This window comes from Ranitomeya imitator, chromosome 9 (genome assembly GCF_032444005.1).
Source record: "Ranitomeya imitator isolate aRanImi1 chromosome 9, aRanImi1.pri, whole genome shotgun sequence".
NCBI classification, from domain to species: Eukaryota; Metazoa; Chordata; class Amphibia; order Anura; family Dendrobatidae; genus Ranitomeya; species Ranitomeya imitator.
In genome coordinates, this window is record NC_091290.1 from 27228730 (window position 1) to 27300818 (window position 72089).

Genomic DNA, 72089 nt, shown 5'->3' on the forward strand with positions numbered 1-72089 from the left:
TCGGCAGGCGCCACCATAGATCGCTGGGGCCGGGCTCTCACCATGGATTGGGAAAGGCTGCGGAAACCAATAGACACAAATGGAACCAAGAATCTGGAGTTAGGAAAGTGGCACTTAGCTGTTTGTCACCTTCCATTTTTGTTTGCAGAACCCCCGACTGCTGGTCTGTACCTCTTCCATGTTCTCTGCTCCGGGCGGTGCTCCAGCCCGGGTCACCTGTACATCATTTCCCAATAATCACAGCACAAGCTCCGGTCGCCCCCTCCCTTCTCTTGAGGATATGTGCACACGTTGCGGATTCTCTGCAGATCCGCAATTGATTTACAGTACAATGTAAATCAATGAGAAAAAAAATAATGCTGTGCACACTTTGCGCAAAATCTGCTGCGGAAACGCTGCGGTTTAAAAGAAGTAGCATGTCACTTCTTTTTTGTGAATCTGCAGCGTTTTTGTACCCATTCCATTATAGAAAACCGCAGGGGTAAAAAAAAACGCAGCAAATCCGCAAAAAAAACACGCACAAAAAACGCTGCAGAACCGCACAACAAACGCGACAAATCCGCAGGTGCGTTTTCTGCCAGGAGAGGCAGAATCAGCACCAGAAATTCCTAAGCCTAATCCGCAACGTGTGCACATAGCCAAAAGAGCACACAAGGGGCTCAATGCATCAAAGCTTTTATTCCAGTGTAAAAAGTGGCATCATTCTGGTGGCGGCTGCAGTAAAACGATGCAGCTTTTGGCGTTCACGCGCCATTATCACCCCGCTGTGACAATACGGACAGGATGGAAGGGAGCAATCTCTGTGTTTGGTCTTTCTTGCCTCTTTTCGTGCTATTCTCCCGAGCACGGTGCGGCACTCTGCTCCATGTATATGGCGGTGCACCCTATTCCATCCCTGCTCCATGTAAATGGCGGTGCACCCTATTCCATCCCTGCTCCATATATACAGTTGTGCACCCTATTCCATCCCTGCTCCATATATACGGTGGTGCACCCTATTCCATCCCTGCTCCATATATACGGTTGTGCACCCTATTCCATCCCTGCTCCATGTATATGGCGGTGCACCCTATTCCATCCCTGCTCCATATATATATGGCGGTGCATCCTATTCCATCCCTGCTCCATATATATGGTGGTGCACCCTATTCCATCCCTGCTCCATATATACGGTGGTGCACCCTATTCCATCCCTGCTCCATGTAAATGGCGGTGCACCCTATTCCATCCCTGCTCCATATATACAGTTGTGCACCCTATTCCATCCCTGCTCCATATATATGGCGGTGCATCCTATTCCATCCCTGCTCCATATATATGGTGGTGCACCCTATTCCATCCCTGCTCCATGTATATGGCGGTGCACCCTATTCCATCCCTGCTCCATATATATATGGCGGTGCATCCTATTCCATCCCTGCTCCATATATATGGTGGTGCACCCTATTCCATCCCTGCTCCATATATACGGTGGTGCACCCTATTCCATCCCTGCTCCATGTAAATGGCGGTGCACCCTATTCCATCCCTGCTCCATATATACAGTTGTGCACCCTATTCCATCCCTGCTCCATATATATGGTGGTGCACCCTATTCCATCCCTGCTCCATATACGGCGGTGCACCCTATTCCATCCCTGCTCCATATATATGGCGGTGCACCCTATTCCATCCCTGCTCCATATATATGGCGGTGCACCCTATTCCATCCCTGCTCCATATATATATGGCGGTGCATCCTATTCCATCCCTGCTCCATATATATGGTGGTGCACCCTATTCCATCCCTGCTCCATATATATGGTGGTGCACCCTATTCCATCCCTGCTCCATGTATATGGCGGTGCATCCTATTCCATCCCTGCTCCATATATATGGCGGTGCAACCTATTCCATCCTTGCTCCATGTATATGGCGGTGCACCCTATTCCATCCCTGCTCCATATATATGGCGGTGCATCCTATTCCATCCCTGCTCCATATATATGGCGGTGCACCCTATTCCATCCCTGCTCCATATATATGGCGGTGCATCCTATTCCATCCCTGCTCCATATATATGGCGGTGCACCCTATTCCATCCCTGCTCCATATATATGGCGGTGCACCCTATTCCATCCCTGCTCCATATATATGGTGGTGCACCCTATTCCATCCCTGCTCCATATATATGGCGGTGCACCCTATTCCATCCCTGCTCCATATATACGGTGGTGCATCCTATTCCATCCCTGCTCCATATATACGGCGGTGCACCCTATTCCATCCCTGCTCCATGTAAATGGCGGTGCACCCTATTCCATCCCTGCTCCATGTAAATGGCTGTGCACCCTATTCCATCCCTGCTCCATATATATGGCGGTGCACCCTATTCCATCCCTGCTCCATATATACGATGGTGCATCCTATTCCATCCCTGCTCCATATATACGGTGGTGCACGCTATTCCATCCCTGCTCCATATATATGGCGGTGCACCCTATTCCATCCCTGCTCCATATATATGGCGGTGCACCCTATTCCATCCCTGCTCCATATATATGGTGGTGCACCCTATTCCATCCATGCTCCATATATATGGCGGTGCACCCTATTCCATCCCTGCTCCATATATATGGTGGTGCACCCTATTCCATCCCTGCTCCATATATATGACGGTGCACCCTATTCCATCCCTGCTCCATATATACGGTGGTGCATCCTATTCCATCCCTGCTCCATATATACGGTGGTGCACCCTATTCCATCCCTGCTCCATATATATGGCGGTGCACCCTATTCCATCCCTGCTCCATATATATGGCGGTGCACCCTATTCCATCCCTGCTCCATATATATGGTGGTGCACCCCATTCCATCCCTGCTCCATATATATGACGGTGCACCCTATTCCATCCCTGCTCCATATATATGACGGTGCACCCTATTCCATCCCTGCTCCATATATACGGTGGTGCATCCTATTCCATCCCTGCTCCATATATACGGTGGTGCATCCTATTCCATCCCTGCTCCATATATACTGTATGGCGGTGCACTCTATTCCATCCCTGCTCCATATATATGGCGGTGCACTCTATTCCATCCCTGCTCCATATATATGGCGGTGCACTCTATTCCATCCCTGCTCCATATATATGGCGATGCACTCTATTCCATCCCTGCTCCATATATATGGCGGTGCACTCTATTCCATCCCTGCTCCATATATACTGTATGGCGGTGCACTCTATTCCATCCCTGCTCCATATATATGGCGGTGCACTCTATTCCATCCCTGCTCCATATATATGGCGGTGCACCCTATTCCATCCCTGCTCCATATATATGGCGGTGCACTCTATTCCATCCCTGCTCCATATATACTGTATGGCAGTGCACTCTATTCCATCCCTGCTCCATATATATGGCGGTGCACTCTATTCCATCCCTGCTCCATATATATGGCGGTGCACTCTATTCCATCCCTGCTCCATATATACTGTATGGCGGTGCACTCTATTCCATCCCTGCTCCATATATATGGCGGTGCACCCTATTCCCTTTATATCACAGTGAATTGATGTCAGGTGTGAGGCTTGGACTGGGTTTGGCTGAATTTTAGACAAGTGGAAACCGGCCAATTGTCACCTGTGCTCTTATCCGTATTCCAACATTGTCTTATGTGTAGTTTATGTCCGTTTTACTAATTTACGTCGTCATCTCCTGAGACCCAGAACTTCTCATTGTTATGTCGTTTGTACTTGTTTTCTACGGAGGTGAGCTATGGTTTTCTTTGGCGGTGACCTATTGTTTTGGGGGTGAGCTATGGTTTGTTTTTGGGGGTGAGCTATGGTTTTCTTTGGGGGTGAGCTATGGTTTTCTTTGGGGGTGAGCTATGGTTTGTTTTGGGGGTGAGCTATGGTTTGTTTTGGGGGTGAGCTATGGTTTTCTTTGGGGGTGAGCTATGGTTTTCTTTGGGGGTGAGCTATGGTTTTCTTTGGGGGTGAGCTATGGTTTGTTTTGGGGGTGAGCTATGGTTTGTTTTGGGGGTGAGCTATGGTTTGTTTTGGGGGTGAGCTATGGTTTGTTTTTAGGAGTGAGCTATGGTTTGTTTTGGGGGTGAGCTATGGTTTGTTTTTAGGGGTGAGCTATGGTTTGTTTTTAGGAGTGAGCTATTGTTTGTTTTTAGGAGTGAGCTATGGTTTGTTTTTAGGAGTGAGCTATGGTTTGTTTTGGGGGTGAGCTATGGTTTTCTTTGGGGGTGAGCTATGGTTTTCTTTGGGGGTGAGCTATGGTTTGTTTTGGGGGTGAGCTATGGTTTGTTTTGGGGGTGAGCTATGGTTTGTTTTTAGGAGTGAGCTATGGTTTGTTTTGGGGTGAGCTATGGTTTGTTTTGGGAGTGAGCTATGGTTTTCTTTGGGGGTGAGCTATGGTTTGTTTTGGGGGGTGAGCTATGGTTTGTTTTGGGGGTGAACTATGGTTTGTTTTGAGGGTGAGCTATGGTTTGTTTTGGGGGTGAGCTATGGTTTGTCTTGGGGGTGAACTATGGTTTGTTTTGAGGGTGAGCTATGGTTTGTTTTGGGGGTGAGCTATGGTTTGTTTTGGGGGTGAACTATGGTTTGTTTTGGGGGTGAATTATGGTTTACCTTTGGGAGTGAACTATGGTTTACCTTTGGGAGTGAACTATGGTTTGTTTTTAGGAGTGAGCTATGGTTTTCTTTGGGGTGAGCTATGGTTTTCTTTGGGGGTGAGCTATGGTTTGTTTTGGGGGTGAGCTATGGTTTGTTTTGGGGGTGAGCTATGGTTTGTTTTGGGGGGTGAGCTATGGTTTGTTTTTAGGAGTGAGCTATGGTTTTCTTTGGGGGTGAGCTATGGTTTTCTTTGGGGTGAGCTATGGTTTTCTTTGGGGGTGAGCTATGGTTTTCTTTGGGGGTGAGCTATGGTTTGTTTTGGGGGTGAGCTATGGTTTGTTTTGGGGGTGAGCTATGGTTTGTTTTGGGGGGTGAGCTATGGTTTGTTTTTAGGAGTGAGCTATGGTTTTCTTTGGGGGTGAGCTATGGTTTTCTTTGGGGTGAGCTATGGTTTTCTTTGGGGGTGAGCTATGGTTTTCTTTGGGGGTGAGCTATGGTTTGTTTTGGGGGTGAGCTATGGTTTTCTTTGGGGGTGAGCTATGGTTTTCTTTGGGGTGAGCTATGGTTTTCTTTGGGGGTGAGCTATGGTTTTCTTTGGGGGTGAGCTATGGTTTTCTTTGGGGGTGAGCTATGGTTTGTTTTGGGGGTGAGCTATGGTTTGTTTTGGGGGTGAGCTATGGTTTGTTTTTAGGGGTGAGCTACGGTTTTCTTTGGGGGTGAGCTATGGTTTTCTTTGGGGGTGAGCTATGGTTTTCTTTGGGGGTGAGCTATGGTTTGTTTTGGGGGTGAGCTATGGTTTGTTTTGGGGGTGAGCTATGGTTTATTTTTGGCACCATTTTTGGGCTTCAAACAACTTGTTTTGCATTTCATAGAAAGAACAAATATATCTATAGACAAATTGTGGAATTGGCCGTTTGTGGGAACAAATATGCAGAGAATGATTTCAGACGATCTAGGGTGTAAATGGAGTCTGGTCTCTGGTTTGGAGGTAAACGTTTCTGCAAGTATCAACCAATGATCTTTCTTTGGGGAGAGACGTCCTGCTGCTAGAAGGACATTTTTATGACACCGCTGATCTGCTTGTAGAGGGATCTCATCAAGGGATCCAGGGTCACGTTCAAATCTTCTCCAAGATGCTGGATCCTTTCTGAAAGATCAGTGAATAAATGTATTATAGAGGCGGCCCGGGGTGTTTGGTCTGTGTTGGGTATGCAAAGATCGGGACTTTATAAGTACCAACAACTGAAGTTGATCAGTTGAGCTGATCACTGATGATGTAGACGGCAGGAGCAGCTGAGGTCAGTGATTGGGTGCAGTGCTGTCACTACTGCAGCCAATCAACAAACACCCCAGCCCTGCACAATGCTAGCTGATTGACAGGTCTACCCCATGTTTGTACATCAGGAGACACATGTCAATCAACTGCTCTTCAATTTCTTGCTACAGATTTATCAAAGAGGGTATGTTTACTAACTCCTGATCTTGAGCCCTTGGGAGCGGACATGGGGGGGGCGTAACGGCAGTATTTTATGGGAGGAAAAAAAAAAAACCTTGAAAATGAAATAAAACAAATAAATTTCCATGCAGCAGAATTTCACCGTGCCGGTGAGCAGAAAAGGAAAAAAGTGAATCTTCTTCTATTCAACCCACTCCGGGTTTTAGCTTCGAAGAAAACTGCACTAACATTTTGAAAACTCCTAAAAAAATAATTTGGTAAATAGATTTTGTAATTCAGTAGTATTTACCATTTTTGTTACCTTTTGCGATACAGCGGTGTATACGGTAAAGCTATTGGAAAACTGATGGCTCCTTAGGAGATGATTGTGAATCTGGAAAAGGAAACATTTCATTACAACATTTAGAACAAAGAGTTTGTATTTCCTTCAATTAAAGAGATTTTCCCATCTCCAAGATCCTATCCCAATATGTAGTAGGTGTAATAATAACAATATTAGCAAATTAGAAATGTAGTATAGTTCTTCTGATTAGCTATGTCGCTTACCGCACGTGCAGGGCATTGTAGTACTGTAGCTTAGGTATCCATGGTTACGACCACTCCTATAGGGTCATTTAGTTAGCTGTTATTGGATGCCTAAGCTACTGCAATGTCCTGCACATGGGGTAAACGACATAGCGCATCAGAAGAACTACACCACATTTCTAATCGGAGGTATTTGTTAATATTATTTTTACACCTAATATATATTATTATAGGATCTTGGAACATTAGACAAACAGATAAAACACTATACAGAGATCTCCCAAAACACAAACCAGTCATCGTGTCTGATACATTTGATTATTCCTACCCCTTGAGATGCGGCGGTCTGTCCAGTAACGTCATTGGAAAGTTGATTGTTCCTCATGAGATAATTTTGAATCTGTTAAAGAAAATATTTCCTTATGTATTTAGAGTGATGTGATTCTTATCTGCTCCTATTAACAGAAGACAAACTAGTGTAACATAATCCAGAGGTCTCACCGTATAAAATATTATTTTATCAATCGACAGTGATCAGACAAAATTCATAAAATGCATGATTGTGTATAAGAAACAATAAACATTCATCTACACAAGATAATGTCTCTTAATCTTTAGATTGAATCCGTCTCTAGAATGTTGTCTCCTAATCTGAGAGCGGCATGATGTAGGGACAGAGACCCTGATTCCAGTGATGTGTCACTTACTGGGCTGCTTGTTGTAGTTTCAATAAAAATCACTATTTTATCAACAGGATATTACTGGAGGACTAGTTATCTCATGCCTACTAGTCCTGCTGCTCTGTGTAACCCCGCCCACACCACTGATTGGTAGCTTTCTGACAATGTACACATAAAGTCACCAATCAGTGGTGGTGTGGGCGGGGTTATACACTGCTGAGCATTCAGAGATCTGCAGCAGAGAAAACTGTGATTTTATATTAGATTGAGCAGTATAATCTCAGATTATAATATAAGAGTATTTCAGAAAAAAACGTACACAAAACAGGACACACACAGTAGGGAGAGAGGATAAGGATGGTGTAAGGGAAGGAAATACAAGATAACTTGTTGGGCAAAAAAAAAAATGATTTAAATGTTGTAGTGACCCACAAAGGTTTTTCATGACCTTGTGTGCAATACATGAAAAAAAATACATTAAGAAAAGCAGGAAAAAAAAAAAGCCACTGCCAGTCCAAATAGTGGTTTCTAGCCCAGCACTCTGTCCTCCGTAGTACACGCCTGCGCAATATTGCCTCGCGCAGGCGTGTACTACGGAGGATGGAGAATTAACTTCAATCCAATATTGCAGCCAGCATGCAGCCAGCGGGTAAGGAAAGGGTGAATCAAACACCCAAAAACCCCGCCCCTATGACCGAAAACCGGTCCCGCCAAATTCAGGTGACAGGTTCCCTTTAAGTGCTTTTACTGCCATCTATACTATATACAAAGCATTTGTCCTGCACTGTGGATATAGCGATCAGGAGGGAAGAGACGGTAATGAACCATCTCTGCCTTCTTTATGTGGAGTCTGGCTGTATCTGACACCCGGCTCCCCATCCCTGCTGCATCTCTATGATCTCGTCCAATAGTGAAAAATCCCTTTAACTCATTTTATACTTATATTAGTCATAAAAAAAGAGAGAGTGTGCAGCAAATTATCACTTCTATGAAAACGGCATCTTTTGCTGAGTCTCACCAACAACAACAAAAAAAAAAAAGGCTAAACAGTTTTAGACGCACTAGTTTAGATCATTTTCCTGCGGGCGGTGTATGGCCGTTCGTATAATTCGTGCACAAATGGCGCCTGCCGAAGCAGGAATTCACATCCACATAAAAGCAAATCCTTCTAGGACATTTATATAAGGAAAATGCACAGGGGAAGTCATGCATATTAATAGTATAAAAAAAAAACATAGCATTTTACAGTTGGGGGTGAAAAAAGAAGCAACCAAACAAACCTGCTGTATGGCTTCCTCTGTTTTTCTTGGACTCATTCGATATGCTTGTGATACGTCAGCCATTGGTAAAGGCATTGACATTAGTGTAAAATTCCTGAAAAAAAAAAAAAATAGAAAAATATTTAGAATTGAGAATCCTCAGTGGTTGATACCTTTTAATGGCTAACTGAAAAGATGGTAACAAATTGCAAGCTTTCGAGACTACACAGGTCTCTTCATCAGGTGAAGACTAAAAGAAATTCTGAAGAATCACATATTTATGCACAACATGGCACAGAAAGAAGGCAATAGATAAGACAGGTGACGTGAAGCAGAATTACCATGAGTGATAAACAGTTACGTCCATAAATATTGGACCAGTTCTTAGATAAGGAATGTTTTATTGTCCTCTGATTAGGGTCTCTGTTGTGATGACCCCTCATAGTCTGAGGGGCAAGTTCCTTAGTTGATGTAAAAAGACATAAATCCATGCGACACATTCATTCCTGCACTGAGACTGTAAAAGGTCGTCATCAGTTTATATTCCCATACTCTTCATCTAAGGAACTAAAGAATTTGCCCCTCAGACAATGTCTCTGCACCAAACACCGGATTTTCCAGTACTGCCTGAACAGTATCCGGCTAAGGCGCTAGTGCAAAAGAGTGTGGGAAGGTAACAGTATTCCAGCTCCAGCATTAGCATAAACCTCAAACTTCCTGGCGCTTGTCTTTAAGGTCACCAAGACTCAATCCAGAGGATAAAACACTGCATTTCCAGGACGTGGCTACAGGTAAGAAGTATGGCGGAGCAGGGAGCCCTTGACTCTCTGCTCCACTATTTACTTTGGTAAGTCTTTGGTCTACCAGTGGCCTGCAGGAGGTAACACCATGATACCACTTAATCGTGCCACATTGTGGGGGGTTTACAGACTAGGAGGTGTACACTGTCACTTGTCACGGGAACACGATTAGGTGGTTTTGACATGTGGAGGGGGGGGCATTATTACTGTGTGGAGGCACAACGGGGGCAATACATTTGTATGGAGTCATAAAGTGGAGCATAATTCTTTTAGGAGGCACAAAGAGGAAGAGATTGACAAGGAGACATGACTTCTGAATGTGGGCACAATGGCAGCAGTGTTGTGGGGGCACTATAACGGTGCGGAGGTACAAGCGGTACATAATGCTGGCGTATGGCGATGGGGTGTGGGATTTGTGCAGCGTATGGCACTATGGGGTATGTTTAGATGTTAGTAAAAGTGACGAGCCAAAGATTTCGGTGTGTGAAGTAGACGGAAGACGTTTTCATGACTGTTTCGGCCAGATGGAGAACAAGGGAAATGAACGATATAGAAAAAAAAAAAAAAAGAAATAGCAACTATTGTGATGGAGAAGCCAAGAAACAAAAACCCTTGGCTTTTGGTTCACGTAATCTAGTTTTGTTGATTTTGAAAATGTTCCAAACAGTATATGTAAAAATCTACATTCATCATGAAAAAAAGAAAAAAAAAATCACACTAATAACTCCTCATAATAAAGATTTACAGCCAATAACCCAAAATGTTTGTAAAAAAAGATGGAAAAAAACAAAATGAATCCCCTAGATGAAGTATAAAGAAAATGTGCATTTTTACCTTTTTAAGGCATTTGCCACATCCAGGAATCCAACAAATGTTGTATTATTTCTATCCCAAATTAATGTTCTGTTGGGGGTAAAAAAAAACAAACAAAAAACACAATGAAAAAAAAAAAAGTCGGAATACGGTGATATTTAAATTATAGAAGTGGTTTATTATTAATCTGAGGGTATCTGTGCAAGAAAAGGAAGAAAAAAGTCACATTAGAGCTCGTACCGATATTGCACCAGCAAGTATTGCAGAATATTGTACACAGCAAATAAGTGATCGCACGTTCAAGAAGGATTAATAAAAAGGAAAAAAGTTGTTAAAGATGTAAAAAAAAAAAAAGGAAAAGGGTTAAATCTAATGTCAGAAAGTACCGGAGTTTTCTATTAATGTGTAAAGCTTTCGCCAATAGCTTTGCTCCGGGGTCTCCCATTGAATTCCCACTTATGTCTAGCTGGGTGAGGTTGTTGCTGTTTCTCAGGGCGTGCAGAATAACATGGATGCCAGACTTTAATCTTGAATCAGCCAGAGACAGAGAACTGATTGTCTAAATTAAAAAAAAATAATAATATAAAAAAAAAAAACACCTTAATGGGTGATATGAGAAATATTTCAGAAATTAATATAATATACAGTATAAATACGGAGAAAATAATAAAGCGCCTTTAGGTGAATCCACAAATATTAAGAAAAAATTGATTTTTTTTCCCGTGTTTTTTCCACAGATGTCATCACCAAAGTACGCAATGACTATCTGTTGTGATCATTGCATTTTTGCCATTTTTTTTTCTGCGTTTTTCCCTTTTTCTATATCTTTTTATGCAGATTCAAAGCTGTAACTGTCCAGAAATTCCTGGCCAGTTTGAAAAAAATATATAAGGTTCTTTTTTTTTCCCCGCCTGTGAAAAAAAAAAAAAAAAGTCGCAGAAACTTACCGTAAACAAATTTTTTGCGACTTAGCTTTACTTGGATGTAAATGTAGAAGAGAGAGATTGGGGGAAATGTGGAAAAAATAACTATAGGAGACAGAGTGTGGATAAGACCAGCTGCTGAGCACAGAGATTGGCTGCAGCGGTGATGTAGGAAAAATAACTATAGGAAAGGGTGTGTAAACAGCATCAGCTGCTGAGCACAACGATTGGCTGCAGCGGTGATGTAGGAAAAATAACTATAGGAAAGGGTGTGTAAACAGCACCAGCTTCTGAGCACAGCGATTGGCTGCAGCGGTGATGTAAATTGCAGTTGAGACGTCACTCATGCAGTCAGGAAACAGAGAGCAGAGCTGGAGGGGAGACGCAGAGCTGGACCTTCGGAGGTTGTGTATCGATGTTTATTGCACACATACAATAATTTAGGACAAAAACACGTATTAAAGGACACATCGTTTAACATACTATAGTTTAAGTGTGGGTAACGTCATCATTTTGGGCATTGTCTTTAAAGGGGTTGTCCAGGACCTTTATATTGATGGCCTATCCATAGGATAGGTCAACATTATTTGATTGGTGGGGGAGCGACACCCAAACAGCTATTCCTGGCGCCGCGCCACCGCCGGCCGGATGTGATCAAAATCAGTATAAACTTTCCAGATTATTTCTATTGCTTTCCAGCTTACACCGTGGCATATTAAATACTTACACAGTCGTCATCTTGCAACAGCTGAACAATTCGGTGAAGTATATCGGTGACGGAAGTGCTAAAATAGAAAAAAAAATTATTAACGACGGGTCAAAAAAATTAAGAACAGAGGAACATAATATAATCCATAGCATGCAGTCTGTTACTATACTAAAATAATGCTTGCAGAGTTAATATATTTTGATGCAGTTTATGGGTATTAATGTGTAGTAATTAAATGTATAAATATCACATCCAACAAATGCAGACATTTGTTGACTGATCGGGTAGCTTAAAGTGAAAATGTGCCTTGCAGTCTAGGTTCTGGGGGTCAACACAGCAAAATAAATGTACATAAAAATACCTGGAGGAATACTCATAAATGCTATGACTTTGATGGACTATTCTTCATTAATTCATTCCTTTCCATCTCTCTGATATGCAGTTAGAAGCCTGATCTAAGTTTCAGATATTATCTCTCAGGAGTGTCCCTCCCAGTAATATAGGCTGGATGTGAGCTCTGGGCACATCCATGATACAGTGGTCTCCATTATCTCAAACATAAGCACAGCTTCTATCCTGCACTTATTTCTTCCTCGTGTTCTTGCCTCCTTTTTTCATCGTCCATTTTCTCTGCCTTCCCTGAGACTGCACTTGCTTTCTTCCTTCTCTACATTTTAGAAATCGGAGTACACTCTTGCTCTTTACTGCTACTATCTCTAACGATGAGAGAAGGGAGGAGCAAAGCAGAAAGAGCCATCCGGAGAAGTAGATCACCAGAGAAAGGGCTTCACGGCATTGTGCAGAAGCAAGATATTACAACATTTCTAATGAAGACTATGTGGAAAGCTGCTTAACTTTGGATTTAGGAAGAAAAAAACTTTTAAGCAAATGTGTGCATAGACTTGGAAGGAGAGGAACCATACTGATGTATGTGGGGACCATCTGCTTTCTGTTTGTTTCTTTTTAAAACTGAAAAAAGAGAACTTTCTCTTGTCCATGTGGAGGCGCTGTTTGAGTTCGGGCAGCTCTTAATTGAGCGCTGACAATTAAAATATGACAGTGCTCATTATGCAAATTGAGCTCTGGGTCACTGAGCCTATGGCCATGACAACGGCGCACCAACACCCCCTCATTTACATGCAAAACACATTTTTTTAATTTTTTTTCTGGCAACTGAACTACTAAATTCTACACTACATGTATGATTTTTTATCGGGGCCAAGTTCCCTACATACCTGTATAAATGGTTTAGTTAGTGTTTTGAGGGTGTCAGACTCGCTTTACGAGGCAAGTAAAGGAGCATACACTTTTGGAGGAGGTCTGGTGTGGTGCTGAGCATGCACTACAATACCTGACCCCTCCCAATATATATACCCCCTGAGGAAGCAAGATCAAACAGGCGAAACACTTAACATGTTTTATGGCAACTGTGCGTAGAGATTCTCATATTAGATGAGGGCAGGTTTGCCACATTGGTATGAACGGATACATGGACTACTTTACTATCTATTGGAAATGTGATGGTTCTCTTAGCTCAGATGTTGTTTGACAACCAGAGAACAGAATTACCCGATTAATTATAGGAATAATACTCACTTGAACTTTGAATTGAAGTTTTTGCCCAGAGATAAATGGTTTATGGATTTACTTCTTCCAACTGATAAGATCAGTGTTACCATTTCAGAGTTAAAATCTAGAGGATAAAATAAATCATTACTAACAGGATTTTATCGGCCCATCAGGAAACTGGTGAATCCCAGTAAGCTAAAGGAACCTTCACACTGAGCGACTTAACAACGATATCGCTAGCGATCCGTGACGTTGCAGCATCCTGGATAGCGATATCGTTGTGTTTGACACGCAGCAGCGATCTGGATCCTGCTGTGACATCGCTGGTCGGAGCAGAAAGGCCAGAACTTTATTTCGTCGCTGGATCTCCCGCAGACATTGCTGAATCGGCGTGTGTGACGCCGATTCAGCGATGTCTTCACTGGTAACCAGGGTAAACATTGGGTTACTAAGCGCAGGGCCGCACTTAGTAACCCGATGTTTACCCTGGTTACCATTGTAAATGTAAAAAAAAAAAAACACTACATACTTACATTCCGGTGTCTGTCCCCCGGCGCTCTGCTTCCCTGCACTGTCAGCGCCGGCCAGCCGTAAAGCAGAGCACAGCGGTGACGTCACCGCTCTGCTTTGCGGCCGGCGCTGAGACAGTGCAGGGAAGCTGAGGCTGGGGAACAGACACCGGAATGTAAGTATGTAGTGTTTTTTTTTTTTACATTTACAATGGTAACCAGGGTAAACATCGGGTTACTAAGCCACGGACCCCTCTATCTCCCACCCAACAGGACATTCCCTCAGATCAGCCGATATCGGTCAGATGTAAACCATGTACGGAGTGAAGCATCATTGGTCCTTACATGTTTCAGCAGCTGCTGCCACTATATAGAATAATAGTTTTGATTCATCCTATAACTTTATTTGCCTTGGCGGCAGCTTCCTAGCGCTGGTTTGAAACGCAAAGTTGATTGTCCACCAAATTCCCTTTTAGTGTCAATTTTACCCATCATTATTCATACATTATTGGCCACGTACTCACCCAATTTCTACCCAGACACCATACTGGAATATATTATTCTCTTCGTTATTGGTCATGTTTATTATTATTATCTGTATTTTTCCTCTATAAACCGACTACAAAATTAGCTACAAACATATTTTACAGAAATTGCTCGACACTGACAGGTAGCCCAAAATGAATCTGTTCCACCCCACAAACACCGGCCATTTTCTATCCCTCATCCAGGTACATGATGCTTTTATATTACCCGCCTGTACACTACATACCATTTGCCGATATATCCAGCGAGCTCACAGAACTGACATCAAAGATCACGTCTTGTATCACCTGTGCACCAGGTGAGCGAAGCTTACAAAAAAAAAAAGAATAAAATAAACTTTCTTTGCAAAATGTTGTTGAATTCTACAGAAATTAGAATGAGAAAACTAATTTGAAACAATGGGGAGGACAAAACTATAATAGGCCTCTTTCACGTGGCAGTATTTTGGTCAGTATCTCGCCTGAGGTTTATGACCCCAAAATAGTGAGCTACAATGGGTATATATGTGCGCGTTGCGCCTCTTGGACTTTGGCGTTCCTGCATAGTTTTCCAAGCAAAAGATGCTTCAAAAAAAATACAAGCGTTTTTGTTTGTTTTTTTATAGTGTCTTCTACATCTTTTTGGATATCTTTTGCAGTAGCTTTTTTTTAAATTATTTTCTATATTCTATATAGAAAATAGCTGTAGCCGCCATAAGAATGGACCGGTCACTTTTTTTTAGCCGCTTCAGCAGTTAGAAGAAGTGTCAAAAGATGGAACAAATGCACAGCAAGGCGTTTTGACATTATTGTGCACGTTGTTCTTTTTGACTTTTTTTTAGCGCTTTTTCAGGTGGATTCCAAGCAGAATCCACCTGAAAAAGACATTGTGTGAACATACCCAAACAGAGATAACACTAATGAAAACATTTGTGGCACTAAGACCAGCATTCTCAATGACCTAATGCACTACGACATGCAGACACCAGTACTGTAGACATCACTGACATTCCTCAAAGATTATATATGGCGCATGCTCAACTCCACTCACCAGCAACAGTAGTGTTATTGCTTTATGCATTCCCAGTAATGTTTATTTTTGTGTTAATGCATCAATGTATTTATTTATTTTCATATTTTAGAATTACAGTACAGACCAAAAGTTTGGACGCACCTTCTCATTTAAAGATTTTTGCGTATTTTCATGACTATGAAAATTGTACATTCACACTAAAGGCATCAAAACTATGAATTAACACATGTGGAATTATATACTTAACAAAAAAGTGTGAAACAACTGAAATTACCAGTATGTCTTATATTCTAGGTTCTTCAAAGTAGCCACCTTTTGCTTTGATGACTGCTTTGCACACTCTTGGCATTCTCTTGATGAGCTTCCAGAGGTAGTCACCGGGAATGATTTTCACTTCACAGGTGTGCCCTGTAAGGTTTAATAAGTGGGATTTCTTGCCTCATAAATGGGGTTGGGACCATCAGTTGTGTTGAGCAGAAGTTTGGTGGATACACAGCTGATAGTCCTACTGAATAGACTGTTAGAATTTGTATTATGGCAAGAAAAAGCAGCTAAGTAAAGAAAAACGAGTGGCCATCATTACTTTAAGAAATGAAGGTCAGTCAGTCCGAAAAATTGGGCAAACTTTGAAAGTGTCCCCAAGTGCAGTGGCAAAAACCATCAAGCGCTACAAAGAAACTGGCTCAAATGAGGACCGCCCCAGGAAAGGAAGACCAAGAGTCACCTCTGCTTCTGAGGATAAGTTTATCAGAGTCACCAGCTTCAGAAAGCGCAGGTTAACAGCAGCTCAGATTAGAGACCAGGTCAATGCCACACAGAGTTCTAGCAGCAGACACATCTCTACAACAACTGTTAAGAGAAGACTTTGTGCAGCAGGCCTTCATGGTAAAATAGCTGCTAGGAAACCACTGCTAAGGACAGGCAACAAGCAGAAGAGACTTGTTTGGGCTAAAGAACAAAGGAATGGACATTAGACCAGTGGAAATCTGTGCTTTGGTCTGATGAGTCCAAATTTGAGATCTTTGGTTCCAACCACCATGTCATTATGTGACGCAGAAAAGGTGAACGGATGGACTCTACATGCCTGGTTCCCACCGTGAAGCATGGAGGAGGAGGTGTGATGGTGTGGGGGGGCTTTGCTGGTGACACTGTTGGGGATTTATTCAAAATTGAAGGCATACTGAACCAGCATGGCTACCACAGCATCTTGCAGCGGCATGCTATTCAATCCGGTTTGCGCTTAGTTGGACCATCATTTATTTTTCAACAGGACAATGACCCCAAACACACCTCCAGGCTGTGTAAGGGCTTTTTGACCAAGAAGGAGAGTGATGGGGTGCTACGCCAGATGACCTGGCCTCCACAGTCACCAGGCCTGAACCCAATCGAGATGGTTTGGGGTGAGCTGGACCGCTGAAGGCAAAAGGGCCAACAAGTGCTAAGCATCTCTGGGAACTCCTTCAAGATTGTTGGAAGACCATTCCTGGTGACTACCTCTTGAAGCCCATCAAGAGAATGCCAAGAGTGTGCAAAGCAGTCATCAAAGCAAAAGGTGGCTACTTTGAAGAACCTAGAATATAAGACATAATTTCAGTTGTTTCACACGTTTTTGTTAAGTATATAATTCCACATGTGTTAATTCATAGTTTTGATGCCTTCAGTGTGAATGTACAATTTTCATAGTCATGAAAATACAGAAAAATCTTTAAATGAGGTGTGTCCAAACTTTTGGTCTGTACTGTATGTTTGCTTCTATTGTTACATATAATCTTTTTGAAGAACAGGTCATTGTGTACCCGAAATGGTGATAGTGTCCAATTAATTCATTTAATATGTAAATTTGTTATGCACACATGATAATAAACATGAGGGTGAAGGATCTTGCTATGAGAACTCCATAAACCCTACTCGGTTCCTGCACAGACTAAAGTATCCATTAACACAAACCCTAGCAGCTACAGCGCGACCAGAATAAACCCTGTACCTAATTATTTGTACTAAATGTCCAACTGGGGGTCTGTATGTAGGGGAGACAGGGCAAAAACTGAGAACAAGGATGAATTCTCATTGCCACACAATAAGAGAACAAAGAATAGATGTACCTGTGGCAAAAAATTTTGGTCTCCCTGATCACAGCGCCATGGACATGAGATTACTTTTATTAAAGGGTCATTTAAAATCTCAGAGAGACAGAAGAGTCTGGGAATATAAACTGATGACGACCTTTGACACCCTCAGTGCAGGAATGAATGTCACATGGATTATGTCTTTTTATATCAATTAAGGAATTTGCTCCCCAGACCGGGCATCATAACACAGAACCAGACCCCAATCAGAGGACAGTAAAACATTCACACTCCTTATCTATGAACTGTTCCAATATTTATGGACCCAACTGTTTATCACTCTCACATAACGGTAGTTCTGCTTCATGTCACCTGTCTTATCTATGGCATTATTTCTGGGCTGTATTGTGCATAAATATGTGATTCTTCAGAATTGGTATTAGTGTATGCCTGAGGAAGGGACCTGAGTAGTCTCGAAAGCTTGCAATTTGTTACCATCTTTTCAGTTAGCCATTAAAAGGTATCAACCACCGAGGACTCTCAATTCTAAATATTTTTCAGGATAAACCCTGTTAGAAAATTAGAGAAGACAACTCGGACCTGATTCCCCAAAAGGCCGTCCAATGTATCACGAACATCCTAAGGAACCGAGGGAGAGTGCAGCGAAATAAAGAAACCGCAGCAGTGCACTTATCTAGCTGGCCAAGATACACAGCAGAAGGACAGAAACTCCAGGCAGGATCCACTAAAGGCTATCACCAGCAGAGAAGACCAGCAAGGGGAAGGGTTAAATAGTAGCACCTGCAACGTGATAGGACGGGCTAGATAAAAAAAAGAAAAACACCTGCTGTCCGAAAGGAATGGCCAGAGGTAAAAGGTAATTAACACCGGGACAATGACAAAACCAGCTGTGGCTCAGCAGACAGAGATGCTGACAATAGAGCACAGACAAAACCAGCTGTGGCTCAGCAGACAGATGCCGACAACAAAGCACAGGACAGCCGGAATTGATTCGTTTGTGTGAAAATGTGGAATCTTGGAAGAAAATACTTTTGTCTACCAATTCTTGCATCATTCCCCCTTCCTGTTCAACAAAAGAAAATAGACCAAATTGGCATCTCAAACTTTAGAGATGATTTTGGATGCTTATTTTACATTTCGTTATATATGATTTTAAATCATTCTGACCATACCTCACAGTTACTCAGGTCCATGTGAAGATCAGATATTTTCTCATTACTTGCCAGGCCTTGGAACATTGCTCTGAATTAAACAGATACAGAATAATTAAAATCCTTTTTGAAATTAATCTATGAATTAAGAGTATTTCCTTTCACCAGCCGATGACAAGGAGCATTACATACCAAGCGTCAAGAGCCAGTGGAGGAAGAACTATAAGGAGTAAGGGCACAGAGGAAGGGTTTAAAGGGGGTTTCAAGGCTCTAGACAAATTTAAGCAGTCACTGTAGGTAACTACAGATTCTGGAATCATGACAGTGTGCAATGTACACACTGTCAGGATTTCGCAAGATTCGCAATGCAAATGAGCAGTCACATGAAGCATGCGATTTGCATCTATGCAGTCACATGCAAACTAGATCTAGTCGGTGTATGACTCCAACTATGGATATGACATACTTGCAGTCACGTGACGGCTCACTTGCACTGCGAATTCTGATGAATTACATAGGATAGAAAGTAAACTTGAAAATTTGCATTAAAAAAGCATTAAAAAAAACGCACATGTGAACATAGCCTAAGTCTGTGACTATGAAGCTTTGTCTTTTGTATGTGGTTTTATCTTGATGAAGACCTCAAAACGCGCTGATGATAATAAAACTGCACCAAGTCTACTTTGAATCCTGTACAAATTTTCGGATCTCCATCAGCAGCGCAGATGACCCACCCGTTGGTTCTCATCTGGCATTCTAAGGAGTCCTGACAGTGTGCGCATTGCACACTGTCAGGAGCATAACTATAATATAATAATAATAATAATAATAATTTTTATTTATATAGCGCCAACATATTCCGCAGCGCTTTACAAATTATAGAGGGGACTTGTACAGACAATAGACATTACAGCATAACAGAAATACAGTTCAAAACAGATACCAGGAGGTATAATATGTGCAGGGGTTGCAGTCACACCCAAACCCTAGAACCTAAGGAACCCAAAATATCCTTTTGGCCAATGTAAGAAGACCAATATTATTAAAGACCTGGGAAAGTTGGGGGTCCTGTTGGAAATTTTGCATTAGGTGCTTGCGAGCTCTATGTTACGACACTGCCACAATCCAGGACTCTGCAGTCACACAGGGTACCGGAAATCCCAGTTATTCTAAGGCTGGGACTACTAGGTGACTTTGGTTGTGACACGAGTTGCACAGCAAAAGTTTTCTAGGTTATCAGTGAGGGTGCAGCATCGACGACAAGCAAGTCCAACTGAATCAGTTTTTTTTGCAACTTGCTTGTCGCTTTCGCAGTACCCTCAAGGTCGAAATATGACCGCATGCGCTGCGATGCAGTAGTGACATCTAGCAAACTTTGACCACGAGACAGGCATCATGGCCAACGTTACAATAATAAAAATAATAGAGTAATAATTGGTATTTGAAAAATCTAAGTTAATTGACTTAGAGTAAGGCCGGTCATACAGGTCAGACATTCACGGTTTGATTATGAACCACGATGTCTGGATTTCGCGGCAGTCTCATAGATACCTTTGAGGTTGTTGTGTCCGGGTCAGGAGACCGGCGGCCATTCCCCCACTGCGGTCCATAGTCAGACCGTGAAAGCGGTCTAATAGGCAATTACATACGGTAGCTTTTTTTTATCTTGAGAACAGTCTGGTGAAGACCAATGCAAATACCTTAACGCTTGTGTTGGTAGTTTTGTCCCAGATAGGATAAGATATTTGAGAGAAATGGCCTGGCTAAGAAACTTGGTGATAGAAGGAGAGATATCTTTCATTTTTCTGCAAAACAAAAAGTAGAAGATGAAATAATCAGTTGATGTTAACCAATAATTTAATACGTATAATCTTACAGTGAAAGGTCCCTGGCCTTAGATGCATGACAAGGACTAGCCATAGCAGCCAGAGGCCTAGCCAAGGCTTGAAGCCTGTCATGGCTGCACGTCTGGTTAGGCTCAGCCTAGAGGTCTCCAGTAATGTGCATCTATACAATACTTCCTGGGCGCCATCTTCTGCCATGACCTTAATTGTGACCTGCACCTTCAGGGTGGACGGAGGTCACTTTCACAATATAACTCCATGGGTCTCAGATTGCTTTTTGGGTTTTGTTTTTAGATGTTCATTGTGCAGTAACAATAATCTGTCAATATGATTCTCCTGGTCAGTACAATTTCGGAAATACCAAATATGTTTTTATTTTTTTCCATTTTTTTCTAAATTAAAAGTATTAAACATAAGCTAAAATTTTATTTTTCCAATTTGGTTTATTCAAGAATTGTGCATCATTTGACTGCTATAGGCTTTTTCTCTGCAGACTGAGAATCCGTCAGCGAGCTCGTTCTGACGCAGACTTTGTCGTTCTTTTCTACGACTTTTTCTGAGCCCTTCTCAGCAGATTTATGACCACATCACATCAAAGGTCGGCTCCAATCTGGTCTGAGACTGCACTATATGCTGTAAAATCTTTCCCATATTGGTCGGACCCTATACATGAGCCTTGTAGGTCTACAGTGACTGGTGGAAGCTTTGGACCAACATATCGATCAGGGTTATTATTTCCATGACGCACGATGGCCCAGAAAGTCTGAAGATTCCGTCAACGTTGTCAGATTACCTGTGTGAATACACATTTCTTGCAGCATTCAGATAACTTAGGCTTTGGCAGCAACCATGAAGCAAGGATTCAAAAAGCTAAAATAAAAGAAAAAAAAAATACATATTATAATCATTGAAAATGTAAAGTATTCCACCCTCTACGAATGGTAAGAAATCAGACACGAGCAGCCAGTCTATACTTACAGAATCGAGCGCGCAGCCTGTGTCAGAAAGGTTAAGATGACAAAGTGAAGAGCAGTGAATTAAAAAGTTAAATAAATTCTAAAATGAGAAAAAAAACCAAAAAAAAACAGCATATTAGTCGAAATATAAAATGATTTGCTTTACTTTGCGTTTCTATGTGCTGGATATTCCGAGCATGGCTCCCACACATTCATCACCCCTATCTCATTTTATGCACACATTAAATATATACTATATATAGATCAATATATATTTATACATATTATATTCATCTTATATTTATACATTTTATTATATTTCTATTAAAATCTTATTTTTTATTTTTCATAAATCAAATAATACAGGTGAAAATGAGAAACTCTGTAATATTTCTTATTAGAGAAACCCACTTGCTTATCTTCATGTCAAGACAGGTTACGCTTTAACATTTTCGGGGAGGGTCGACTTAAAAAAATTGTAATTCTGCCTGTCTTCTTTAAAAAAGTTTTCATTTGACGCCATATATTGTAGAGTAAAAATAACAAGTTTATTCTATGGGTTGGTACAAATGGCACAATATCAGTTATGTGGGGGTTTATTTCATGTTTTACATTTTTGTAATATAAATACGTGTCATTATGGAGACAAAAGTCATTTTTGTGTTGCTACGTCCTGAGAGCTGTAAGTTATGTTATTTTTTTATGATAAACCAGTTAGTTAACCAGTTAGTTAAATAAAAAAAAAAAAAAAAAATAATAATAATAATAATAATATAAATAATAATAATAATTTAGACAATGAATAATTATAACTTACAGAGGAATCTTCTGTGGCAAAAATGCCAGGATTGCCAGACAGATCAAGATGGATTAGAGAATTGCTCAACGATCCATTGAAAGTAAGGGACTGAAATAAGCTGCTAATACCTAGAAAGTAAAACAAAAACAAAAACATTGTGTTTGTAATAAAATGCGATTTTAAACAATTTTTTCCTAAACGAATGACAAAAGAACAAAATCTTGTGAATAGCCTGATAATCACAAATGTTGTACTTATCTTTTTTAATCCCATGGCTCCAATCCCAAAAGTTCCTTGGTCTCACGTTGATCTGGTTTTGCTCCGCTACAGGACATGTCAGCGCTATGTCCCTCATGTAATAGACATGACCATAATTCCTTCTCACTAATTTATATGTAATTCACATGTAAAGCGCCGTGGAAGAAATGGCGCTATAATAAGAAATCATAATAATTCATACCTAAATCTAAATCACTCATGCCTAAAGTGATGGAGGTGTAGAGCAGTAGGACACATAAGAATAATAGTAATAATAACATAATAGTACATTTCCATAGTTTCGATTTAATTCCTGCCTTAGTCTTGGAACTTTCCAATTAGCGGCCCGACGCATGTGGCCTTAAAGGTGGATTTCTTATCAAATTTCACAATACAAACTGTACATATTGTTAAATACTTCTCTTAGACCTGATGAGCCTGGTCACTTACATTGGAAATCTGTGCCAGAATGTATAATCCTGACACTAAGATGAGCATTTTATGACTGCAGCTATGGAATGACTTACTCCTAGCTCATGAGTACCAGTCTTTTCAGTCTTTAACTACCCACCCAGTCTGACTGTCAGCTGCAGCTTGTACTGAGCAGTGTGAGACCTCAGCAGAGAGGAGGGACACTGAGTGACTGTCACTCAGACCGGATGGGTGGATATTGAGCCATTCTGAAATGGATTTTCACTGTAAGTACACCAGCCTGACCAGGTCTAAGAGATCTAATTAATAACGTATGCAGTTTTCATTGTAACAATCTGACGACACATTCCCTTTAGTATCCCAAATTCTTTTATTCATTTTCGTGCACATATATATGTGCATATTATAATATATATATATATATATATATACCTTTTGATTACCTTTTACTGATATTGAAATTCTCGAAAGGCTGAGATGTCGTAAAACTTGTTGCCGTTGTTTAAAATGTTGGCTAATTGCTGCAAGTCCTTATGAGAGAACAAGTCAAAATTGAATTATTACATAATTACCATCCTAATTTTTTCTTTACACGTGGATTACAGTGGGGTCCTTAAATTTGAGACATTATAAACACTATAGGTGGGCCTCTAAACTTGCATCCATTTGTGAAACATTTACTGTATATACACACGCGCACACATACACACTAGTGCTGAGCAATCCCCGCATGTTTATTGGCTGTCTAATAACCGTGAAACATGGGGGCGAGGACTCGAGCATGGCGCGCGAGCACCCAGGATATGGACCCGAGCACCCCGATTATCACTCGAATGGCGAGCACGGTCGCTCAGCACTAATACACACATATACATCCACAGATGTACAGACACATCATGCACACAACACATATCACACAGATTTGCACACGTATATAAACACACATACAATGCAAATACACTTATACATGCTTTAATGTACCTCTATCTTCTATTTGATTTCCAGAAAGATTTATGGTATGGAGCATAGTGCTGACATTGCTATCAAGTGTCTGAGCCATCTTGATGGCAAATTCACTGTAAACAAAAGAGAAATATTATCAGATAGATGATAGATAGATAGATAGATAGATAGATAGATAGATAGATAGATAGATAGATAATAGCAGCAGCCAGGGTCGTCCATCTGGCTAATCGTTACTCGGACTCGTCCGCTCTTCGCCAGTCGTTACACTGGCTGCCCATTCATTACAGGATACAATTCAAAGTACTTGTTCTCACCCACAAAGCTCTCCACAGTGCGGCACCCCCTTACATCTCCTCCCTCATTTCGGTCTATCGGCCTAACCGACCGCTGCGCTCTGCAAACGACTTTCGATTAACCTCTGCCCTAATCCGTACCTCCCACTCCCGACTCCAAGACTTCTCCCGTGCTGCGCCAATCCTCTGGAATGCTCTACCCCAAGATATTAGGACCATCCACAATTTGCATAGTTTTAGGCGCTCGCTCAAAACACATTTGTTCAGAGCGGCCTATCACGTTCACTAATCAAAGTCATGTTATGTTTGTGTGTGTGTAGCCCATTCACTATCCCCATCTATCCCCCCACTCCCTGAAGATGGCTGGACCATCATTGTAAATACATCACTGTAAATACACACCTGTACTTTGCATCTCCCCCACCTCATTGTAGATTGTAAGCTCTCACGAGCAGGGACGTTTTATTTCGCTTTAATTATTGTATTGTTAACGCTGTTACTTATGTCTGTTGTGTTTGATACTGTTAAACTGTAAAGCGCTGCGGAATATGTTGGCGCTATATAAATAAAGATTATTATTATTATTATTAATAGGTAGATAGATAATTACATAGATAATAGATAATCGATAGATAGATAAAAGATGATAGACAGATAGATAGATAGAGACCTGAAATAGCGTTACATAAACATTACAAAGGATAAACATACGCATAACGATGTAAAAATGATTTGCTGTGCATATGTTCAGTCATTTGCGCTTCCTTTAACCACTGACCATTCTTCACGCTCATTAACTTATTCAATACAAGAAAAAAAGCCGACGGCCAAAGATGTTGCAAAACTTGACCGAAAAGAGCCTGCAAAAGACGCTTCATGGGAAAAAAAAGGCTAGTGTTTTCCGAAGTGTAACTCTACGGGTTCACACATGTCTAAAAAGACACCATGTGCACACATACCCTTACTCCCCCCCTCCACAGGTCCAGCGATGCCTCATCCGTGCTGCCCCCAGTCTTTGTTGATAAGCTGCAGGGATGACCTCAGGATTACAGAACAGCTCCAACACACAGACTGCTCAGCTTTCCTAGCTGACCCATGCAGTCTTCATTCAGAGAGAGACACTGCTATGTCTCTATCCCATCTACAGCTCACGTTTTGGCTGGTCACTCACCAGCCACACACTTGACTCTACTTAACATCCAGCAGACTGACCCACCTAGTGAACCCAGGCCTTGGTTCTTAGTTAATGAAAGCCCAGTGCATCTAATCAAGCCTGCAGTGCTAGGAATAAATCCAGTCCTACCTGACTGGGCTGCATCAGATACACATCTGCAGCACACATAACCATACATACTTGGCCCAGAAGAGCGTGACAAATACTTTGCTAGCTTCTCTCCATGCTGCCCTCTATGCCCCTAAAGAAATGGTGTCTTTATAAGAAAATTCCTTGAAATGGACGGATCACTTGGCTATCAGATGTCGATGGGCTACATTTTGTAAAGTAATTACATTATTAAGTTTATTCCTCAGGCTTCTTTTTTTTTACTGTACTTTTTAGCAATTTATAAAATTCTTACCATTTTATTCCACAGTTCTCCAAAACTAGTTCTTCAATTTTCTTAGATCTTCCTAACACATATAACATTTGTTCAGAAATCTCTGGTCTCTAATTAAAAAAAAAAGTAATAATAAGAATAGAGGCTTCTTTCCACCAGAACCACCAACAGCTGCATGCTAGAAAACGATGATTATTACTTTCTGCACCTACAATGCTCAGTAACATTTATCTAATTTATTGCAATATTAAACCCTTTACGCTACAGAAATATATAATAAAAAGGTTAATCTTAGTCCAGTAAAAAAAAAAGCAGAGTAATAATCATATTTGGGAAATTTTACATTTCTCGGACTGCCAAGTAATCCTATGGGCAAGAGAGGACAGTCTCTCATTAGGGAGACCAGTCGTGTAGGGGTCCAAAGGAAAAAATGAAAATTAGCTTTTCACTAGAAGAAAAGAAAACTCTTTCAATAGTGCCACCTATATGGGTAAATCAGTGTCCAAATCTTTGCAACTTGACAAGGGATCTGCAGACAGCCATCTGTGGACAGCTGTTTTGGAGCCTTTGCCCTTCATCAGTGCAAGGTTTGAACAAGATGCTTATTGAGAAGGCACCATATCTCTTTATGGCTATGTTCATGTGTCCAGTAATGATCCGTTTTTTAGTCTAATTTTTTTTTTTTAAACTGATCTCTGTTTTTACACTTACCAGGCGGAAATCTTTGCAATGAAGTTTTGTGAACCATTGGTTGAATGACAATGAAGCTACTGCCAGCGCGACATCACTAAAATAAAAAATGACATTTTGCCAATGGAACGCCATCAATGTTAGTATTTTTCCCACAGCGATAATTGCCTACTAAAAATTATCCTTAATGTTGGCAGAATCTGTAAATGTTGCTTGTATCAATAATTACAACTAGTGATGATGAGAGAGTGTGCTCGGATAAGGTGTTATCTGAGCATGCTCATGTTCTAATAGAGTGTCTTCGGCGTGCTTGAATAACATGTTCGAGTCCCCGCGGCTGCATGTCTCACGGCTGTTCGACAGCCACAACACATGCAGAGATTGCATAACAAATAGGAAATCCCTGCATGTGGGCGGGGACTCAAACATAGTATTCGAGCACGCTGAAGACACTCTATTAGCACAGGAGCATGCTTAGGTAACGCCTTATCCGAGCACGCTCGCTCATCACCAATTACAACTCAATAGTCCTGCCCTGTGTATGGCTTTCACGAGAGCGGCCGCTGGGTAGCAGTGATGCTCATTGTTGATGACTGTAAGGTTTGCAAAAATGATCCTCGTGGACTATTTGTTCAAAGAACATACCCCAAAACTGTTTCAGTAGAAGAAAAACTTGTACAAAAATGCGGTTTACTCAAAAATCGTAGCCTTAGGGCAGGTGCAGACGACCGTGTGTTCTCCATCCGAGAAAAACGGTCCGATTTTACTACTCACACTCTGATCAGATTTTCTCAGAGGTGCAGAATTAAAAAAAAAACAACAAAAAAAAACCGTTTCACCATCTTCTCCATTCAGTCTGTCCATGAAAATCAGACCCCACTCGGATGTCATCACGGACCCATAGACATGAATGGTCGAGCGCCATCCGATCGGAGGCAAATTATGCACGCTGCAATCTTTTTTTGTCGGACCACTTTCCCAAGGGAAAAAAATTGGACATGTGCACAGCCTCACTGAATTGGTCCGAGCGCGATTCCATGTTTTGATGGATCACAGTGAACACGATACAGAAAAAAAATTGTCATTTCACAACAACAAAAAATCCTTGTATGGCTATGTTGATGGAAACAAGAAAAAAGCTCTTTTAGGCTATGTGCACACATTCCGGATTTTTCGCGTTTTATGGCAGTTTTCCGTGGCAAAAACGCTTAAAAAACGCATACATTAAGCATCCCATCATTTTTAATGCATTCCGCAATTTTTGTGCACATGTTGCGGGTTTTTTTTCTGCGATAAAAACGCATCGCAGAAAAATACGCAGCGTGTTCATTAATTTTGCGGATTTTATGCAGATTTCCCACCATTTATTGCATTTTGAAGCTCTGGAAAAAAATGCGAAAAATGCGCACAAAAAAAGCGAGAAAAACGCATGCAGATTTCTGGTTTTGTTCAGGAAATTTCAGCATAAAATCCTGACGTGTGCACATAGCCTAAAGGTGGAGATGAGAAAAAAAAGATGCATCATAAAAGAGGTAAATGGTTAGATATTTCACATTTAATACCGCAGTGGTCAGAAATACAAGTAATCAACATCACAGATTATAAACAATATTACATTTCTTATTCTTACCTGGCATCCAAGTGCATGAAATCTGATATTCTGAACTCTCGAGACTCCTGATTGTGATATATGTTATCAATGTCCTGCAAAATGCACACAATTGTCAACAAGAAAAGGAGATTTTTGTGTACTCACCGTAAAATCTCTTTCTCTTAGCCTCTAATTGGGGGACACAGGACCATGGGTGTTATGCTGCTGTCCACTAGGAGGCGACACTATGCATAATCTGAAAAAGATTAACTGTGGCTCCTCCTCTGTAGTATACACCCCTGGACGGCGTCAGCCTTCTCCAGTTTTGTGCAAAAGCATTAGGAGGAACGTAACATGAATAACATAACCATGCCTATAAGAAGGCAGCTATGTACGAGCTCAAGAAAACAATATGAGAACTCAACAGTAACAACGGCCCGGAAAGGGCAACAGGGTGGGAGCTGTGTCCCCCAATTAGAGGCTAAGAGAAAGGGATTTTACGGTGAGTACACAAAAATCTCCTTTACTCTGTCGCCTCATTGGGGGACACAGGACCATGGGACGTCCCAAAGCAGTCCCTGGGTGGGAAGCAATGGACGAATATTGTGCAGACTGGCCCCTAAACTTGGGGCACCACCACCTGCAGAAATTGTCTACGCAGGCTCGCGTCCGCTGAGGACTGGGTATGAACTGTGTAGTGTTTAGTAAACGTGTGTAGGCTAGTCCAAGTGGCCGCCTTACACACTTGTTGTGCCGATGCCTGGTGCCGAATGGCCCAGGAGGCCCCTACCGCCCGTGTAGAGTGTGCCGTAATACCGGCGGTAGGCCTCTTGTATGGTGGATTTGATCCACCTGGCAAGGATAGCTTTGGAAGATGGCAGACCCTTGCGGCCGTTTTCCCGAAGAAGGAAAAGAGAATCAGACCTCCGGAAGGACGCAGTTCTAGACACATACATACGCAATGCCCTGACAAGGTCAAGCGTATACAGAGCCTTCTCCACTCTATGAACTGGGACCGGACAAAGGGAAGGCATAGAAATTTCCTCATTGAGGTGGAAGTTGGACACAACCTTCGGAAAAAAGGATGGGACCGTACGGAGGACTACCTCGTCCTGGGGAAAAACCAGAAAGGGCCGTCTTAGGTGTGCCTCCTATGCCAGGGGTGTCAAACTGCATTCCTCGAGGGCTGCAAACAGGTCATGTTTTCAGGATTTCCTTGTACTGCACAGGTGATAATTTAATCACCAACTCATTATTTGTGTAGGTGATTAAATTATCACCTGTGCAATACAAGGAAATCCTGAAAACATGACCTGTTTGCAGCCCTCGAGGAATGCAGTTTGACACCCCTGTCCTATGCGACACTAAGCAAAAACTGGAGAAGGCTGACGCCATCCAAGGGTATACACTGCAGAGGAGGAGCCATGGTTAATCTTTTTCAGATTATGCATAGTGTTGCCTTCTAGTGGACAGCAGCATAACACCCATGGTCCTGTGTCCCCCAATTAGGTGACAGAGTAAAAGCAGAATATTGCCCTCATTCAGATAATTTCCTTTCATTTTACAGGGAAAAAAAAAACTCTGTAAACACACGGTTTTTCAAGAAGTTTTTGGAGCGGAAACGGAAGAGAAATTTACCAAAAACTCTCCAAATCCTCCATCAAATCTCAAAAAAACTTGGGAGTTTCCACTCAGCCTCTGCTAAAAAAAAATCACCAAAAAGACTCAGATGCACATACCGTATCTTGGTGTAAACCTGCAGGACATTCAAATATTTTATACACGGGTCTTTTGTGAAATTCAGGGAGAAGCCTTTATACTATACAAATCCTTGCCTTTATGGTGGATGCACTCTCCACTGTAAGACTCATGCTGGTGTGGTAGATGGAGGCAGGTATATCTCGCCCAGGTGTTTGTCCTATGTGAATTAGGCCACTCAGTATCTTCAGAGTGCTAATTGGTTAATGATTGCAGGAATAAAAGATGACCAGCTGGGTGTTTCCAGTGTCTGCCTGGGGCACACAGATTGCCTGCCTGTGTGAGACAAACGTGAGTGAAGAGCTCTGCTCAAGATCTGTATGATGTTAGCTGGGTGGGAGAAGCCCCCCCAGTTGTTGAGATAGCAACGTATTTGTTTAGTTAGTGCCGGACAGGCTAGGGTTTATTTTTATGTTTTGTTTTTTGTGTTGCTTTCACGTTAATAAATCTGACCTGAGGTCAGCCTGCTCAGAAACCTGCTGTACGCCTCAGATTCAATGCACAAACCACGTGTCCTTTGACCCCAGCAAAGGCGATCCCAGAGTGTTTTGTCACATTGTGGTGGAGAACGCGGGCATACCGTGGCACAGGCGACAGCATGGAAGACGTGGTGAAAGCCTTAGTACAGTCCACTGCCGTACAGCAGCAGGCCACTGCCGCACAGCACGAAGCTAATCGCTTGATGGCCGCACAGCTGAAGGAGTTACTGGACATGACGGTTGCAGACCGCCAACTTCTCCAACAGGTGGCGCAGCGCCTGGTGAGCATGCCTGACGCTGACCCGGAAGCAGAGTCCAGAAGGATCCATGTGAGTCGATACTGGCAAAAGCTGACTGCAGAAGATGACGTCGAGGCATATCTGACAACTTTTGAGCGGACGGCATTGAGAGAGAAGTGGCCGAAGGCACGATGGGCCGATTTGATTGCCCCGTTTCTCTCCGGCGAGGCCCAAAAAGCTTACCATGATTTGGACCCGGAGGTCGCTCAGGACTTTGAGAAGCTGAAAGCTGAGATCCTGGCCCGGCTGGGTGTGACGACGGCTGTCCGTGCACAGAGGGTACATCAGTGGACATACCAGCAAGATAAACCAGCGCGGTCTCAGATGTTCGACCTGATCTACTTGACAAAGAAATGGCTGCAACCCGAGGTACTGACAATACCCGAAATAATCCAGCGGGTTGTCCTGGACAAGTACCTGAGAGTACTACCCCCAGCGCTGAAAAGGTGGGTAAGCCAAGGAAATCCCACGACAGCGGATCAACTTGTGGAGTTGGTCGAGCGTTATTCCGTGGCAGAAGGACTTCCCGACGACACCGCCAAACCCCGGACTGTGCCTCCTCCTCGTGGAACCGGTAAGACTGTTCCAGGGACCACGGGTGAAGGAAAATCGCTTAAAACTGTGGGGGAGGAGTCCGGGACTGCTCGCACTCCGAGACCAAGAGTATTGGACGGTGGTCTCAGTAGGGGACCTGTTAGGTGTTTCCGCTGCCATGAGAAGGGTCATGTTTCTGCGAACTGTCCTGTTACCGCTGAACCCATGCAGTGCGACGTTATAGACTCTAGAAAACGCATGTCTTTGGTTACACAGCTAGTGAGTGTGAATGCGGGTCAAAATGATACAGTGAAACACCTGTGTGAATTATCTGTTGATGGGAAAAATGTTGTGGCATTACTAGACTCTGGAAGTGTGGTGACTCTGGTGAAAGCTAGTCTGGTGGCACTTCCGTCTGGTCCGTCTGACAAGTTTTCTGTGACGTGTGTGCATGGTGACACCCGCTCGTACTTAACAGCGGTCATATGGATTTCTACTCCCTATGGGTCAGTGCAGCACAAAGTGGGACTCGTCCCCGCATTGTTACATGATGTAATCCTGGGCAGGGATTTTCCCTATTTCTGGCAGTTGTGGGAGAATCAGTTACTCCTTCACGGTAGCTGTACCCGTGAATCTTCTCCCATGCCATCTGGAGGTCCCGAGTCCCTAGAGGAGACCCCACAGGAGGATGTTGCTGGGGAGGTTAGTGAATCTAACCTTCAGTACCCCTTCTCCGTCATGGCGGGGGAAACAGAGGAAACTGAGGAACCTCAGCGAGAGGCGGAGGCAGACAGCCATCCGGCACCCTGCCTGCCAGATTTGGGAGTCCAGGTGGATGACTTCCACAGCGAGCAAATGAAAGATCCTACCCTGACTCCGGCTAGGAAAAATGTAAAAATGATAGATGGGGTACCCGTAGAACCTGACACTAGGCTAGCGTACCCGTATATGGTTCTTGAAAATGATTTGCTCTACCAGGTAGAAAAAAAAGGGGAAGACACAGTGCAACGGTTAGTGGTACCCAAACCTTATCGGCGGAAGGTACTGGATTTGGCCCACGGACATATAATGGGGGGACATCTGGGGGTACAGAAAACCACAGAAAGGATATTGCATTGTTTTGTGTGGCCTGGAATACATTGTGATGTGCGTAACTATTGTGAGTCCTGTCCAGAGTGCCAAATCGTGGCCCCTAAATCTCAGTTCCGTAGCCCTTTGGTACCCCTTCCTATCATCGGGGTCCCTTTTGAGAGAATTGGGATGGATTTGGTTGGGCCCCTTCCCCGATCCGCACGTGGGCACCAACATATCCTCGTCATCGTGGACTATGCCACTTGTTACCCGGAAGCCGTCCCTTTGCGTAACACAGCTACCAAGACGATCGCCAAGGAATTGGTACAAGTGTTTAGTCGGGTGGGAATTCCAAAACAGATACTCACCGACCAGGGGACTCCCTTTATGTCGAGGGTAGTGAAGGAGCTCTGCAGGCTCTTACAAATAGACCCGTTGCGTACGTCTGTCTATCACCCTCAAACAGATGGCCTGGTTGAGCGCTTCAACAAAACCTTAAAACAGATGCTCCGGAAGGCGATAGACAAAGATGGGAAGAACTGGGATTACTTGTTACCCTATTTGCTGTTTGCCATTAGGGAAGTTCCCCAGTCTTCCACAGGATTTTCGCCTTTCGAACTGTTGTACGCCCGTCGTCCCCGGGGACTGCTGGACGTCGCAAAAGAAACCTGGGAAGGTCAAGTCACTCCCTTTAAAACGGTGATCGACCATGTAACACAAATGCAGGATCGTATTGCCGCTGTCATGCCCATTGTTAGGGACCATATGTTACAGGCCCAGGGAGCCCAGAGGCAAAGTTATGATAGAGGCGCTAAGGTCCGTACATTTGCACCCGGCGATAGGGTGTTGGTCCTAATCCCTACGGTGGATAGTAAATTCCTGGCGAAATGGCAGGGCCCATTTGAGGTCCGAGAAAGAGTTGGTGAAGTGAACTATAAAGTGTACCAGCCGGGTAAGAGAAAACCGGAACAGATTTATCATGTGAATCTGATAAAATCCTGGAAAGACCGCTCTGCCCTAACGGCGGATCTGCCCCGTCCGGTTTGTTCACCTACTGTACCAGAGGTGCAGGTTGCTGAGACTCTCTCAGAACGACAAAAATCTGAGGTTAAGCAATTTTTGTTACAGAACCGACAGTTTTTCTCCGAAAAACCTGTCCGGACGAAGTTGGTGAAACATGAGATTGTCACAGAGCCTGGCGTCACTGTTCATGTGAAGCCCTACCGGATTCCGGAAGCCCGCCGTGAAGCCGTCTCCCGGGAGGTGATGGCAATGTTGGACTTAGGAGTCATTGAGGAGTCACACAGCGCCTGGTCCAGTCCAATTGTGTTGATACCTAAACCGGATGGCTCCATCCGGTTTTGTAATGACTTTAGGAAACTGAATGCAGTTTCTAAATTTGATGCGTACCCTATGCCCCGGGTCGATGAGTTGATCGACCGGCTTGGTAAAGCCCGATACATTACGACCCTGGATTTAACAAAGGGGTACTGGCAGATTCCTCTGGCCGAGGCGGCCAGAGAGAAGACAGCATTTGCTACACCGGAAGGTCTGTTCCAGTATGTCTATATGCCGTTTGGACTTCACGGAGCTCCCGTAACGTTCCAGAGATTGATGGATCGAGTCTTGAGGCCTCATAGACAGTACGCTTCTGCCTACCTGGATGACATCGTAATTTACAGCATGGACTGGGAAACTCATCTCCAGAAGGTACAAGCCGTGATTGATGACCTGCGAGATGCAGGTTTAACGGCAAACCCCAAGAAATGCCACATCGGGCTTGAAGAAGCCCGATACTTGGGCTACGTGATTGGCCGAGGAGTGGTTAAACCCCAGATCGACAAAATACAGGCAATTCAGGGCTGGCCACAACCAGTGAACAAGAAACAAGTGCAGGCTTTTCTGGGGATTGCCGGCTATTATCGCCGGTTCATACCCAATTTTGCAGCCATGGCTACTCCCTTGACGGATCTTACCAAGGGGAAGGGTTCCGTCATGGTAAAATGGACCTCAGCTGCTGAAGAGGCCTTCCACAGCCTGAAACGGGCTTTGTGCTCTCAGCCCGTACTAGTGACTCCTGATTTCAGCAGTGAGTTTGTGGTACAAACTGATGCCTCTGATACTGGTGTCGGAGCTGTACTTTCCCAGGTGAGGGACGGAGTCGAACACCCGGTCCTCTATCTCAGTCGGAAACTGAATGTACATGAGCAGAGGTATGCCGTGGTTGAAAAAGAGTGCCTAGCCATTAAATGGGCTCTCGACTCCCTCAAGTATTACCTGGCTGGTAGGAAGTTTAGGCTGGTCACAGACCATGCCCCTCTCAAGTGGATGCACCTCCACAAGGACCGTAATAGTCGGGTAACCAGGTGGTTCCTTGCCCTGCAGGCTTACTCTTTTACGGTGGAGCACCGGCCTGGGGTGCAGATGGGGAACGCCGATGCCCTATCCCGAGTGCACTGTTTCAAAAGTGTTCTTGCTCGACCGGAGTGGTCTGAGCAAGGGGGGGGGATATGTAAGACTCATGCTGGTGTGGTAGATGGAGGCAGGTATATCTCGCCCAGGTGTTTGTCCTATGTGAATTAGGCCACTCAGTATCTTCAGGGTGCTAATGGGTTAATGATTGCAGGAATAAAAGATGACCAGCTGGGTGTTTCCAGTGTCTGCCTGGGGCACACAGATTGCCTGCCTGTGTGAGACAAACGTGAGTGAAGAGCTCTGCTCAAGATCTGTATGATGTTAGCTGGGTGGGAGAAGCCCCCCCAGTTGTTGAGATAGCAACGTATTTGTTTAGTTAGTGCCGGACAGGCTAGGGTTTATTTTTATGTTTTGTTTTTTGTGTTGCTTTCACGTTAATAAATCTGACCTGAGGTCAGCCTGCTCAGAAACCTGCTGTACGCCTCAGATTCAATGCACAAACCACGTGTCCTTTGACCCCAGCAAAGGCGATCCCAGAGTGTTTTGTCACACCACGTACAGGAATAAGCCTCGAAACTCAACTCAGTAGCAGTAACCTCATCCTATATTAGTAGAGGCAAAACTCATGCAGGTGGGCTGGTCTCATCCAGCAGCGACCAACTGGTTGCTTAAAATGGATCTACTCTCCCCCACTTGCTTGCTAGCTAAAGCGCAGGTCTTTCTGCAGGACTCCACATTTCTTCTTTTTAGCTTTTTTAGCTTTGTCTGCCAGTGGATGACCTCCAAAATTATCTACAATAACATATTGCTGGTGGTACGCAACAGGTATAACATGTTCCATATATTATATTATAGCATGTATTATAACACCTATTCTTACCTGTAGGTCCAATACCTGACCTCTCCCCACCAATTAGCTGTTTTCACTTACAGCGGTGGCGGGATGTACAGAAGGAACAGCAGAGCTCGCACACTATGTAGTGGCAGCTTCCAAGAACTGCAGAACAGCTACTATGTAAATCAATAGGAGCAGAGCTGAAAATTTTGGCAACAGCTAAAATACATTGGTGTAGATCAGACCTACGCTGTTAGCAGACTGATAACCTATCCTTAGGGCATAGACGTATAAATTGTACCGGGATTGGAAAGTAGTACACAGACTGGCTGGCAGCTCTCCCGACCAAGGCGTGACAGCTTCATGAATTTCTATGCCGGGAGAGCCGCCAGCCAGTCTGTGCACTGCAATCCGATCTTGGTCGAGTTTATACAACCGTTTGATAGGGCCTAAGAATCATTAATACTATAACCTTAAAAAAACAACTTTGATCACAAAAAATTATATTATTAGGACAAAAATAACACGTACCCACTGTATTTCTTCTCGAATAAGAAATCCATTGTAATCACATAGTGCAGCATATGTTTCAGAAAAGCCTCCTATAAACAAAAAAAAACAAAAAAACAACATATATCATACAGTGTAGTAATTCCCAGGAAATGACTTAAAGGGGGTGTCCATTTAATGCAAATTATTACTTATTGACAGTAATGGTGATAACTTGCTGACCATTGTGACCGCGTGGATCTGCACTGATCGGTTGAACGGATGCCTGACAACTGCTCCATACACTCTCTGTTAGAAACACACTTCAGCCACATAGGGAATTAATGCAAAACCCAAAATTATTTAATGTTTAAAGTAGAGTTTTTTGTAAATGCATTTTTTTTTTTAAATTGTAGTAATGTTTAGTTTTCCATATCACAATCTGTATTAAAAAAAAAAACAAAAAAAAAAAAAACAACAAATAAAAGTTTTGCTATTTTCACACTTTCAGGAAGAGTTTTCAGCACTCTCATTATCATCAATGACTGTTCTGGCTGACGGAATTATGATGACTGCAGCCCATCAGTGACTGCTGATAGGCTGCAGCGCTCATGTGACATAAACAGTGCCATGAGACTGCTGAGGGGGACTTAGCGCTGGGAAGAAATGAGTGACAGGTTAGTAAATATAAGGTATTTATTCCTGAATACACTTTAATGTTTAGTTATACTTTTGATTTGTCAGCTCGTTAATGACATTTCTCTTCATGAGGCGAATAACCATTTTATGATTTCATTAAAATGTACATTTACCACAAGGTCCTTGGTTACTTTCTGTAAGATTTTCTGGCAGATCAGTAATCCCTAAGAAATGACTTTTTAGGTCTGGATTTTTCCTTATCATTTTTCTAAGAGAAAAATAAGAAAACAAATATTTAGGGTCTTCACATGTGTTTTGCAAGAAGCATTTCGAATTAAATATATTAATGTTACTTTGAATTGCTAGTTTTAGAAGAAATGAAAGGCTATGTACATTTGCTTCCTATATGCAGAATTAAAGGGGTTGTTTTATATGTAAAAATGGGGCCCATGGGATAAAACAGGGATTTTTGTGTACTCACTGTAAAATCTTTTTCTCCGAGCCGCTCATTGGGGGACACAGGAGCGTGGGTGTATGCTGCTGCCACTAAGAGGCTGACACTAAGTGACTACAAAGAAGGTTAGCTCCGCCTCTGCAATATACACCCCCCACTGGCTCTAGACAGGACCAGTTCAGCGACCAAGTAGTAGGAGATTATAATCATCAACAATAGGTACAACATGTTAAATCAGAAAACAATAATAGCCATCAGGCCACCAGGGTGGGTGCTGTGTCTCCCAATGAATGGCTTGGAGAAAAGGATTTTACGGTGAGTACAAAAAAATCCCTGTTTCTCCTTTGCTACATTGGGGGACACAGGACAGTGGGATGTCCAAAAGCAGTCCCTGGGTGGGAAATAACATAACAGAGTAAACTCCTGGCATTTGCTGTCTAAAAACGCGCTACCGCTGCTTGCAGAATTCGTCTACCCAGGCCCGCCTCTGCTGGTGCCTGTGTATAGACATTGTAATGCTTTGAGAAAGTGTGCAGGCTAGACCAGGTTGCCGCTCTGCAAACCTGCCCCTGCAAACGCTTGATGCCGAATAGCCCATGAAACACCCACCGACCGAGTGGAGTGTGCCTTGATCCCCGTTGGGAAAGGCTAACCTCTGACACGGAAGGGCTCCTGGATGGTGGAATCAATCTACCTGGCTATCATGGCCGACAAAGCGGCTAAACCCTTCTTGTGGCCATCAAAAGGCCCGAATAAAGCATCCGACCTTCGGAAGGATGCCATCCTCGATACGTGCCTTCTCAGAGCTCTCACCTCGTCCAGAGCATGGAGAATCCATTCAACTTTGTGAACTGGAGCTGAACAAGACGAGAAAAGAACAATGTCCTCGTAACAGTGGAAGGCGATACCACCTTGGCAACAAGGGACAGGTACGGCCTGAGGACAATTTTGCCTTGACAGAAATAAGGACAAAAACATCTGAAAAGACAGAGCAATCAGCTCCGACAACTCGCCTGAATGATGTGACCGCCGCAAAAAAAACGACCTTCCATGCCAGTAAAGGTCATCATGACAGGGATCAAAAGGAGTCTTCTGAAAGACTCCCAGGAACAGGTAAGGTCTCAAACATCTAGCGGTATGTGCTAGGGAAGGACCACATGTGAAACTCCCTGCGTGAAATCCTTAGTTGCAGTTCTGTTGCAATAAGACCGAAAAAGCCAAAATCTGGACTTTCAGAAAGCAGAGCGCCCGGCTTGAATCCAGATTGCTTTGAAGAAAAAAATATAATATGGGGAAGGTGTCCAAGATTCCTGCCCCAAGCAAAAAGCATACAGAGGCGGAGTTACAAGAACAAGTCGTGACAACTAGTTATGAGAGTCCCACCTGGGTGAGAACCCAGCATTCAACGGCCAAGTTGAGAAATACGGGACCCATGGGATCCGGTGACAAAGCAGTTCTTGGAGAGCGGACCTGGACGATTCGACAATTGCCAGAAAAAGACGGCGACGAATGGTACTAGTTCTGCAAACAACGTCTGACGTGCTCAGTCCGGATCGCCCAGAATCACTGGGATCCTTTCTGTACCTAAAGGCTCTCGGAAGAGGGAAACGGAACTAGAACCATGGAGAACCAGAGTATGCACTGCGATGGCTTTTAGATCTCGAGATCGAACTATGAGCTCGAGAACTTTGGCATTCAGTTTGGACGCCATATGATCTACCTCCTGATATCCCCAGCAAAGGCAGAACTGTTGGAGGACTTCTGGATGGAGATCCCACTCACCTGAGGCAAGACCCAGGCAGCTGAGGAAGCCTCCAGTCCAGTTTTCTTGCACCGCCAAGATCAGCGAGTGATCGCCCTCTGCCTATCAGGGAATGTGAGCAGCCTAAGTTATAGCCACCCAGCTGCGAGTAACCCCTTGATGATCGATGTACGCCACGGCTGTGGCGTTATCCTGATAGACTTCAAATGGGGTGACCGCCAGGACTCAGCTACAGACTGCTGTAAGGCTAACTGTATCTCTCGGATCTAAAAAAAAACATTGATCGGCAGTTCCTGAGTTGACCGGCGGCTTAGAACAGTGTGGTGACACTCTCCAGCCCAAAAGACTGGAATCGGTAGCCACTACTAGCAATTAAACTGGAAGAAAAGATCTCCCATGGTTAAGGGAGGATCTCAGAGATCACCATCTGAAACCTGAGTGACCCACAGAGACAAGTGGCGCACAGGGGAGTACTTCCATTGCTGCCACCATTTTCTGTCGAATCTTCATAACAAATTATTAGAAGTTTGAGGTCCAGGATGGGTCAAACTTTTCCCAACCTTTTGAGTGGGGAACATAACCGACCACTCTGGTAAGAGGGTAATGTCAGCGGCTTTTTGGACGCAGAGTCTGCTTCCCATCCTCTGAGTCACAATGCCCTTCTGAATGTAATGGCATTTGCTGCTAACAGCGCCGCACAAATAGCCGCGTCTAAATATGCATGGACTACATAGTCTCCCGCTCGAGAGATTTGATTGGCCAGCTGTACTGCCTCAGCTGAATTTAAGTAGTTAAGGTCTCTGATCAGGAGCCCATTACTTTAGCAGCCCAGGAAGGGTACAGGGGTTACCCAGAGAAAACTGCCGGGTGGTAGAATGCGCAGGCCAGGATAAATTATCTCTTGCTGTCGCTGCTGTCTTTGGACGGTGTAGGGTTAAAGAGATGAACCCTCAATCCACCATCCCCTTGACAGGGAAGTGGAAAGGGTCCATCCGCCTCCTTGCATCATTCGTTAAGCAGTGGTGATGCAGCGGGGGCTGCTCGGATGCCAAAAGGAGTGCCTCTGTACATCCACAGAGTTCAGGCCCCCGGGTGGACAGGGCTGGTTGTCTGGCATTAGGTCTGACTACAGAAGAGGATACATGGAGTCAACACCCCATGTGCTCATCTGTTGCTGGTGTGAGGAGATTGGTGCCCTTTAAGGGACCCGTCGCCTTTAAAAAAAAAAACAGCCCAGGCATGGCATCCTACGTAACAGTAGAGGATATATGAGGGCGCCACTCCATGCGCTTGAATGTTGATGGTGTGGGGAGATTGGTGCCCTTTAAGAGACCAGTCGTCTCTGAAAATCAGCCCAGGTATGGCATCCTATGTAATGCATCGCTTATCCAGACACTCCTTGTCCGGGTGACTGGCAAATGTTCTATGAGAGAATATAGTCCTTTGAAAAACAGCGTGATGCGGAGCAGAACCAGAGTCCACGTCAGCCTACAGATTGTGGATGACGGCTTCAATAAGTCCTGTTCACTAGAGCGAGGAGCGGTGCTCGTGGATGCCAAGGCACATAATAGCTCAGTAGACGTACTACATGTCCATTTTCCAGACGCCTGCACGTTTCTGGAATGCTGCGGCCCTTGCTAGCCGACAGCCCCCTGGTAGGAAGGGGATCCATCTGTCTCAGTCACAGGAGCCGTGCGATCCACGGAGGGATTCAGTCGCTTTGGCGAGATGAGCCATGGATTGAGACGGTGACAAAGTCCATTTAGGCGGACTAGGTATACTGGCTCAGTGACTCAGTGACAGTGGGGGACTACTGAGCCTATTTGGGGTTGCAGGTTTTGTAGAGTGACGAGTTCTGAGCAGACTGACAGGAATTACATGTACCCTTCTATGAGCCCCTTAATAGGGCTTTCTACAGAAATTATAGATGGGGAAACTGCCGAGGGGAAGAAAGTAATGCTGCGGACCCTTACCCTGAGCAGATGCGTCCCAGATCCTGTTGGCCAGTTCCAGCCCATCCCCTGCAGATTAGAGCTCAGAGCAGGATCTGCAGGTAAAAGGGGGGGGGCGATTCTGGTGTACGCTTCCAGAAGCGGAAGAGGGGGCAGGAAGATGGCCCCCGGGAATACAAAAGGCACTTCTCGTCCTAAACGAGAAGTGCCAGGATTGTGGGAGGGGCCGCTGGAACGCATCATCGCATGGGTGGTGCCTCCGGGTTGCCTAGCGAAAGGCTGCAAGCTGACGACTAAATTTTTCAGCGCCACCGACGCAGGAGCATGGCGGAGATATCGGCTTGCGACCTAGAGCGAGCCAAAGCCGGGAACTAAGTTACACAGCACCCGACCAGAAAAAAGGGCAGCGAAGGTGGCGACGGCTGTAGGCCCCCCCCCCCGACTATCCCCACTGAGGAGAGAATGCCCGGTCAGAAAAAAAGATCCCTAGGATTGCGCTGTAGGAGCCCCCCGGGATCCAAAACTTACCGCCGAAGCTGGAGGGAAGGCAGAGCCAGCACTCTGCTTGCAGGTGAGAGTTGCAATGTGGACGGTGCAAGAACCCTCCATCCACCATTCCCTTTTAGAGGGGAGGTGGAGAGGGACTGTTCAGCTCCTTGCAACACCGCTGTTCAATCAGTGGTGGTGCAGCGGGAGCAGCAGGGACGCCATAGGGGCCTCTGTGTATCCTAAGAGTTCACTCCCCTAGGATTTAACAGGGCTGTGTCCGGCTGTAGCCTGGATCAGAAGGGGGTATATGGAGGCAACACTCCATGTTCCCGTCTGTTGCTAGTGCGGGGAGACCGGCGCCCTGAATGGAACTGTCGCCCCTAGTATAGCTCAGGCATGGCATCCCACGTCGTAGGAGAGGATACGGGGAGGTGACACTCGCCCTGCTCGCCTGTTGTGGGTTGGGGGAGATCGTGCCCTTGAAAGGGTCCGTCCCCCCAGTCTTTCTCGTGGAAAAAGGTTTAAAAGATGTAAAAAGTAAAAGGTTGAAAAATAAAAATAAAAGAGGTATGGTCTGAATAGCAGACCCCAGTGTGTCTCCTACGGACACCAAGCATGAACTGGCTCTGTCTGGAGCCAGTGGGTGGTGTATACTGCAGGGGAGGAGCTAACTTTCTATATTCACTTAGTGTCAGCCTCCTAGTGGCAGCAGCATACACCCACGGTCCTGTGTCCCCCAATGTGCCGAAGGAGAAAAAAAACACGTAAAACACACACTTACCCAAGAGACAATCACTATTCTGCTACCTGTGTCTCCCACTAATTTAATTTCCTGGCTCCGCGGTGGGAGACATTGTTTGACTGCTGCTGCCAATCAGCGGCACTTGTTACTGTAGCAGCAACCGTCACATTTGGTGTGAGCTGGAAAAAAAAAACAGCTTTTTTTCTGATTTGGAGAGAATGTAGAAGCTACAACATATCAGTAGCCACAGATTGACTGCAGTGGTCATGTGAGGTCTCCTGCCAGAAAAAGAAGTCAGGAGATCAACGGCGACACAGGGTGTGGTAACGGTAGGACTGTACGGGTATCGGATTATCCATTGTCAATGAACAGAGGCGCAAGACATGGAGAATATCTTAGTAAACTGGACTTTATTGAAATTTTGCAGATGTTCTTATGTAAAGAGGCAGAATTCTTACACCCAAACTGACAAGAAAATTGTCTTATAGGTCAGCGGTCACTTTGAGATAGTAAGCGAGTGATGTCAATGATGTGTACATGCTCGTGCACATGTCTTAGCAGGTGTTTCAGTATTTGGTCAGTATTTTACATCAGTATTTGTAGCCAAAACCAGGACTGGGTGATAAATACGGAAGTGGTGCATATGTTTCTATTAGACTTTTCCTTTGTTTGTTCCACTCCTGGTTTTGGCTACAAATACTGATGTAAAATACTGACCAAATACTGAACACGTGATCGTGGCCTAACTGGGCGTTTCCTACGTCCTGATTAAATGCATTGTTCTCTACTTTGCTGCAGATTTTTAGCGTTGATTCCATTGCAGCAAACATATCATGTATGAACGAGGCCTAAATGCAGTTGTTACTCACCTAGGAGATGAATCTGGTAATATTTTTTTGATGCCGGCCGTAATAAAAATCACTACTTGTTCGAGGTCTTCCACATAGAGAAATTGAAAGGGATAAAGAGAAGTGTCTGTTTTTAACACAACCTGTTCAAAGAGATATTAGAGAACTATAACAAAAGAATATACCGGCTTTGGTGAAAACAAATCTCAGCTAAGTGATAAGGACCTAAAGGAAACCTGGCTGGTCAAGACTTTCTATGCAAGTAAAGGAGCATATCCCCTGCTGTAAGTAAAGGAGTAAAAGTAAAAGTGCACAGAAATAACACAAAAAATGAGCATGTTCACACTGGTCATTAAATAGTGTAGCGTGGCTAAAGGGCATCTAATCGATGGGAGATATGTCCCTTATAGATGGCTTGCTGCTGTGATGTAACCATGGCTACCTATATGTGTTTCAGGACCTGTGGTGATGTCACAACCACATGTCTGGTCATGTGATGGGTTCTGGGTGTGGTTAGACATATAAAAGAAAGCCTAATGCTTAACACAGATAGATATGTGAGGAGGTGAAACCCTCCTGAGTGTGTCAAGGCTCCAGGACTGAGCCGGAAGGACTGGACATTTGTTTTTCTTTTCCTGAGCCAAAGGCTATTTGTTTTCTGTTATTTCGCCACGTGGTTTATGATGCAATAAACCCTATGAACTTTTCAAGAAACGTGCCTCCTGAGTCTCAGACGTCGCACCCGAGTCAGTGAAATCCCTACAATTGGCGGTAGACGTGCGGGCAGCGTTCCCAGCGGAGACGAAGAGTCTGCTATTGGATGTCCTGGGTCAAGTCTGTGGTAAGCCAGCAAGCATTGCCGGAGAAAATGGAGGACCTGCTGAAACACTTGCTCCAGTCGCAGCAAGAGAGCAACAGGCTGTTGATGCAGCAGATTCAACAGAACCAGCAGCAGATACAACAGAGCCAGCAGGAGCAACGGCAGCAGATGCAACAGAGCCAGCAGGAGCAACGGCAGCAGATGCAGCTTCTGGCAACCGCCATCCAGGGCAAGGCGAGCGCCCCAACCCCAGGTCTGGCTGATGACACCCACGTTCGGAAGACGGTAAGACGCGCGTTGCAAAAAATGACTCCCGGGGATGATGTTGAGGCCTTCCTGACGGTGTTTGAGAGGGTCGCTGAGCGGGAAAAACTTCCGCCAGAGCAGTGGGCAGAGGTACTGGCGCCATACCTGACGGGAGAACCCCAGAAGGCGTACTATGATTTGACCTTGCAGGATGCCAAGGAGTATCACAAATTGAAAGCCGAGATTCTCGCACGTTTGGGGGTGACACTGACTGTCAGGGCAAAGCGGGTTCATTGCTGGGCCTATCACCGGAACAAACCACCTCGTTCCCAAATGTTTGATCTGTTGCACCTGGTCCAGAAATGGCTGCAGCCAGAGTCATCTACACCTGCACAGATGGTAGAACGGGTGATGATGGATCGGTTTGTCCATTCCCTCCCAAGGCCTATACAGTCTTGGGTTGCCCAGGGTGATCCCCAGAATGCCGACGAGCTGATCGGACTGGTTGAGAGATACCAAGGGTTGGAAGGCTCCTTCGGGAGGCAGCCCATGCCGTACTGGGGGTCCCAGAAGGGAGCTGAGTCCCAAAAAGGGGTGGTGCGTCCAAGGTCACAAAGGGCGGGGGAGGTGGTGCCCAAGGTCCCTACGGGTGATATTATTTGTTGGAGGTGCCACAGGCCGGGACATATAGCTGCCCGTTGTTCCCAGACCACTGAGGAGATGGACTGCAGCATGGGACGCCGTTGTTCATACTATGCGTATCCAGCCTGTAGTGTGAACTCTCCGTCCAACGAGGGACCTCAAGCGTGTCCCGTAAAGGTGAACGGTCGAGCAGTAACGGCACTGTTAGACTCGGGGAGCCTAGTGACCCTGGTGAGGGCCACTTTTCCTCTCCACCTGCTCCCAGGAAAGAAGGTCGGAGTGCGATGCATACATGGTGATGCAAAGGACTACCCTATGGCCAGGGTGGACATTGAAATGGCATGTGGCACTGAGTCCCACATAGTCGGCGTCGTTCAGGACTTGTTGCACCCTATAATTATTGGCCGGGATTTCTGTTTGTTTTGGGATTTGTGGGGGAAAGGTTCTGAGCTGCCTAGCAAGAGTAGGGAACCAATGAACCCTGGAAAGGTGTCGCCACACCCAGAGTCAGACAGGTTTCCTTTTTGTGTCCTGGTTGGAGATGAGGAGGAAGTGTCCCCTGCATCTGACATTCTGGAGTTAGAGGTATCCGGTGAAAATTTTGGGTCTGCCCAACATAGGGACCCCACTCTGAGGGAAGCCTTTAATAATGTCACAGTTATTGACGGGGTGGTACAGGAGCCGGGGGCAGACACAAGATTTCCCCATTTTCTGATGAGTGGGGAGTTGTTGTACCGAGTCACGAAAATAAGGGAGGAGTTGGTAGAGCAGTTGGTAGTGCCGGGTCCGTATAGACGGAAGGTGTTGGACATGGCCCATTCACACATCTTGGGTGGACACCTAGGGGTGGAAAAAACGCAGGAACGGGTTGTGCAGAGGTTCTATTGGCCTGGGTGTCACCGGGAAATAGTGAACTATTGCAGGTCCTGCCCTACATGTCAGCTAACTGCTCCCACTCCTCATTTCCGGAACCCCTTGTGCCACTGCCCATTATTGAGGTACCGTTCAAGAGAATTGCCATGGACTTGGTCGGTCCCTTATTTAAATCAGCTCGGGGCCATCAGTATATATTAGTCATCCTGGACTATGCCACACGCTATCCTGAGGCAATTCCCTTGAGAAATTCTTCCTCAAAGAGCATAGCCCGCGAGTTGGTCCATGTCTTTTCCCGGACAGGTCTGCCGAAGGAGATCCTGACTGACCAGGGTACACCTTTCATGAGCAAGGTGATGAGGGAGTTATGCAAAGCCCTGAAAATCTCCCAGTTGAGGACCTCAGTGTACCATCTCCAGTCAGATGGCCTTGTTGAGAGATTTAACAAGACTCTGAAGAGCATGCTGAGAAAAGCTATTGAGAAAGACGGTAGAGACTGGGATTGTCTCTTACCCTATCTGATGTTTTCCATTCGTGAAGTTCCACAGGCCTCCACAGGGTTCTCACCATTTGAGCTTCTATATGGCCGACATCCGCGAGGACTCCTGGATGTAGCCAAGGAAACCTGGGAAGCCGAAGTCACGCCCCACAGAAGCGTCATTGAGCATGTGGCCCTGATGCAGCAGAGGATTGCAAAGGTGATGCCTATCGTGAAAGAGCACCTCCTCCAGGCACAAGAAGCTCAGGCCAGGGTCTACAACCGGTCTGCAAGAGTGAGGCAGTTCAATCCGGGAGACCGAGTTCTTGTGTTGGTTCCGACGGTGGAAAGTAAGTTCTTGGCCAAATGGCAAGGGCCATATGAGGTCATCGAGAAACTTGGTGAAGTAAACTATAAAATTCACCAACCAGGAAGACGGAAACCATTCCAAGTATACCATGTCAACCTTATCAAGCCGTGGCAAGATAGAGAGCCGACAGTAACTCCATCGTTGTTAAGCAACCCAGAAGATGAGGTTGGAGCGATTACTATAGCGGAGACGCTATCGGAGTCCCAGAAACAGCAATGCCGGGAGTTACTCCAGAAAAACAGGGACCTGTTTTCCGAGTTGCCTGGGTACACGAAGGTCATAGAGCATGAGGTCCTGACAGAGCCCCATGTGCGCGTGAACGTGAAGCCCTATAGAATTCCTGAGGCCCGTCGAGAAATAGTCTCCAAGGAAGTGGAGCGTATGTTGAAGCTTGGAGTCATTGAGGAATCCAAGAGCGGTTGGTCGAGCCCAATTGTCCTGGTCCCAAAACCTGATGGGGAGTGGAGATTTTGCAACGACTATCGGAAGTTGAATGAGGTCTCCAAGTTCGACGCATATCCCATGCCCCGCGTTGATGAGCTCATCGAAAGGCTTGGGCCCGCCAGGTACATAATCACCTTGGATTTGACGAAGGGGTATTGGCAGATCCCCATGGCACAGGAAGCCAAGGAGAAGACGGCGTTTTCTACACCAGATGGATGCTTCCAGTATGTCCGGATGCCATTTGGCCTACAGGGAGCTCCGGCCACCTTCCAAAGGGCTATGGATAGAGTCCTTGCACCCCACAAGGCATACGCTGCTGCGTACCTAGATGATATCGTCATCTTTAGCCCGGACTGGGAGAGTCATCTGGAGAAAGTCCAAGCGGTGTTTGATGCTATAAGAGAGGCCAGATTTACAATAAACCCGAAGAAGTGTGCATTGGGTAAAGAAGAGGCTAAGTACCTTGGATACATAGTGGGTCATGGAGAAATAAAACCCCAAATCAGTAAAGTGGAGGCAATTCAAACATGGCCAAAACCAGTTTCCAAGAAGCAAGTTAAAGCCTTCCTGGGAATCGTGGAATATTACAGGAGGTTCATCCCAAACTTCGCCACAATGGCGGCGCCTCTGACTGACCTGCTAAAAGGGACAAAATCAGTAATGGTTAAGTGGTCCGAAGAAACAGATTCAGCCTTCCAAGAAATGAAAGAGGCTTTATGTAAGCAACCCGTTCTGATGGCCCCAAACTTCAAGAAAGAGTTTATTCTTCAGACAGATGCCTCAGATGTTGGGGTGGGAGCAGTCCTTTCCCAAGAACTACATGGAGAGGAGCATCCTGTTCTCTATCTGAGTAGGAAGCTGTCCTCGTCTGAAAAGAACTACTCAGTCGTTGAAAAGGAGTGCTTGGCCATAAAATGGGCAGTCGACACATTACGGTGCTATTTGCTGGGACGTAAATTTAGACTGATATCCGACCATGCCCCACTTAGGTGGATGAGGGAAACGAAGGGTAGAAATGCTAGGGTCACCCGTTGGTTCTTAGCCCTGCAGGACTTCTGTTTCCATGTGGAACATAGGGCCGGAAAGCTGCACGGTAATGCTGATGCCCTGTCAAGAATCCCTTGTCTAGTGGGGGAAAGTGCCAAGCCCCACGGCTTTAGGCAGAGGGGGGAGGTATGTAGCGTGGCTAAAGGATGTCTAATCGATGGGAGATATGTGTCTTATAGATGGCTTGCTGCTGTGATGTAACCATAGCTACCTATACAGGTCCTTCTCAAAAAATTAGCATATAGTGTTAAATTTCATTATTTACCATAATGTAATGATTACAATTAAACTTTCATATATTATAGATTCATTATCCACCAACTGAAATTTGTCAGGTCTTTTATTGTTTTAATACTGATGATTTTGGCATACAACTCCTGATAACCCAAAAAACCTGTCTCAATAAATTAGCATATCAAGAAAAGGTTCTCTAAACGACCTATTACCCTAATCTTCTGAATCAACTAATTAACTCTAAACACATGCAAAAGATACCTGAGGCTTTTATAAACTCCCTGCCTGATTCATTACTCAAAACCCCCATCATGGGTAAGACTAGCGACCTGACAGATGTCAAGAAGGCCATCATTGACACCCTCAAGCAAGAGGGTAAGACCCAGAAAGAAATTTCTCAACAAATAGGCTGTTCCCAGAGTGCTGTATCAAGGCACCTCAATGGTAAGTCTGTTGGAAGGAAACAATGTGGCAGAAAACGCTGTACAACGAGAAGAGGAGACCGGACCCTGAGGAAGATTGTGGAGGAGGACCGATTCCAGACCTTGGGGAACCTGAGGAAGCAGTGGACTGAGTCTGGTGTGGAAACATCCAGAGCCACCGTGCACAGGCGTGTGCAGGAAATGGGCTACAGGTGCCGCATTCCCCAGGTAAAGCCACTTTTGAACCATAAACAGCGGCAGAGGCGCCTGACCTGGGCTACAGAGAAGCAGCACTGGACTGTTGCTAAGTGGTCCCAAGTACTTTTTTCTGATGAAAGCAAATTTTGCATGTCATTCGGAAATCAAGGTGCCAGAGTCTGGAGGAAGACTGGGGAGAAGGAAATGCCTGAAGTCCAGTGTCAAGTACCCACAGTCAGTGATGGTGTGGGGTGCCATGTCAGCTGCTGGTGTTGGTCCACTGTGTTTCATCAAGGGCAGGGTCAATGCAGCTAGCTATCAGGAGATTTTGGAGCACTTCATGCTTCCATCGGCTGAAATGCTTTATGGAGATGAAGATTTCATTTTTCAGCACGACCTGGCACCTGCTCACAGTGCCAAAACCACTGGTAAATGGTTTACTGACCATGGTATTACTGTGCTCAATTGGCCTGCCAACTCTCCTGACCTGAACCCCATAGAGAATCTGTGGGATATTGTGAAGAGAAAGTTGAGAGACGCAAGACCCAACACTCTGGATGAGCTTAAGGCCGCTATTGAAGCATCCTGGGCTTCCATAACATCTCAGCAGTGTCACGGGCTGATTGCCTCCATGCCACGCCGCATTGAAGCAGTCATTTCTGCCAAAGGATTCCCGACCAAGTATTGAGTGCATAACTGAACATTATTATTTGTTGGTTTTTTTGTTTGTTATTAAAAAACACTTTTATTTGATTGGATGGGTGAAATATGCTAATTTATTGAGACAGGTTTTTTGGGTTATCAGGAGTTGTATGCCAAAATCATCAGTATTAAAACAATAAAAGACCTGACAAATTTCAGTTGGTGGATAATGAATCTATAATATATGAAAGTTTAATTGTAATCATTACATTATGGTAAATAATGAAATTTAACACTATATGCTAATTTTTTGAGAAGGACCTGTATGTGTTTCAGGACCTGTGGTGATGTCACAACCACATGTCTGGTCATGTGATGGGTTCTGGGTGTGGTTAGACATATAAAAGAAAGCCTAATGCTTAACACAGATAGATATGTGAGGAGGTGAAACCCTCCTGAGTGTGTCAAGGCTCCAGGACTGAGCCGGAAGGACTGGACATTTGTTTTTCTTTTCCTGAGCCAAAGGCTATTTGTTTTCTGTTATTTCGCCACGTGGTTTATGATGCAATAAACCCTATGAACTTTTCAAGAAACGTGCCTCCTGAGTCTCAGACGTCGCACCCGAGTGAGTGAAATCCCTACAATAGATAACACCCAAGAATGTCTTGGGTTTTATCTGTGTAATGGCCGGAGTGACCATGCTCCTATTTTGCATGAATACCAACTTATACTCCATTCCATTTTTTTGGTTAAGTAAAAGAAGAGCATATTAGAGGCAATAATTAGCATCCAGAGTGTCATTCACAGGTAGTGATGCTATAATTGTGCAGTGCCCCAGCTCCTTTCCCGTCATAGTGGCAGGGTGCAGCACAGAGCAGTCTGGAACAGGAGTAGGGCTGGAACCACTGTGTCGTGGTCCGAGGAGAGCAAGGAGGGGCGTAACTAGGTAAACACCTTACTCTTCGCTTAAGTCCCTGATGGTGGGGTTAGACTTGGCTACAGATGGACATCAGATGCTACACCAGGACGGCCTTAGACACACGGCAGCTGACCCCCAAAGGGGAAAGAAGCTGGAATGGCATAGAAGGGAAAGTTCAGCTGGTACGGGCAGACACAGCAGGAACACATGAACAGTTGGTACACAGGGAGGCACTGGCATGTGTGGCTGGTATAAAGGTAGGCACAAGCAGTTAATGAAAGATAAACTAAACTAGAGTATACACGTTCCTCAAGCACCTCCCATCAGGTGGAGGTGCCTTAAATAATAAGTGTCTCCCAGCCATTGGCTGGGGACACTTTAGAATGGCTCTGTCCCCTTTAAGAAGGAGGGACTGCATGTGCACCCTAAGCACAGTGCTCGGGGATCTGCAAGCCATGGGGAGACTCCGGGAAGCAGCAGGAGAAGAAGGAAGTGCGGAATGATGGCTGCGGCAGTGAGTGAGTCAGCATCCCCGCCGGGGGAGGTACGGAATGTGCAGAGACCCAGCTCTACACAGTCCACTGATCAACTGACATCCCACTTTGCACATTCACGGTTATCCCTGTTAGGCTAGGGTTACACCAGCGTATATTCTCTCATCTGAGGGAATCAGATCAACTATGCTAATCACACTTTGATCAGAGTGTGATCATAATGTGATCCGATTAATTACAATAACGGAGCCAGGACCTGATTCATGATGCCCGTGGTATCACTAATCAGCTGCAACATTTCCTTTAAATGTGCCACCCTAATATTTTATCATGAATACACAGACTATTATTTTTATTATTGGTTTGAGGCTTTCTTTCTTTTTTTTTTTTTGTTTTTTTGTCTTAAATATCAACTTTTATTGTATTGAAATTCATAATGGAAAATATTTGTATAGCCTTAATTGTTAAACCAAAAATATAAAGCACTTACCAGTTTAAGATCTTGAATATCAATGTCATTAATTTCTAAGTAGCTGAATGTATTTTCCACCTAAAGTAATATGACGTGAAATGTTACAATTCTCTGTTAATGAAAACAATTAGCCTTTACAATTGTTCAGCTGTCTGGACTTTTCACGATAATTTTGCATATTTTTTTTTAATTGGGGCCAAAATATGCAGCAAAAATTGTATTGTGTGAACATACCTTTAGGGTATTGGCAGGTTAAAAATGAATTGATAATATCCAATGTACAAATATAAGTGAAATAAAAAAAAAATCCATATATTTTACAATACATTTTGGTGCTGAACTGACGCCTTCATCAGGTATAGAAATGTATGATTTCTACACATTCAAAACTTTTGGAAAAAGTTTATCTATTTCCGGCCGTTACAGTCGGAGCTCGAATGTCAATCACCCCTGAGCTTCTGTACAGTTTCTGAGCCTTTGAGATCACCATGACGTGCACATGTCAAGGTGTCTTTTTTATGGAAGACTATCGCATGTAGGTTATTATGCTTTAATAATATCCACAGATTTGAAGTGCATTTTAGTTTAAAAGTGATAGTCTTGGTTTGTAGAAATTAAAGGGACACTGTCACCTGAATTTGGAGGGAACAATCTTCAGCCATGGAGGCGGGGTTTTGGGGTTTTTGATTCACCCTTTCCTTACCCGCTGGCTGCATGCTGGCTGCAAAATTGGATTGAAGTTCATTCTCTGTCCTCCGTAGTACACGCCTGCGGAAGGCAATCTTGCTTTGTGCATGCGTGTACTATGGAGGACAGAGAATGAACTTCAGTCCAATATTGCAGCCAGCATGCAGCCAGCGGGTAAGGAAAGGGTGAATCAAAAACCCAAAAACCCCGCCTCCATGGCTGAAGATTGTTCCCTCCAAATTCAGGTGACAGTGTCCCTTTAAAGGGTGGGTAAAAAAATCTATTTCTTTATTGGAGAAATTTGTGGTGAAGGTAATGTTCAAATTGGTCCAATTTTTTAATGTACATGGAAAAGCTGGATGTGGATTAAATTGGTTTACTGGCCACACAAAAATAATAGTCTGGCTGTCTTTTTAACAAGTCCCTTTACATTCGCATTTTAGCTCCCCTTCAACCCATGTAGCCCATCATTGTGATTTGTCATTGTTCCCACCATAAACTTCCTGCCAGTTCTCCTAAAGTTTCCATAGACCACATTTCCAAAGAATTAGAACTGTATTTGTCCCACAACTCACTCACACCTTCAATGCCCACCATTTACACCTTCAAAGCACCATCCTGAGACTCCCATATAGTCACAAGAGGGATGAATCACTGTTTACACAGTTTCAACGTCCTGTCCACTTCATATATGTGCTATCCTGAAACTGGCTTCAGATAGACTCAGTGTACTGTAGGGGAGCAATAAGTAATATAATGTATTCATAATGGAATGCTCAGCATCATCCCCTCTGAGTCGCAGGTTGATATGATCACATGTTTTGTGTGGAGCCTGCAATGCGCTCTCCCTCCTACTCTGTGCATCTCCCTAGTCACTGTAAACTTGCTGAGGATCACTGGGCACGACCCCATGATTTCACCATCCAGAGCTCAGTGCAGAAATCTCTGCTCCCTGAGCTTTGAGCAGACTGTAGCAAGAAGTAAGGAACTGGAAGTCGCATCCACCCATGCCACAGCTCAAGAACACAGCAGAATCTTAACAAAGTAAATTATGACGCTTTGGAATTTCAGATAGACTTTACAATGCTATAATAACCTGTGTGTCCGCAAAACCCCTTAAGGTGGCTAAATAAAAAACAAAACAAAACAGTTCTGTTCAGCAAAATTATTCACAAAATATTGTATAGCACTGTACAAAAATATAGTACTGACCTTTAGGGGTAGTGTGTGATGTAGCAGGAATGCCCTACATGAAGTTAGTACCTATGGATTGTATGAAAACAACACTACGTATCAGTGATCAGTACAACTTCCTTTTCCGTTATTAAAGCATTAATTTATTAGGACCTTTACTTTCAATGAAATTTACATAAATTAGTACAGGCGAATATAAGAAATGTTATATATCTTATTAGAGAAATATGTATGTTTTTTCTCAGATTATGAGACACTTCTTCACCTTCTCTCTCTCTCCTGAATTGAGAAATCCACTCTGTAAAATAACAGCTCAAGTCTGTCTTTCTCAAGAGAAGACGGAATTGAGAGCAAATTGAAGTATCAGGTTACACATCATAATACTCTTTATGCAAAGAGATGGTGGAGGAGGAGTGAGGAGCAGAGTTAAAAAAAACAAGCAGAGACACAGAAAGATCATGCTGAGCTTTTTACCAAGTCTTTTACCTCATCTTAAAAAAACAAGCAGAGACACAGAAGGATCATGCTGAGCTTTCTACCAAGTCTTTTACCTCACCTTAAAAAAACAAGCAGAGACACAGAAAGAACTTGATGAGATTTCTTCCAAGTCTTTTACCTCATCTTAGAGCTGGGTTCACATCTGTATCACTCAGTATTGATGTATAATTTTCTCCCCATGCTGTGGCTTCCATCTGTGTGCTAACTAAGGAATGAAGAGCAGGAATTCATCCCTGTGTGCAGTGATGTCTAGGAGAGACATCTTAGAGGCTTCTTTGCTGCCACCAACTCAGAGGCGATTGCAAATTAAAATAAAGAGCTCATGGAGGGAGAAAAATGAAAAATCAAACAATGACTAGAAATAGTGTTGTTCCCTCATACATACTACCCTACAATTAAAATAACCTGCATAATATATGGGCAGCACAATGGACAGCGCTGTTGCTTTGCAGCGCTGGTGTCCCAGGTTCAATTTCCACCAAGTGCAAAATCTGCAAGGAGTTTGTATGTTCTCCCTGTGTTTGCGTGGGTTTCCTTCCACATTCCAAAGACATACTGATAGGCAATTTATATTGTGAGCCTCAGCGATTACAACTTCTGTAAAGTTTTGTGGAATTAATTGAGTAAACGAGAGAGAGAGAAACAAAGGTAACTTTTACGGGGTCCTTAGAACTGTTATTGTATCCAGTTACCACTGACTGCTACCTTACATGAAAACGGGAATCTTCTGGCCACTCTTAAACAGCATTTAAAAATATATTTGACTTTGCAACATTTTGGGCCGATCCATTTTTGCAATTTGCACTTTTTTTTCCTAGTTTTTGGAATAATTTTATTTACATCTGAATTTCTTTGCACAAATATTGCAACATGTTTACGCTAAATAGATGCAAAAAAAAAGTTAAAGACAAAATAAAGCTTTTTTTTTCCATGCTCAAAATTTAGGAGCCACCTGCGAGATTGTGAAGAATTAGGTATAAAATATCAATGAATATAACAAGACAAAAAAAAAAAGATGGAAAAAAAACAAAACAGCAGCTTTGAACAGGATTAACAAGTTATTTAATCCTGGGTACGGTAAATCTATTCTTCACAGCTTTGAAATATGCAAAAAGTAAGACATGGTGCAAATAAAATGTCAATTTTTATACATTCTTTTGAGGTCTATATTACTTTTTTATTATTCTGATTGACGTGGGAAAGAGGATTTATTTATACGCACCAAAGCAAAGTCTCTGAATTGGGATTTCATTTTCAGCTGGATAGGTTTTATCAGCATCACTTGCCTAGGATGCAAAAAATCGACAATACGTGCTGCAAAAAAAAAGTATACGTTTATAAATGAGCCCCACAATCGTTTTAATTACAGCATCAGCTATTAACCATTTCATTTCCTTTGCTACAGAATTGCAATTTATCCATAAATTTCTGATGTTATAATGTGTCTCCATATGGTATCCAATTTTTTTTCACGCACCCATAGATTTGAATGGGTGACCTGTGAGGAGAAATGGGAATCTAGCGCTTGCGCAGTGAGCATCTATCTCTGCATAGATAGAGAGAAGGAAAGATTCATGGATAGATTGATATATAGGCGCCAGATTCCCAGCCCCGCAGTGTGAATACATCATAACACACTGCGGGGTGGGATCTGTGGCCTCTGCTCAACGCAGGCGCGGGCTTTACATCATCACCTGATGTAAGTTCCCAGGCAGCGCGCACGGCGCATGCCCGAGAAATGTTGGCAAAGCGCAGGTGCAACAGGAACACAGGAGGCGGCGCACAGACCCAAGAGGGAGATGATTGACAGCTCTGAGGTGGGTGACACCGGGGACAGAAAACATACCTCCGAGACACAATAGCGGTATGGCGGGCAATTTATAAAAGTCTATATTTCTGCCTTCATAGGGATAAGAAACATAACAGCCACCTTCACAGAATGCAGCCTTAGTGCTGCTGAAGGTGGCTCTTTTACTGAAAAACGCCCTGGGTGGGTGACAGGTTCCCTTTAAGTTGTAAACTTGTATTTTATATGAAATGATACGCAGATATTATCCAACATTTTGAATAATGCAAAGGGCTTTTTCAGGGACATGTGACTGGTAGCCAGCCGAAGGAACAGTAGTGCAAAAAAACAGTGCTATGCCACGTGTCACTACCTCCATTACCATTTCGCTATCTTGCTGCCATTCATACAGTACAGACCAATAGTTTAGACACACCTTCTCATTTAAAGATTTTTCTGAATTTTCATGACTATGAAAATTGTACATTCACACAGAAGGCATCAAAACTATGAATTAACACATGTGGAATTATATACTTAACAAAATAGTGTGAAACAACTGAAATTATGTCTTATATTCTAAATTCTTCAATGTAGCCACCTTTTGCTTTGATGACTGCTTTGCACACTCTTGGCATTCTCTTGATGAGCTTCAAGAGGTAGTCACCGGGAATGGTTTTCACTTCACAGGTGTGCCCTGTCAGGTTTAATAAGTGGGATTTCTTGCCTTATAAATGGGGTTGGGACCATCAGTTGTGTTGTACAGAAGTCTGGTGGATACACAGCTGATATTCCATACTGAATAGACTGTTAGAATTTGTATTATGGAAGAAAAAAGCAGCTAAGTAAAGAAAAACGAGTGGCCATCATTACTTTAAGAAATGAAGGTCAGTCAGTCCGAAAAATTGGGAAAACTTTGAAAGTGTCCCCAAATGCAGTGGCAAAAACCATCAAGCGCTACAAAGAAACTGGCTCACACGAGGACCGCCCCAGGAAAGGAAGACCAAGAGTCACCTCTGCTTCTGAGGATAAGTTTATCCGAGTCACCAGCCTCAGAAATCGCAGGTTAACAGCAGCTCAGATTGGAGACCAGGTCAATGCCACACAGAGTTCTAGCAGCAGACACATCTCTACAACAACTGTTAAGAGGAGACTTTGTGCAGCAGGCCTTCATGGTAAAATAGCTGCTAGGAAACCACTGCTAAGGACAGGCAACAAGCAGAAGAGACTTGTTTGGGCTAAAGAACACAAGGAATGGACATTAGACTAGAAGAAATCTGTGCTTTGGTCTGATGAGTCCAAATTTGAGATCTTTGGTTCCAACCACTGTGTCTTTGTGCGATGCAGAAAAGGTGAACGGATGGACTCTACATGCCTGGTTCCCACCGTGAAGCATGGAGGAGGAGATGTGATGGTGTGGGGGGGCTTTGCTGGTGACACTGTTGGGGATTTATTCAAAACTGAAGGCATACTGAACCAGCATGACTACCACAGCATCTTGCAGCGGCATGCTATTCCATCCGGAATGCGTTTAGTTGGACCATCATTTATTTTTCAACAGGACAATGACCCCAAACACACCTCCAGGCTGTGTAAGGTCTATTTGACCAAGGAGAGTGATGGGGTGCTACGCCAGATGACCTGGCCTCCACTGTCACCAGACCTGAACCCAATCGAGATGGTTTGGGGAGAGCTGGACCGCAGAGTAAAGGCAAAAGGGCCAACAAGTGCTAAGCATCTCTGGGAACTCCTTCAAGATTGTTGGAAGACCATTCCCGGTAACTACCTCTTGAAGCTCATCAAGAGAATGCCAAGAGTGTGCAAAGCAGTCATCAAAGCAAAAGGTGGCTACTTTGAAGAACCTAGAATAAGACATAATTCAGTTGTTTCACACTTTTTGTTAAGTATATAATTCCACATGTGTTAATTCATATTTTTTATGCCTTCAGTGTGAATGCACAATTTTCATAGTAATGAAAATACAGAAAAATCTTTAAATGAGAAGGTGTGTACAAACTTTTGGTCTGTACTGTATGTCCTTGAAAAGGACCTTTACATAGGTCAAAATCTCAGACCATATCTGCATATCAATTTGCTGAATCACATAAAAATGTACAACTTAAGTGTCAGCTTGCCTTGCCCTTTTGTCTTGAATGTTCCGGAATTGTGACCTCGGACTTTGATCTGACTACGCCTTTGACTTATCCCTTCGTATATGATGAGCCACCTTGGTATCTGACCCCGGACCTTTTGAGTACCCAAACCTCAGTGACTAGCATCACAGATATTTTCTGAAAGTGGTCTTTTCCCCATGTATGAATCTAATAGAACAGTGTTGCTGACTTCTCGCCAAACATTGTATTATAAGTTTTCAATATTTGCTGTGCTTTGTCCACAGAAGCCTTTGCTAAAAAAACAAAACAAAACGAAACAAACAAAAAAAAAAAACGGGATGTGCTTTGCACCATGTACCAAAGTTTTGGCACAAATTTGTGCCACAAAGTCAACTAACAAGTGATGTCAACTTGAGGCCCCCATACAACTTAGAATAACACTGGCTGAAACCATAAATATCGACAGACTAATGTGAATGAGGTCCCTATCAGGTGATGTCGTGAGAGATGAGGGTCCGGAATGTCCAATTTCAGACTGCTGATGCTTTTGCTCTCATGACATAAGCCACCGCCATTAATGTCTGGCATCTGCTTTCTCATAGAGAACACAGAAGCGCTTGGCATAGAGAGCATTACTCTGTATGGGAGAGTTGGGCGAGACAGCTTTCAGCCAAACTATTTTTAGGTCAACAGAGCATAGTTCGAATATCCAGTCTAATGCTGCATTTACTAGAATCGATAATCCATTAGATGCCAACGTTAATTAATGATCCTTCAAGATAATTGTGTAATTTGAATGGGTTGGGGGACTGAACGATATGTCCCAAAAACACTAGTCGTTCAACTGTCGAAGATTGTTCACTGGTTTAATGATTTTACTGGGAGAAAGGAGGAGTGGAAAATCAAGTGATAAATAGGGTTGATCTTGTTGCAATGGAATATATAGTTCAGGGTAAGTGGTAGAACTGTAACGAGAACATTTTAGGGCAGAGTCAGACGGCCGTATAAATCAGATTGAGAACGGGAACGCAGTGCATGCGCTGGCGGCTCTCCAGACCTAGGCGTGGTGGCTGCATAGAAATACATGCAGCTTTTACTCTCAGGTCGAGAAATCCGCCAGCCACCGCACTGCGTTCCTATCTTGATCAGATTTATACGGCCGTCTGACTGCCCTTAACACTAGAAGTCCCAGAGAGGGCTCATTTAACATTTCTACCTTTGGAACCTTTGGAGCTCGAAATTTCTAGGACTTCTAGTGTTAATGATTATCATTAATAAACATTTTTTTTTTTGCTTTGCTAATTAGGTTACATTTTCTTTATACAGTATCAATGGAAATGTTTGTACAATACTTTATAAATGTTCAAGTAGTGAAAATGAATACTATCACTTATGGGATTTGAACATTGTACACCCCTACACTTCAGATTATCTGTTTGAACACAGAGCACCATTTTCAAAGTTAGACCCAGTCTTACATTGGCTCAGCTTACCAAAAGAAAAAGAAGTAAAAAGAAAAAAAAAACACAATCATAACAACCTATAAGGAAAAAAATAGATGATATGTGTATTTTTTAACCTCTTTGCAGAGTATTAAGTTGATGCTCACAAATTTTGACTTGTACATTTCTGTAAGAGGAAAGCAGATCAAAAGGGAGTTGTACAAGCTGAATAACCGCTCATATTAATCTCCTAAAATCCAGTTGACATATTGTCCACTTGGCTCGTTATAGTGTAACAACAGTTGGGACAGAAGATAATGTGATGGTTAAAAATGTTTTTTTCTTTTTTTTAAGTTGAAAATCTAGAACCCTATGAGTAAAGGGCAACTGTAGGGTTTTATTAGAATACAGGTGTATATGAAATGCTCTTACCTTCCTAGTCATTTTACCATCTTTACAGGAAACCACACGCTGTGCGAGATCTTTGGCTTTGATAACACACCCACGTGAACAGTACAAACAAAATATAATATATTTTCCGTTTCTGTTAAGGTGAAAGAACAGCAGTTTATGGTGAAATGTTCTTACTCCGTTTTTCTTCTGTGCCAAATCCAGAAGTGGATTCAACAGGAATGGGATATATTACAGAAGGACGTATTCGTCTCCACCTTGCTGCAATTAGTGCTTTAATGTAAAAATAAACTGACTGAAAAACTGTGTGAAGCATCTGATGTTAAACAGCAGCAGTCAAAAAGAACCTGTCACTTGCCATAAATATGTATTGTTTTAAACTGGTGTAAATGCCATTGTTCTCTTGAATTCTGAGTTGGTTTATTTTCGTCTTGTGCCTCTGTTGCACACGTGTCCCGAATCCTGACTTTGCTCCCCTTTCCAGGTCTACTGAACTCTGTGTTGCTCTACCTAGAGCTTTGTAGTTTGCCCAGTGTGATCCCATGTGATCCTTCTGCCTGGGCCTATATAAAGCCTACCAAGACACAAACCTGGGTCTTGATATTACAGACATTTTAGTTGCTGTGGAGGCATGTCTACCTGCAGCCTCTAGGACCTCTGATGTATGTTCCCAGTCTCCTGTCCACCTGCCGTCTTCTGGACCTATGCTACCTACCTGTTTCCGGTCTCCTGTCTGCCTGCCGTCTCCAGGACCCCTGCTACCTGTTCCTGGTCTCCTGTCTGCATGCCCTCTCCAGGACCCTGCAACTATTTCCCGTTCTCCTGTACCTCTGCTACCTGTTCCCAGTCTCCTGCTCGCCTGCCATCTCCAGGACCTCTGCTACCCGTTTCCTGTTCGCTTGCAGTCTCCAGAACCTCTGCTTCCTGTTCCCGGGCTCATTTCAGTCTTCAGGACCTCTGCTACCTGTTCCCAGTCTCCTGCCCGCCTGTCATCTCCAGGACCTCTGCTACCTGTTCCCAGTCTCCTGCCCGCCTGCCATCTCCAGGACCTCTGCTACCAGTCTCCAGTCCACTTGCCGTCTCCAGAACTCCTGCTACCTACCTGCTTCTGGTCTCCTGTCCACCTACCATCTCCAGGACCTCTGCTACCCGTTTCCTGTTCGCTTGCAGTCTCCAGAACCTCTGCTTCCTGTTCCCGGTCTCCTTTCAGTCTTCAGGACCTCTGCTACCTGTTCCCAGTCTCCTGCCTGCCTGTCATCTCCAGGACCTCTGCTACCTGTTCCCAGTCTCCTGCCTGCCTGTCATCTCCAGGACCTCTGCTACCTGTTCCCAGTCTCCTGCCCGCCTGCCATCTCCAGGACCTCTGCTACACGTTTCCTGTTCGCTTGCAGTCTCCAGAACGTCTGCTTCCTGTTCCCGGTCTCCTTTCAGTCTTCAGGACCTCTGCCACCTGTTCCCAGTCTCCTGCCCGCCTGTCATCTCCAAGACCTCTGCTACCTGTTCCCAGTCTCCTGTTTGCCATCTCCAGGACCTCTGCTACCAGTCTCCAGTGCACTTGTCGTCTCCAGTCCACTTGTCATCTCCAGAACTCCTGCTACCTACCTGCTTCTGGTCTCCTGTCCACCTGCCGTCTCCAGGACCCCGGCTACCAGTTTCTGGTCTCCAGTCTACTTGCAGTCTCTAGCACCTCTACTACCTGTTCCTGGTATCCTGTTTGCTTACAGTCTCCAGGCCCTCTGCTACCTGGCTCCTGTCCAACAGTTCCTCTTTAACATTGCAAAGGATAGGACACGCTTTGTCATTTATCCATAGGTAAAAAATACTGATGACACTCGGATCCAAAACACAGATGACACCACTGCCATTTTTTTATGTACTTGAAAGATACTGACATGTGAATGAGGCCTTACATTGAGAAGTGACTCCTGGTTTGCCTAGCCAGCAGAAGCTGGAGAAACTTTTTTGGTTTCCTCATTGAAAACAAAAAAACAAAAACAATTATTATTGTATGCGAAAATACATCTGTCTGAAAGAGGTCTTAAAGAATAACAAGAAGTAGGAGGAAGTGGTTGTATATATATATCAGATAATAGAGCAAGTATTATGTACGCATATAATATGAAGATCTAAAGATAGGAGAAGGCTCATAACTTAAGGGATTCTGCAAATAAATTAATAAAAATTACAGCCTGATAATTAGTGATTACCTTTACTTAAAAATATCGCGTTTGTGAATGCCAATGTTCAGCATTATGCAAAAGACTGTGGCAGTGATGCCGTTTATATATTAACATTCTTTTTTCTCTACCAACTACTTGGGTGATTCATTTTTGCCTGTACAACGCACGAATAGTGTGTCAATATCATGCCTTTTGCATTATGACAAAAACTAGAACATTTTTTTTCCATCAATGGGAGCTTGTTTTATTGTGGTTTTAACATTATTTAAATCACATGTAAAAAAAAAAAAAAAAAAAAGACTAACTTTAAAAAAAAAAAAAAATATGGGTTGTTCGTTACGCATTTACCCGAATTTTAATTTAATTTTTTGCACATTTGCAAAATTAAATTCACTTTTTATGCTTTTTTTGGGGGGATATACTCTTCTTTCATTATTCTTTATATGCAATAAATTGGTGACAATTTGGAGAGACAGAGCCTCGGTCGTCTTCTCGAGAGGTTGAGATGATAAGAAGCCCAGTGTGTGTGTGAAGTAGCATAAATATGAATGAAGCCGGCTTCCTTTTTCCAGGGCTCATGCACCCAGGAGGCTCCGCCTTCAGGGGCGAAATGACGGCTCTTCCATTTAGTTTGTGAGACTTCTGAACTTTGTGAACATACACTTTAACCCCTTCACGACCTATATTTACGTCAAAGGTCATGCTCCTGATTTTGATGCAGGCTCTGACGTTAAACCTGAATCTTTACCCGCACTTGATTGCTGATTTAATCAGCCATCAAGTGCGTTTAACAGCCACAGGTTGAACGGTACTCTAACTGGTTAACAGCCGTGGGCAAAGTTAAGACGCATCAGCGAGAAATGTGCCACAAATTCTGGCCATCGGCGCCCATCACTGCTATGTATAGCACAGGCAATCGAACGATCGCAGCTTCAAGTCTCCAAAAGGAGCCTATTGAAGTCAGCTAAAAGTATTAAAACAATTAAAAGTTTTTAAAATATGAAAAAAATAAAAAAAATAAAACCCTTTGCCCCATTTAAAATAACGTAATAATAATAATAATAATAATAAAAAAAAAGTGTATCGCTGCATTCAGAAACATACAATCTATTAAAATATGAAAATATGTGACCATAATCCAATAAACGGTGTAGAAAGAAAAAAAACAAATCAAAACGCCTGAATTACGGTATGTTGTTTTAGCTGCCGCAACATTGCAATAAGAGGCAATCAAAACACTGCTCAAAAAAATAAAGGGAAAACAAACAACAGAATATAACTCCAAGTATATCAAACGTCTGTGACGTCCGTTGCAATGTGTCATTTTGAGGAAAAAACGGATCCTGCAAATGTGCCGGCAGGATGCATTTTTTGCCCATAGACTTATATTGCCGACGGATCACGACGTATAGCCATACGTCGCATCCGTCGTGCACTGGATGCGTCGTGTTTTGGCGGACCGTCAGCACGAAAAAACGTTCAATGTAACATTTTTTCGTACGTCGCGTCCGCCATTTCCTACCGCGCATGCGTGGCCGGAACTCCGCCCCCTCCTCCCCGGACTTTAGAACGGGCAGCGGATGCATTGAAAAACTGCATCCGCTGCCCACGTTGTGCCAAATTTTCACAACGTGCGTCGGTACGTCGCTCCGACGCTTAGCGACGGACCCGTACCGACGCAAGTGTGAAAGAAGCCTTAGGAAGCAACACTGTTTGACAATCAATTTCACATGCTGTTGTGCAAATGGAATAGACAACAAATGGAAACTGTTGGCAATTATCAAGACACCCTCAATAAAGGAGTGGTTCTGCAGGTGGGGAACACAGAGCACATCTCAGTACCAATGCTTTCTGGCTGCCGTTTTGGTCACTTTTGAATGTTGGTTGTGCTTTCACACTCGTGGTAGCATGAGACGGACTCTACAAACCACACAAGTGGCTCAAGTAGTGCAGCTCATCCAGGATGGCACATCAATGCGAGCTGTGGCAAGGTTTGCTGTGTCTGTCAGCGTAGTGTCCAGAGGCTGGAGGTGCTACCAGGAGATAGGTCAGTACACCAGAGCCCTGCAAAATGACCTCCAGAAGGCCACAAATGTTCATGTGTCTGCACAAACGGTTAGAAACTGACTCCATGAGGATGGTCTGAGTGCCTGACATCCACAGATAGGGGTTGTGCTCACAGCCCAACACCATGCAGGACACTTGGCATTTGCCATAGAACACCACGATTGGCAAATTTTCCACTGGCACCCTGTGCTCTTCACAGATGAAAGCAGGTTCACACTGAGCACATGTGACAGAGTCTGGAGGTGCCGTGGAGAGCGATCTGCTGCCTGCAACATCCCTCAGCATGACCGGTCTGGCAGTGGGTCAGTAATGGTGTGGGGTGGCATTTCTATGGAGGGCCACACAGCTCAGGAGCGGAGAGTGCGGCCGCATAGCAACACATGCTCCGCTCCAGAGAGATGGCGGTAATGCTGGGTATTACCATGCGAGACTCGGACGTATTTCTCGCATGTGTGATCCCGGCTTTAGTGCTGCACAAGGTGGTTCTTTTAGTTAAAACCGCCTGTTTGGCAAACTAAATTACAAAAAGAGAAATCGAAATCTCATCAATATTTGTTGTGACCGCCCTTTGCCTTCAAAACAGCATCAATTCTTCTTTGTAGACTTGCACAGTTTTTGAAGGAACTCTGCAGGAGGTTGTTCCAAACATCTTGGAAAACTGATCCCAGATCTTCTGTGTATGGGACTTGTGAAAAACCTTCAGTCTCTTCATATGATCCCCAAGAGACTGGATGATAGGAGATCAGGGCTCTGTGAGACCTGATCATCACTCCCAGGTCTCCTTGTTCTTTTTTTACTCTGAAGACCGTTCACATTGGCTGGATATTTGGGCGTTGTCGTCCTGGAGCAGAATAAATTTGGAGCCAAGACACCTCCCCGATGGTATTACATGACGGATAAGTATCTGCCTGCATTTCTCAGCATTGAGAACACCAAGAACTTAGCAATATTGTCAACTGTAGAATCAATAGTCGGCCAAGGAAACTTAGTGAAGCAGATGGAAGACACGATGATTATGGTACTTAACTTCAAAAGCAGAAGATGTTCATCAGTGCCATCAACTCAGAACTGGCAGCAGCTAGAGGGATCCACCAATTTACAGCTCAGAGAAGTCTGTCCAGAAGTGGTCTCCAGAGAAGAATTGTGGCCAAAACACAAACTTTCAACATGGAAATAAAGCCAAGCGACTTAAATATGCATGAATACATTGTAACTGGGGGGTAGGATCTCTGGACAAATTAGCCAAATTTGAAATATACAGCTGTAACAGAAGGCAGATGGTTCGCCAAAGGGTAGGAGAACGGCACAATGATGAGGGTCTGCAGGCAGCAGTGAAGAGCGGTGGAGGGTCCCGTCACTAAGAATGATCTTTATTATAAAGAACAAAGCGTCCAGAAAGTGATCATAGAGCCCTCATTTCAACATCTCCAAGTCTTTCTGGGATCGCAAGAGACAGAAGGATTTGCACGAGCCTCACACACAGATCTGTGGTCAGTTCTCCAAGATGTTGGGAACAATCTCTCAGCGGAGTTCTCCTTCCCACCCAGTGGCAAATTTTACAAAGCATTATATGGTAAATTGAATGAGTCGATTATTACCTGCAACCCATCCTACAATAGTATAGAAATATAAAAAGTTATGGCTCCAGGAAAGCAGTAGGAGAAAAAAAAAAAAAAAAGTTAAGGATTAGTGATGAGTGAGCATGGCTGTGTGCTAACCGAGTGTCTTTGGTGTGCTCCAAAAATATGTTGGAGTCCCCGCGGCTGCTAGGAAATCCCTGCATGTGTTGCAGCTGTTGAACAGCCGCGAGACATGGAGGCATGGGGACTCTAACATTTTTTGAGCACGCTGAAGTCACTCGGTTAGCACATGACATTGCTCGGAGAACACCTTAGCCCAGCAAGTTCGCTCATCCCTATTATATATACCCAGAGCAAAGATCCTCTATTTCACAGATAATTCTGACATTTAATTTTACATCTAACATAAGACATTTCAATAACACATTTAGCATGGACTAGTAACAGGAGGCATAACATTGCATGGCACATCAATACATAATACACACATATGCATACCTTGTAACTCATAGCCGATTGCCTGCATGCTGCTTTCTGTAAGATGCCACCACACGTGCTGTATAAACTCTCAGGGTGAAGTGATGTTAGCTGAAAGCAGGAAGGCAATGTGTTCACCTCAACTCCACCCATTCAGTGCGTCTGTGTCATGGTAAGGAAATCACATTTGCTTGTGATACATTAAAATTCAACTAAAGTTTACTTTCTTTCAGTCGTTCCACTCACAAATGGGTCAATTTACAGCCATGATCTAGCATATCAGGGTTTATTTATGGTCTATCAATTTATTGGCAATGGGTTTTTGTGAGTTTTTAAAAGGGTTTGTCTACATGAAATTTATTCTTAAAAAGGACTTGGACTGGTAACACCCCCCTCAAAAAAACCCAGATTACTCTCCCTTGCCATCCTGTGGTTCCCACTCATACATTTATCCACCCTTTGCGGTCTGTGCTTCCTGGTCGCTTTCTTGACAACTCAAAAGAGGAGGAATTTGTCTGCCCTGCCAATCACTGCGTTACTTACTTGTCCTGGCTCCAATGCCGAGCTTTGCTCCCTTCTCCTATAACAGAAATTTCATGCCCATGCCACTGTGATCAGGGCTATAAAAATGTAGATAATAAAAGGTAACTTCTCATCCCATAGAGAAAGAAGTGTCTGGAAATCCCCTCCTCCGCCACAAAAACAAACAAACAGATATTTGTCCTTGCTCTCAATCAAGCATTTACCAGGACCCTGTCTGGTTTATGCTTCCTGGTTGAATTATTGAAAACTCAGAAGAAGCTGAATTTGTCTGCCCGGCCAATCACTGCCTTACTCACCTGTCCTGGCTCCAATGCCGGGCTTTGCTCCCGTCAATCAAGGCTACAAAAATGTAGCTAATGATAGGTAAGTTCACATCCCAGAGAAAGAAGAGTCTGGGAGTACAAACTTATGACATTTCACTCAGCGCAGGCATGCATGTGTCGCGTGGATTTGTCTTTCTACATCGATTAGGTACTGAGCTCCTCAAACCATTTGGTGACATCACAACCAAGGACCAGGCCTGAGAGGTCAATAAAATTTTCACAATCCTTATCTATGATCTGCTTTAATATTTACTGCCACAACCATTTCTCTCTGTGTCACATCGATAGCTGTTTCACGTGACTTGTTTTATTTATTGCACTATTTTAAGTCCTTTTGTGTATATGTGACTCTTCAGATTTTGTGTTATTCTACGCCTAATGAAGAAACCTGAGTGTTCTTGAAAGCTAGCTATTAGTTATCTTCTTTTCCATTACCTTTTGATTGCCGTTAACGACTGATGACTCAAATGTTAATATTTTGATTATGAAAAAATAGTGAGAAAAGTACAAAATATTAATGTGAAATCAAAGGACAAAATTCAGGCTGTAATAAGAAATCAATCTCAAATGAACACGGTCTGGTCCCTGTGATGGTCTCATCTTTAATACACCTTTCACTGCTGCCTACTTCAATGTTTTTTTTATTACAAATCTGCAGTTTCAAACTCAGGTTTGTCTTTGGTCTCGATTGAAATGATTATGTATTCTCCAGTTCCATTCTACCTTCTTAGCGATGATAGTTACTGTCATGCCCTCAGCTGCAGGTCTGGTCTCTGCTGCGAAGGGAGACCGGCACCTTTCACGCAGCTCCACTGGTACTACTCACCCTGTCCGTGGCTCCAGACGATCAGCGGCTCCTTTCTCTGCGAAGAGCCTGCATCCTCTTGGCAGGTCTCCTGGAAATGCTCTTAGGAGGCGCGCCCCGTTTCCTGCACATACTTAAAACAGCAGAGCACCTGTTCTCTATTAAGGCTCTCTGTGCTATGATGCTCTGTGCATAAAAGGCATCCTCCCATTATGGGAGGTGCCTGGGCAATGTGTTCATTCTATTGTTTGTGGCCTTCTGCTCAGGCCACACTCTGCCGTGCTCTGCTCTGCAAAGTGTAGTTTATTACTTTTGGTTTTCTAATCCCTCTATCTCCTCAGTATCCTCCGCTTGCAGTTCCCTATTCTGGATCCTTCAGGACTCTCTGGTTTCCACTCCAGGCGGACTAAGCTGCTCCTCACAGAACCTTCCAGATATTGCTGCCGGCTGGATCAGCCTTTCCAAAACTACACAGAGCTTCTAGGATTCTCTTCACTGATAGAGCCTGAATACCACCGTCTTGTTATTACGGTCTGTATGGGTCGTCCCTCTGGTCACGGGTACTGCAGCATTTAGGCCATCTGGTGTTGTGATGGGGAATCCCTGTATAGGGGTACACCTTGCCCGGTGCTCCACTACGTGGTTCAGTGTTGTGGCCCAGAGGGTTCTTCCCTCAGGCACCTCTTGTGTACCGGGTATACAGCTACCACTGCTCCATCAGTGGTCTAGTGAGTCCACTATATTTCTCCATGCCCTGTGGGCGTAACAGTTTGCCCAGGCCATGGACTCCGCTGATACCCGATACTCAGTCCAGAGAGAGCTAGCTATGCTTTGTCAGAGCCAGGATCAGCTAGTTGCCTTCATGCAAACTCTGGATACCCGCTTATCTACTCTACAGGCTACCGAGTCCACCAACGTGACCCAGCTAGCAGAGCTCCGTCTGGAATTTAATTGCCAACATGAGACATAGACCCGCTTGTTGGACTACATGACCTCTGTGGATGACCGGTTAACTAAGGTACAGCATCCGACGGTTGAGCCCACCATGAGACCTTGTCCTCGTCTCTGCAAGCCTCCTTGGTACTATGGTGACCCCAAGTTGTGCAGAGGAATTCTCAACCTATGCTTGCTGCATTTTCATTTTTTGCCTCAGCATTTTCTGACAGACATGGCCAAGGTGGCTTTCCTTGCCTCTCATCTGGAGGGAGAGGCTTTGGCTTGGTTCAACCCCCTAATGGAGCGGAATGATCCCATCGTGTCTGATCTGCAGGTATTCTTGGACACGTTTCACAAGATATTTGATGAGCCTGGTCGTGCCACATCTGCCATGGAGTCTCTCTTCAATCTGCGACAGGGCTCTCTCTCGGTCGGTCAGTATGCAATCTGTTTCCGCACCTTAGCTTCAGAGCTCCAGTGGACCAATGAGCCTCTGGTCGGAGCCTTCCGGCGAGGGCTATCTGGAAGAACCAAGGATGAGTTGGCAGCCAGGGACCTACCCGAGACTCTGGATGATCTCATATCCCTCGCCATTCGGATTGACCTGAGTCTTCAGGAGCGTTCCAGAGAGAGGATCTTCGAGAAGCAATTTCCACATCCAGCATCTTCTTCACCGAAACCTCGGTTTCCGCCTTGTCATGTTCTGGTCTCTGGGGATGGACCCATGGAGCTTGATCGCGTAAAGGTGAAGAGGAATCTGCAGGAAGAGATGCCCGCTAGAAATCCGTATTGTTATGGCGGATGCCTCGCTCCCGGGCAATGCAGTGGAACTGAGAGGCCGGAAGAACTCTTCCGCCTAGGACAGGTAAGGGAGGCCTCCCTAGGTGAGAATGATTCCTCTCCTCCACTAACTATATCCATACAGGTGATCTTCGGAAAGGTGCGGTTCTCCGCGACAGCCTATCTGGACTCTGGGTCTGGTGGAAATTTCATTCTGGAGTCTGTGGCCAGGCGTTTCGGGATCCCAATCGTTCCTCTGCAGCGGAACCAGCGCATTATCTCCGTAGACAGAAGACCCCTGAAGGATTCCATTCTTGGCATCACTGAGGAGGTGGAACTTCAAATTGGAGCACTCCACAGGGAGATTTCTTTCTATGTGTTACCGAATCTTTCTCCAACATTTTTACTAGGTCTTCCGTGGTTGCGCCTCCATGAACCTGTCCTAGATTGGCTGTCTGGGGATATCCTTCGTTGGGGTCAGTCCTGTTTCGATCACTCTCTCAAACCGGTTCGCCCTGGTTCTATCCCACGGCCTCCTGCAGCTTTACCCGGGTTACCTCATGCCTACTGGTCATTCGCAGATGTGTTCGACAAGAAGGAAGCCGACTCTTCCTCCTCACAGGCCTTATGATTGTCCCATCGATCTTGTTCCTGGATCTGCTCCGCCTCGAGGTAGGATCTACCCTCTTTCTCCCACTGAGATTCAAGCCATGACCGAGTACATCAAGGAGAATTTGGCTCGAGGGTTTATCCAGAAGTCCTCCTCTCCAGCTGGAGATGGTTTTTTTTCGTCAAGAAAGATGGATCTCTTCGCCCGTGCATCGACTATCGTGGCCTCAAATAACCGTAAAGAATAGATATCCCCTTCCCTTAATTCCAGAGCTTTTTGATAGTCTTTGAGGGTCCCGGATTTTCACCAAGTTTGATCTCCGTGGGGCTTACAACCTCTTCAGGATTCGATCTGGGGATGAGTGGAAAACTGCCTTCAACACGCGAGATGGTCACTATGAATATCGGGTGATGCCCTTTAGGTTAAGCAATGCACCCGCCGTCTTCCAAGAGTTTGTCAATGACGTATTCTGTGACCTGCTCTATGTATGTGTGGTGGTGTATCTGGACGATATCCTGGTGTTTTCTCCCGACTTACCAAGTCACAGGAGGAATGTTCGTCTTGTTCTTCAACGATTGAGGGAGAATCGTCTCTATGCAAAGTTTGAGAAATGTCTGTTTGAACAGAGGTCTTTACCCTATCTTGGCTACATCATTTCCGATACAGGTCTCGAGATGGATCCAGAGAAGGTCTCCGCCGCGCTTAAGTGGCCCCGACCTGAGGGAATCAAGGCCATTCAGCGGTTCCTGGGATTCGCCAACTATTATCGGCAATTCATCCCTCAATTCTCCTCTCTGGTAAGTCCATTCACGGCCTTGACCTGTAAAGGTGCTAAACCTAAGGATTGGACCCCTGAGACCGAGTCAGCTTTCACCTCCCTCAAACAAGCTTTCTCAACCGCACCGGCCCTGCACAGACCAATGATCAACAAAGTTTTTCCTTGAAGTGGACACTTCATCATCTGGAGCCGGAGCGGTCCTCACACAGAAACTGCCTACCGGTAAGATGGTGACCTGTGGTTTCTTCTCTAAGGCATTCTCGCCCTGTGAACGTAACTACTCAATTGGGGATAGAGAGTTACTGGCAATTAAGCTCACCTTAGAGGAATGGCGATATCTGCTTGAAGGCGCAGTTCATCCAGTCATCATCTACACTGATCATAAAAATCTGTCCTATCTTCAGTCTGCTCAAAGACTCAAACCTCGCCAGGCTCGTTGGTCTTTATTTTTTGCTCGGTTCATTTTCTCTCTCCATTTCCGTCCAGCAGAAAAAAATATCAAAGCTGATGCGCTTTCCAGGTCCTTCCTGTCAGACGACCTCGAAGAGGAGCCTCAGCATATCATTGAACCGTCCAAGATGATCACGGTGGCTCCAGTCAGGCTGTCGCAGCTCCCTCCCGGTAAGACCCTTGTAACTGAAAGAGACAAGAAGAGAGTTCTACACTGGGGTCATTCTTCTAAGCTTGCCGGACACGCCGGTCAAAAGAAGACCTTACAATTAATATCTCAACACTACTGGTGGCCCACCTTGCGCCAAAATGTTTTGGATTTCGTTGCAGCCTGTCCCTCCTGTGCTCGTAATAAAACACCCAAGAAACTGCCAGCCGGTCGCCTCCTCCCGCTACCGATTCCGTCTGCTCCCTGGCAACACATCGCCATGGACTTCATCACAGATCTGCCAGCATCGTCCGGTTGTACAGTAATCTGGGTTGTTGTGGACCGGTTCTCCAAGATGGGACACTTTACTCCGCTATCATCTCCCTTCTGCTCCTAAACTCGCTGAGCTCTTCATTCTGCATGTCCTTCGGCTTCACGGACTCCCACTCCACATTGTCTCCGACAGAGGAGTTCAATTCGTCTCCCGATTCTGGCAGGTCCCTCTGTAAGCTGTTGGAGGTCATCCTGGACTTCTCCTCGGCCTATCACCCACAATCTAACGGCCAAGTGGAGAGAGTGAATCAAGTCCTTACCCACTATTTGCGACACTTCGTGAATGGTCACCACAGCGACTGGGCTGATCTGCTGCCGTGGGCGGAGTTTTCTTACAACAATCATGTTGGTGAGTCTTCCTCTAACTCCCCGTTTTTCATTGTTTATGGACAGCATCCTAGAATCCCGACTCCATTGCTTCTTGCCTCCGGCAATCCTGCGGCTGACTCCCTGGCCAAGGACTTCACAAAGGTCTGGACAGAGACCAGGACCTCACTGGAGAAGGCATTGGTTCAAACCAAGGAGCATGCAGATAAGAGACGTCTGGATTCACCACCTTTTCAACCCGGAAATAAGGTATGGCTGTCTTCTAGGCACATCCGTCTTAAGGTCCCTTCTTATAAGCTGGCCCCTCGTTTCATCGGTCCCTTTGAAGTGCTCCACCGGATCAATGATGTGTGCTATCGTTTGAAGTTGCCTGCCTCCTTATGGATCCATAACTCCTTCCATGTCTCCCTGCTGAAGCCAGTTGTTCTCAGTCGCTTTACCCAGGATCCAGGTAATTTTCCTCCTCCTGTCTGTTCCGAGGATGTCTATGAGGTGAAGGACATATTGGCCATGAAGA

General features: G+C 44.3%; 1 protein-coding gene and 1 long non-coding RNA gene across 2 annotated transcripts; both read right to left on the minus strand.

Annotated features, from left to right (window-relative positions):
- Window positions 1-5436: 5436 nt before the first annotated feature.
- Window positions 5437-26538, minus strand: LOC138648917 (F-actin-uncapping protein LRRC16A-like). The gene is made up of 18 exons (XM_069738898.1): window positions 26467-26538; window positions 25777-25865; window positions 23922-24016; window positions 23384-23470; window positions 22269-22378; window positions 21474-21551; window positions 21289-21365; window positions 20352-20456; window positions 18673-18742; window positions 14629-14710; window positions 13375-13471; window positions 11797-11854; window positions 10533-10705; window positions 10168-10236; window positions 8555-8648; window positions 6923-6994; window positions 6371-6442; window positions 5437-5760 (listed from the first exon to the last, which is right to left on the minus strand). Exons 2-18 carry the CDS (start codon window positions 25842-25844, stop codon window positions 5731-5733), a joined length of 1437 nt encoding a protein of 478 aa, XP_069594999.1. The 5' UTR covers window positions 25845-25865; window positions 26467-26538; the 3' UTR covers window positions 5437-5730.
- Window positions 26539-28075: 1537 nt separating this feature from the next.
- LOC138649631 (uncharacterized) lies at window positions 28076-53111 on the minus strand. Its single transcript, XR_011315336.1, has 6 exons — window positions 53003-53111; window positions 51122-51181; window positions 42824-42945; window positions 36729-36823; window positions 35959-36029; window positions 28076-28149 (listed from the first exon to the last, which is right to left on the minus strand). It is a non-coding gene; the product is annotated as an uncharacterized lncRNA (long non-coding RNA).
- Window positions 53112-72089: the final 18978 nt, after the last annotated feature.

Coding starts and splice junctions, on each gene's coding strand:
- LOC138648917 (XM_069738898.1), bottom strand. CDS start 25,844: ATGTTATATGTGTTAGGAAGATCTAAGAAAATTGAAGAACTAGTTTTG. Junction 21,366..21,473: donor CAGGCTGCGCGCTCGATTCT/GTAAGTATAGAC, acceptor CTTTTATTTTAG/CTTTTTGAATCCTTGCTTCA. Junction 20,457..21,288: donor AGAAATGTGTATTCACACAG/GTAATCTGACAA, acceptor TTTGTTTTGCAG/AAAAATGAAAGATATCTCTC.